This window comes from Medicago sativa, chromosome 2, assembly GCF_051527215.1.
Source record: "Medicago sativa cultivar Bolivia chromosome 2, Bolivia_mono, whole genome shotgun sequence".
Classification (NCBI taxonomy): Eukaryota; Viridiplantae; Streptophyta; class Magnoliopsida; order Fabales; family Fabaceae; genus Medicago; species Medicago sativa.
In genome coordinates, this window is record NC_140750.1 from 34806107 (window position 1) to 34875632 (window position 69526).

The 69526-nt window shown below is 34.4% G+C and overlaps 4 protein-coding genes, 2 long non-coding RNA genes and 2 pseudogenes across 6 annotated transcripts; 5 read left to right on the plus strand and 3 right to left on the minus strand.

Annotated features, from left to right (window-relative positions):
- Positions 1-8581: 8581 nt before the first annotated feature.
- Positions 8582-9662, plus strand: LOC146946503 (putative F-box/LRR-repeat protein 9). The gene is made up of 2 exons (XM_085748237.1): positions 8582-8973; positions 9089-9662. Exons 1-2 carry the CDS (start codon positions 8582-8584, stop codon positions 9660-9662), a joined length of 966 nt encoding a protein of 321 aa, XP_085604363.1.
- A 3121-nt stretch (positions 9663-12783) lies between these two features.
- LOC146946504 (uncharacterized) lies at positions 12784-14498 on the plus strand. The gene is made up of 3 exons (XR_015028253.1): positions 12784-13095; positions 13240-13427; positions 14287-14498. It is a non-coding gene; the product is annotated as an uncharacterized LOC146946504 (long non-coding RNA).
- A 2917-nt stretch (positions 14499-17415) lies between these two features.
- On the plus strand, positions 17416-19401 carry LOC146946505 (uncharacterized). The gene is made up of 3 exons (XR_015028254.1): positions 17416-18001; positions 18146-18333; positions 19192-19401. It is a non-coding gene; the product is annotated as an uncharacterized LOC146946505 (long non-coding RNA).
- Positions 19402-19687: 286 nt separating this feature from the next.
- On the plus strand, positions 19688-20678 carry LOC146946506 (putative F-box/LRR-repeat protein 23; annotated as a pseudogene).
- Positions 20679-23383: 2705 nt separating this feature from the next.
- LOC146946507 (uncharacterized) lies at positions 23384-24605 on the minus strand. Its single transcript, XM_085748238.1, has one exon. The coding sequence runs from the start codon at positions 24536-24538 to the stop codon at positions 23384-23386; it is 1155 nt and encodes a 384-aa protein (XP_085604364.1). The 5' UTR covers positions 24539-24605.
- Positions 24606-29423: 4818 nt separating this feature from the next.
- On the minus strand, positions 29424-38032 carry LOC146946508 (uncharacterized; annotated as a pseudogene).
- A 481-nt stretch (positions 38033-38513) lies between these two features.
- Positions 38514-39407, plus strand: LOC146946509 (NDR1/HIN1-like protein 10). Its single transcript, XM_085748908.1, has one exon. It carries the CDS (start codon positions 38718-38720, stop codon positions 39405-39407), a length of 690 nt encoding a protein of 229 aa, XP_085605034.1. The 5' UTR covers positions 38514-38717.
- A 1869-nt stretch (positions 39408-41276) lies between these two features.
- Positions 41277-45363, minus strand: LOC146946510 (uncharacterized). Its single transcript, XM_085748239.1, has 3 exons — positions 44431-45363; positions 42044-44163; positions 41277-41946 (listed from the first exon to the last, which is right to left on the minus strand). Exons 1-3 carry the CDS (start codon positions 45361-45363, stop codon positions 41277-41279), a joined length of 3723 nt encoding a protein of 1240 aa, XP_085604365.1.
- Between the last annotated feature and the right edge of the window lie 24163 nt (positions 45364-69526).

Sequence of the window (69526 nt, forward strand, 5' to 3'; positions counted from 1 at the left end):
TGACCAACGAAAGTGATGTCAAACGCCGATGAGGAGAGGAGAAAGTACCGCTGAATAATGCGGCGGAGGAGGAAGGATTATGGGTGGAGAATCTGGAAGGGACGGTGAGGGAAGAGATAATAGGTAGTCGGAGGCGAGAGAGAAACGGAAGGAGGATTGAAACGACAGTGAGGGAAGAGAGAAGAGGTGGATGGTGCGCGAGAGAGAGAGCGCACAGAGAAGAGAAAGAAGAGGGCAGGTTGTGTTTTGACTAAATCGCCCTTGTTGTATTGTTGAAATGTCAAAACTATCCATGGTGTCTTTTTTGTGTCAAAATATCTGTGTCCATTTATCATTCCTGAAATTATAAGGGAGTTGCTTGTCAATTTCATAACAAAATAACGAAGATCTGTGTTTAGTTAAAAATATAGAGGGTGCTTGTGTTATTTAAGAAGACCTCAAGGGAGGTTGGTGTAATTTACTAATGATAAAATCATTGAAATAGTTGTTATTAAATATTATAAAGTGATAGACTCATTTATGATAAAGATGTTGTTAATGATAAAGATGTCGTATGAGTTCCGTGTATGACTTATACAACTATATTATTTAGTGACTTATTGATCATTTATTCGATGTTTTTGATAGCCATACTTATAAATGATATAATAACTAATATCTACAACAATGTAAAAAATTATTTCATAATATGACATTAAGATAAAAAAACAAATTATTTTTATGAAAGAATCAATCTTAACAACGTGTAATTTTCTGAAGAAAAATGTTATTTGGTACGGACAACTGTATACAAAATTTTACGGTACACGTGCAAAACCTAATTATTTGCCATGCGCTATAGTAGTTTCTGCATTTAAAAAAAAATTACTACCGACCAGGTGGAAAAAGTTGCATAACCTACAGTATCTCTCCTCTTTGCCCAATCGCTTCCAAATTAAAAACTCTCATTTTTATCTCTCTTTCACGTCCTTTTTTTGGTCGACCCACACTGCTTCTTCTTCTTTATCAGTGTTTATTGCTTTGTTCTTTCACTTTGTTCTTTATGTCCTGTTTAGGAGCTCCATATCAAACAAAATGATGCTACTGAAGGTTTGTAATGGCTTGTAATTACATGATATGGGGTGATACTTAAGTGGAATCAAATTTGGAAGTTGATGTCATATAGAATGTCACACTTGAGATCTATGAATCAATGGTATTTGTGATGGTAAGCAGAAACAGAGTTAAGTGAGGATGTAGGAGTAGTGGTAAGTAAGGTTTTGTATGCATGGATATTGGAGTAGGACTTGATTAAAATGCAAAATTGTGGCACGTGGGAAATAAAGTTTTGCACGCTTCGTAAAAATTCGTAGACAATTGTTCGTAGAGATATCTTCTTATATATTGCTTCCAGGTTTTGTTGTTATGAGGCATGGCCTTTGTTGTTTTTTATTTGCAATTTTAATTTAGAGTTGATGGATTTGTTAAGCTTTGATTACTATATTGTGTTATGGATCTTTTAATTTCAAATCGAATAATAAGGATTTCTTGATCCAACAGTGCGATGCAGATGAAAAATTATCTTGCTATTGAAATCTTGGTAACATGTTTCATTCAATATTTAAGTTATTTTGGGCATTGTTGAATCATATGTCAAACTGGTTGGGGACAGTTCTCCCTTTGAGGTTGATGTAGTTTAGGTAATCCATTTTCTTTATTAATTGAAACATTTTTACATGATTTCATACATGAATATAAGGGCTAGGAGAATATTGTAATTCTGTAATTGCGGTCTGAACGAGTTAAAGGGTTGTAGCTGTTGCGATTTTTGGCGTGTTTTATCGGTTGTCTCTGCTGTCCTGGTGGTTTTCCTAGCTGTGTTGGTGGTGGAGCTGTTTAGCTAGCTGTTATAGAAGCACAACTTAGCTGTCTCCCTGCTGTCAAGGAGAGGTTTTACTGTTGTCTGCTCACATACGGCAAGCAATGGTCCTGTTATGGTGTTCTTTTGGTAGCTGTAATTGTGATTTTAATTGGGAGTGTTTTTTGGGTTTTAAGGTTTGTCCGCATACATATGTAACCTTTGTATGTTTTCTTTGTCTCTTGGCAGCCGTGTGCGTCTTGCATAGGCTTGATTTCAATAAATTTGGCTATTTCAAAAATAAAATAAAATGATGCTTACGTGAATTGATTGATGCATATTTTTCATTCAATATTCAAGTTATTATGGGCATTGATCTATCACATGCCAACTGTTTTAAGAAAATTGGTTGGTTTATATAATTTGAGGTCGTTGACATTTTTTGAATTTCCATATTATCAAATTCCATTTTTACTTTTTTGCAACTCTAATTAGCATATATACTAATCTGTTGCTTTCTTTGAGGGAATAAATCTGGATTTATGCTACTTTTTTTGTAGTCCACGGATGATACTCTACATTTTGGCTTTAGATTTATGACTATATTACCTCATGGAAAAGTAGTCCTTCATCTTAAGATGAGAATTCATTATATCTCTAATAGATTTTGCTTCTTGCAAAACTTTTATTGTTGATGGATTTTTTCCATTCGAGGGGGCTCACACATATTCCGCATTACCCCCTGTGAATACACCACCAGTATGAACTTAAGGTAATTTCTTCTTCCTCCTATCAAGAAATTTAAAGATATTGTTTTATGCCTCTTGATGTGTATGTTGGAAAAGTTTCCTGATTATTTTAGTTGTTTGGTTATTTCAGTTTCAACTTTAGCCATTTTTAAGAAGGTTGTTAGTTAGTTTTTCATCATAATGCTTTATATTCTTTATAGTAATAATTTCTTCAATGTGGACTTTTGTAATTCAATCATAATATAGTTTAACAATTACTTCAACTCATTGGATGTGTTTGCAATCCTAGATAAGAAACTAATATGTTTAGATTGTTACTTGGTTTGATTTGTAACTAAAATAGAGGCTTCAATTTCTCAAACAATATTCATGCTTCTATTGTGAATTTGTTGTTTTTGATCTCATTTATTTTATTTTGGTTTTTTGTTGTGGGGTTTTTTTGCCTTCCTATTAACTTTGTTTACTATTTTCAACTCAAGGATACAAGAGTTAAAGATCATATTGCCATTGGGGATTCTTAAGCACTCATGGAGTCATGATATCCATTGACATCAAAGCATCTCACTAAAAGGGTGATGATTCCCTAGACTTTTTATGATGAATGGAGATGATTAACGGCAAAAGAATTAATACAAGAGGAGGAAATGACATGCTGTATTTTAGTTTACTTTCTTTTTATGTCTCAGAACACCATACTCAATTTGTGAATCTCTTATTAAGCCGCATGGAGACCATTTTTTTTTTAATGCACACTAAACACCTTTACAATTAATATGGAACATATTAATATTTGAACTTATAATTCTCTTTCTATGTTTCAACTCCCTAAAAAAAGGATTCAAACTTATTATTTTTAGTTCAGCTTATAAAACCCGTGCGGCGCAAGGGTCATCAATCTAAATACACACACACACACACACACACACACACACACAGATATATATATATATATATATATATATATATATATATATATATATATATATATATATATATATAATTTTAATCTATATCAAAAAATTTATATAAAAATATCATTTGTAATTTACGCACAAAATTTCTATAAAATATTATTGATAATCTACATGTGCTGACTTAATAAAAAGTGTGGAAAGACAAAAACTTCGTTCCGCTAGTACACATAAAATTTGTTACAATTTGTTACATATGACTTGGTGAAAGATACCTAAAGATATTTTTTCTAATATTGATTAATCACTCATAATCTCGACAACTCTTCATTATATTAAATTCATGTGAGGAAACCACATATGATTTCTTTTTCTTCCATTTGAATAAATTCATATTGCATTTTGAGTTGTAACGTCACTTTCTTCACCTTCGCTGCTCATGCATGTGCTTTTTCCAAATTCTCCTATGCTTCTTTTGAAGATTATGCTTCTTCAACCCTTTCAAATTGTTTGCATTGACACACTGATGAATAATGAATAAGACTTTGTAATCTCTCTTGTTTGATTCTTTATGCACAACCTTTTGAGAATCGATTGAAGTTTCAACGATGAGATTGACACCATTCTTCACTAAATCCTATACATCCAACGATGATATTCGAACACAATCATCATTTCGTTGCACCAATTATCATAATCCTTTTCATCCAAGATTGGAAGATTCAAAGGAAAATATCCAATGGGAGATGAACAATCTTTGAATGCAGGGACGGACCTGAACAAGGCACAATGTGGCAAGTGCCACACCAGTTTAGGTCCAATTCTTTTTTCTTTAATTTTTTTTATCGGTTCATTGTATATTTTTACTCGTATATTAATACAAACACTTAATTTTTTTTATGTTTATACATGCGTCTATATTTTCACTCATATATTAATACGGGGATATATTTTTTTTGTAATTTATACATGTGTCTATATTTTTACTCATATAAGAGAACCTATTTTATTTTAATTTATACATGTGTTTATATTTTAACTTATATATTAATACGAGGACCCATTTTTTTTATTTTATACACATGTCTATATTTTTATTCATATATCAATACATAGATCTTTTTTTATATATAATTTCTATACAATTGCGACTTGCTTTCAAAAAAAGAGCGCTACGCGCTCACCGGTCCGTATGCACGGGTATCATGCTAGAGCATTTGACATCTCTTGTAACCTATATATAAAGAGATGTTCTTAAAACAATTAGTAATGATAGAATTTTAGTTCATTTTCAACAAATGAAAGATAGATCATTTTCATTGTAATTTTGGTTGCTACAACTATTTTTAATATAACTTATTATTAAATTTAAGAGTATTTAATTATTTGACTAAAAAAATTTGCCCCACTAGTATTGAAAGTCCAGATCCGCCCCTGTTTGAATGAGAGAATGATTACGGAAGAGTGATTTCTCATGAAATTGAGAGAACAATCTTTTAATTCACTTTGCACACAGACACACACTTTCACAAACCTTTGGTATGTAATTACTTTGAATGAGAGAATGATTACGGAAGAGTGATTTCTCATGAAATTGAGAGAGTTAATCATTATTGAACGTCACTTATACACTTGCACAAACTAAAATCACTTAAAACTTTGAACAAAGGCTGAAAACAATCATCACTAACTAACTTTTCTAACTGTCAACTTCCTTACTTACTCATACCTAACCGAGTTTTTAACAATCTATGATAGTTATTTGCATTTCAAGTTATCTAACTAACAAGAATTACTCTCATGTTATCTAACTAACATGAACTATAATCTTAAAAAAATTTAGTATTGCTCAAAAGAATCATCTTTGATGATATTTTATAAAAGAGTATAGTAATGAGCCAACAAAGGAAGTACATGATATGAGTAAAAAAAAATTGTTAATACTTGTTACCTTAATCACATTTAAACCTAGAATACTTGTTACCTTAATCATATCCTTGATTTCCTTTTAGTGTATCTTTCTTATTTCTTTTTGATTGAGAGGTTTTGATACTATCTATTTTATAACATTGTTTCTTGTGCTTTGAGTATGAACTAATTTGGATAAGGAAATTGACCCCTTAATCACACCAACATTTTAGGTACCAAAGAAGACATGGTGTCAGTGACGGATCCAGAAATGTTAGCTAGTGGGGGCATGATTATTTTTTTAAAATATTTATGAATAAAATATATAAATGCAAGTAAGAAAATTGAAAATTATAAATATTGTATATCTAAAAATTAGAGACAACTTAACATAAAATTGAAAATTATAAATATTGTATATCTAAAAATTAGAGACAACTTAACATATATGAATAATTACCCTCTATTTATGTCTTCATGTTTTTTAAAAAGTAGTAAATTTTTTATTTTTTTAATACTATCAAATACATCATCCGGTCACTATTATATGCAAAAAATTACATTTTAGATTCATTCAACTAATGATGTATATGATCTTTATTATAGATCACATACATTGTTTAATAAATGAATCTAAAATGTTGATTTTGGTTTATATTAATGACCGAATGGTGTATATCGCAATCAATGTATATGATCAAACAATTTAAAATTGGGAGACATAGAAAAAGGAGTAAACGTATAAAAAAAAAGGAGTAAGAAGATTTAATTTTTTCTATTCCTTAATCAGCGTACTGTATTAAAGCCCCACTCTTGTGTCTCTCTCTATCTTGACAGTTGAAATATTAAGTTCAGATATCGTTGACATCATATTTTTTTTAACTCGATATTCTCATATTCAGTAGCAATATTTTAACACTATAACAATTGAGAGAAATGCCATAAATAATTTGTGTGAGTATTTTAATCAGTGGGGTCAAGTGACCCCAATGTGCATTGAATGGATCCGTGCCTGCATGGCGTATGCTTTGGTGTTTTTGCTTGAAGCGCGTACATGGACGAAATTGGGGTTTCGATTGAATTGTAAGTTTAGAAGTAATTTTGAAGGATATTTATTTTAAGGATTTTAATTAAATTATGTTAAAGGATTTTGTATACGTTTTGCAAAGAATTTATTATTGATGATAAAAAAAATAGCAGTGTTTTTTGAAAAATGAAAATGAATTAGGTGTAATGTCTTGGATTAAAATCCGGGACGTTACACTACTAAAAAATCAATTTAACGTCAGAGATTTTTTTGACTAATGTAGTGGACAATCAGATACTATTTCGAAATCTCGATACATTGATGGACTATTGTGATTACTCGTTACACATTGAAGGACGAAAATGACTATTTGCACTAATAATATTATTATATTCCTTTTTTCTTCTTGGAAATATTTTGGGAAATTTATAAATATTTGGTGTAAATTAAATCTAATAATCATATATATTATTTTATATAATATATTCTAAAGATTTCGTCCTAATTTTTTTCTTCTGTGAAATATTCTTTAAGAATTTTTTTTCTTCTTAAGTTGGATTATTTTGTGAAGATTGTGCCTAAAATCTTTAGAAGATAATAACTTAATTTATATTTTAAATACATTTAAAATAAGATATAGGACATAATTTATATTAAAAATTTGCTTTGAATATTGTTAGGATCTGTTCCTTATTTTTGTTAAAAAAAAAAGATATGTTCCTTATTTAAACTAGCGAAAAGATGGGCACTCACGTGCCCATCTTTCTGCTCTTTTTATTGTGGTAATGTTTGAAAATTATGAATGGTGTTTTTTTTATGAAATTTTGATTTTGATTAAAACTAAAAAAAAATATAAATGTTTGTTGCTTTCAAGTTATAAAAAATTAAACTAACCATGATTATATATTTCAACGACACCGACAAGAATACAATATAACAAAAAAAAAATCTAAATTCATTTTTTATTGACACCAACAACAATTTTATGATAGAAAAAGTTATTTAAGGGTATAATTGGAATGATGAAAAAGTAAGTATGAATATACTCATCTAGTTTGTTACACTTTTTAAATGATAAAAGAAAAAAACAAAAAATATATATTCATATCGTGTTTGTTACATTTGTTTTAATATTTAAATTTATTCTTTTTTTGAAAGGAATATTTAAATTTATTCTTATTTATTTGTTACATGTGCTATTTGTATTGAATATTGAGGGTATTTTTGGAAAGAAAAATTCAACCCAAAAGTGCTGAAAGGGGTAGTTTTCTTTATATGTAGTGTATATATATATATATGATATAGAAATATGTTTTATATTACTCCCTCCGTTCCTTTTTAAGTGTCTTTTTAGAGTGAATTTTTTGTTCCTATTTAACTGTTGTTTTGGTATTTTAAGGGTATGATTTGTCAGTTATACCCTTTATCAATTATTCTTATATTTTTCTATAAAACTAATTAATGCTATATATTTGTAAAACTAAAGTGTGTTTTTTTAAACAAAGTTTGTTTGTTTTATTTTAAAACAAAATTTGTTTCTTGTTTGTTATCTTCAAATTTAAACAAAATTTTGTTACCTATGATAATAGTTTCTTGAAGAGTTAAAATTTTATAAATAACATGAGTAGTACTCGTTAAAATTTCAAGAGATATGCACAATGTTTAGAAAATTGTTTGTTATGAGAGAAAGATAAAGCGCGCAAAAAAATAGGAATTTGTTGGAGAAAAAAAGGAGTAACTAACAATTGTTTGTTACATATTAAATTTATTGGAAAGATAAAGTGTGTGCAAAAAAAAATGAAACTACTAGTAGATTAAAATGAGGGTATAATAGGAAAAAAGTGTGCAAAAATACACTTCGCTATTTTTGTGTTAAAATTCTAAAACGACACTTAAAAAGGAACGGAGGGAGGGAGTATAAAGGATCATTAACAAAGCATTGACAGGAATTGTTTATAAAAGTTTCCTTCATGCTAACTATTATAACACCCTATTAATAATAAATTTCGTAGGTGACACCTAGAAAATCCTTCATAACTTGTTTGCAACCCTAGCCACCGTTTTCTCCTATTATCTTTTTTCTATTGTCAAACACTTTCGTCCTCAAGACCCACCAACGTTTCTCTTTCAAAACGTTTACTTTCACGATATGGTTTCGATAAATACAGGAATCAAATTATCAAATCGTTTCAGTTGCTTGGATACTTTATCTTCTGGTCCAACATTGGAAGAGAAAAGCGAGAGCACAAAAATACCATATTGGCTTGATCTTCCTAGTGATTTGACAGCAAATATCTTCAAGAGGCTTGATATATTGACAATTTTGACGGATGTATGTGTTGTGTGCACTCAATGGTTGAAGATTTGCAAGGATCCTCTCATGTGGCGAACTATTCATGTGCCCCAATACAGTAACGTTAATCGTAAGGATATGGAGAAGATTTGTTGCAATGCTGTTAAACTAAGTTGCGGTCATCTTGAAGAAATTACTGTTGACGGGTGTTATGGCACCGATGATCTCCTCAAATGCATAGCTGATAAGTAATGAGTTCCGAAATCTTAATTTATTCCTGCATTTAACCGTATATATCTTGTTGTGTTTATGAACCATCTTTTAATAGGTTTTTTTTTTTTTTTTTTAATTCAAATTTTACAGTGGCAGTCACCTACGTTGCATGCTGCTTATGAGTTCCAAGATTACAGATAAAGGATTTAGTGAAGCCGTGAGAAAGCTTCCGCGGTTAGAGGAGGTTAACATTCCACTTTGCAATATATCTGAGGTCTCTCTTGAAGCCCTTGGTCGATCTTGCCCTCTTTTGGAATCGCTTGACTATCGTTCATGGTCGTCGTGGCATGAATCTTCTGAATCCGATAAAAAGGCGTTTGTTATTGCTGAATCAATGCCTGGTCTACGCCATCTTGATATGGAAGGACACAAGCTCACTGAACTTGGTGTGCTCGCAATTATTGATAAATGCACTCTTCTTGAATCTCTTGACATTCGTGATTGTCTTTATTTGAGTGAGGATTTGAAGAAAAGGTGCATTGACCAGATAAATGAATTGCACCTGCCTGATCGTGATAACTCTAATGATGACGACGATGATGATCTTGGTAATTTTGATGACGACGACGACGATGACGATGATGATGATGATGATTATGATGATGATCTTGATAATGATGATGATGATGATGATGATGACGACGACGAGGATTTTCATTATTGATTCTGAATGTGGAAGTCTAAGTGATAGTGATGATGAAAAACTAGGTTATTATTATATAGTGTAGATTTATTGTCTTTTGTTTATCTTCAAGTAAAAAGTCGGATAGAGATCCTTGTTGGCATGTTTTCTTAATCAGTTGGGTTATTTATGTTTCTGTTTTGAATGATTTTGATTGTGATTTTTGTTGGAGAAATCTTATCATTTACTATGATTTCTCCAAAATCGTACCAGAATGTTTGCTTGCTAAAAATTCAAATAAGAATTGTATATTCTAGCAGTAAAATTTGTGTTCTCTTTCTGCCACAAAAATGCAGGAATCACCAACTTTATTGGTCGTTAGCTTATAATAATGTAGTTCACCTTAGGAAATAATGTAGTTCACGTTAGGAAGACGCTAGATTTGATATGAACAAATCAAGTATAACAAATGAATCAAAGTACATTAACCACACACCCAACGCAGATTCATCAATCAAATATCATTCCAATTAAGGTGGTCTCATGGCATTGGATATAGCGTAGTGTTTCTTCTACGAGTGGTGTTGGAACCCCGCGATTGCTTGGTTAGATAAGTGACTGTGGACGCCGGGCTGTACATGTGTTTTGGCCTCTGTTTCTGTCATTTAAGGGTGCTGACCTGCTGCTATTCCTGTTTCTTTTCTGTTCAGTATTTAGGACTGTTTTGGCGGTTCTGTTACTTTTGTTTTTAGGCGTTTTGCTTGTTATCGGGTACTGTAGCCTTATTTGGCCCCTCTACTTTAAACTTTTCCCACTTCTCTTTGTGGGATGGTTGTTTAATAATATTTGATGTTGAAAAAATATAAAATACCATTCCATAAAAGAAGACTTGCTTGAACACAACTACAAATAAAAAATGTTGAACACACTCATAAAATAAAGAAAAATAAATCAAAAAGAATTTAGGAGCTATTCTTCCATGGTCACAAGACCAAATAAATAGTCTTTGGACACACTCACATGAAGATATTATCTTTAAAATATTTAATTATTTTGTTATCAATTTTCTTTTCATCATTAAAAAAATATTTGTTTATGTGTGTGTGACCAAACACTATTTGTTTGGTCTCGTGACCATATTAGAATTTCTCAGAATTTAGTCATATCATTCAATTATTTTTTTCTTTAATTTTGTTCAATCATGTTTGTGTATCTAAACACTTTTTTCTTATGTTTGTGACTAAGGAAGAATTTCTCAATTCCATATCCTTCTCGAGCCATATGTACATGGTATGGTACACATACAGAAATACAAAGTCAACAATAAGTAAAATTGACTGAAAACTTGGTCGCACAAAATCTTGTACAAGTAAGACAAATTTTGTTAATGGTGCATTTCAAATAAGCTATCTTATAAGTACATTTAATTTTCTTATATATATATATATATATATATATATATATATATATATATATATATATATATATATATATATATATATATATATATTGTTTTCGCATGTATAAACAAATAAAATCTATAATTGGTGTGACTCAACTATTTAAATTTTTTTTGTATATATAAGAAAAAAATATTTAAATGAAATATTACATTAATGCTCATATTTTCATTTAATATCTATAAACATTTTACAAAATTAACAATCTAATTATTTTATATAATGAGGAATTCTTACGTGAACTCTTACCCAACACATCATTCTTACACCCAACCAATTAAAATCTAACACCTCATTAAAATAATAAAAAGAATTAATATCAGAATTTTTTCTCATTATTTTTAATATTTCTCTCTCCTTTTTCCACTTTCTTTAACCGACAAGAACCACCCACCACCATTTATGTTTCCATTTCCTTAATTAAAATCACACTTTTTTTAAAGTTAATAACATGTGTCATTTTTTTATTGGTTGGCTGTAAGAATGATGTGTTGGGTGAGAGTTCATGCAAGAATATCTCTTAAATATCTCAATGTTATGTTTCGCAGATGTCTTTTACTGGTAGTTTGTAACACCCATACTAAACGTACCTAGGAAGTTTAGCATGTGCGCTATATTCAGTACTGGATACATTAAAATTTACAACTTAAAATACATATGAATGAATATTATATACAACAATCACGTTCGTACAACAACAAAACTGTACATCTCATCCATACTTAGAAAAATGCATTCTTGAAAATATCGAACATCATGCGGCGGGTACGAACGCGCACTTGTTGAAACATCCATCCGGCTTCGAGCTTGTAATGCTTACCTGCTTATCTGAAACAAATAAGGAATGGGATGAGACATAATGTCTCAGTGATGAGTTCTACCTAACCCTAGGCTATAGGTAACCTCAGGGAAACCTACGGTCACCAAGTGTCTACAATACAACCTGACGGTTGATTATACGTGTGTGGTCATGCTTTCCTAGAGGATCGTGCATACTAGATCCATCATAGGTTCATCTTACTGGGCATAGGTCTTTACTAACATCATACGTGTCATGACGGTTGAAGGGAACCTAATACCGCTATGCCAAGATACGATAAACGCATCGAGGTCTACTCATAACATAATCATGACACGGTCCTAATCCGGACGATTAGGGAAACCTTAGATCGTCATCGGTATACATTTATATCTTGTTCTATTACATAATTGCTCATAGCTAGCATCATATCATAATCATAAGTGTAACATCCCGATATTTTATATATGTAGTTCTTAATGATTTTCTTGATTTATCATTTATTCAATAATTTATTTTATGTGTAAGGAATTTTAGAATATTGTAAATCCTCCTTTTTGTTAAATTATTATAATAGTTTATGTAATTCAAATTATCTACTTGATGTGATTATAATAGCTATTAATTTTAGTTGCTGGATCATCTCTATGCACTAGAAGCCATGCGTTTTAGGCTTGACACTTAATCTCAACTCAACCTTCTTATTATTCCTTGTAAAATTAGTGAAAGATTATGTATGTCCACCTCTTTAATTACGTGGGTTATTGTGGTAGTTACTCCATTCCCATTTCCTACTCCTATGTAAAGCTATATCCTATTTTCTCTCCACACTCACCTTATATTAAATTCTGGTGCTAACCCACGATTGAGCGGAAACCGAAAAATAATTCATAAGGTCTCCTTCACAAAGCCACATACACACCATCTCTCTCAAATATCTTTCTGGTGCCATATGTTTCTTTGTCCAATTAATCACCATTTTTACTTCAGATTTGTTTTGGGCCATGCGTTTCATTCTTCTATCTCAACCTTGCCATTTTAAATTCAATTAAAGCCATATTTCAACTCTCTTTTTATCCCAAGTCTTTTGATTGACAACCTAGTAACTGCACCTGTTACACGGACGGTTTCCTCACAAATCCTTACAATGATCCAGCTTGCTTATTTAAAATAAATTTCCGGATCTTATCCTCCTTCAAATTCATGTAGAACCAAGGTAAGATTTTCTCATCATCTGTCACTCGTTCCTCTATCTCCACTTCATAAAATGTGTGCAAGTTCTAAAGTACCCTAATGTATCGTTCATTTCTTAATTATTTTCATACTCCAATTTCTAAGTCTAGCATTATTTTCTATGAAGCTTGTGCTCCTTTTCCTTGTGAGTATCTCGTGGGAGTTCTATGAAATTCTCCACGATTTCACCACTTGGTTCTCCTTGATGTCAAAGGTTCAATCTTCAAAATAATGCTCAGAGCGAGAGAAATCGTGTCTGTATCGTAGCTGCGAGTTTGAGGCTAGAGTCGTGGATTAGGAATGAAAGCTCTTGAGGTAAGGGCTTTTTCCCCATACGTTCTTACTAAGTGCTAGGGCTGTGTTATTAGATAGTGGTAGCAATCCTTGTCTTTTAAAAAGAAAAATAATTAAAACGTATTTTCATGGTAAAATTAATCTTTTCTAAAAGTGATTATTCATAATTATGTTTTATATGAAAGCTGTGTATGATAATGTGGTGTGAATTGATATATTTTATATTATTATACTTTATATGTTTTGTGATGTTGGAAAAGAAATGTTACATTTTTTTATGAATTAAAGAAGAAAAAGGTGAAAATGTGAGTTTGTGAAATGATTGACTTTTGGTTTGTGTACTTGATGATGCACTAATACATATAATTGCCTTAGTGGCGGGTTAATATTATATATCTGTGTGGTGCCTTAGTGGCGGGTTATAATTATATTTTGTGTGGTGTCTTAGTGACGGGTTTTAGTCTGCACTTTCATAATCATGCATGGCATATGCATCTGTGTGGTGCCTGTGTGGCGGGAATTGCAATTATATTCTGTGTGGATGCCTGTGTGGCGGGAATTGCAATTATATTCTGTGTGGATGCCTTAGTGGCGGGAATTATATCCGGATCATGTAGTATTTAAGAGCATGCATTTTACACATAATTGCATTGCATTGAGTCTGTTGTATACATGTGATTGATTATTGACTTAAACTATTTTATTGCAAATAAGATGTCTATGAACCTTACTTTGAAGCATATGACTCGAATGTATTTTTCTAAATTCTTTTTGATTGATAAGTTTTGATATTATCTATTTTATGACATTGTTTCTGGTGCTTTGAGTATGAACCAATTTGGATAAGGAAATTGACCCTTACATTAATATAATGTTGTAGGTACCAAAGATGATATATGAAGTTTGATGTGTGATGAAAGCGTACGCGGGAATAAAAATTGGGTTTTTGATTAAATTGTAACTTTGGAAGATATTTTTGAAGGATATTTATTTTAAGAATTTTGTATAGGTTTAGCTAAGAACTTATTATTGATGAAGTAAAAAAAAAAAAATAGTAGTGTTTTTAGAAAAATGAAAATGAATTAGGCGTAATGTCTTGGATCAAAATCCGGGGCGTTACATTATGGTATCAGAGCAATAATCCTCGGACACAAATATTTTTGGGGTGGGACGATGATCATGTATGACGCGTGCCTTTTGACTGACGTGTGATTGCTTGATTTCTTTGTTTTGATTTCTAATATGTGTGATTGTTGATTTCTTTGTTGTTGGCTTAGTTATCTTGACTTTGTAGTATCTTTGATTTTGTTTTTTTCCTTGTTCTATTCTTTGATTTATGATTCATTATTGGTTGTGTTTAAGGAAATACAGCTTTTGTGATAAACATGATATTCATTGTTTGTATGTATGTGAAAGTGAGAATACATGCATCTCGTTTTCCAGAAAGTGTGATTTTAATAGCTACTTTTATTTTTATTTTATTTTTTATTTTCTCTAAAAGGGTGAGTCTTATGAAAATAATATCTATGTTCTTTGATTGAAGAAAAAAAATTTTAACTATTATTTTAGAGTATGTTATTAAATTTCTAACCTATGCTAGAATTTTTGTCAAAGAAAAAAAAAACCCTAGACTTGTTGCTGATACACCCGTTCATATTATTTTGTTCTTATACTCCACATGATATACGGTGTCGATGTACTATTAGATGGTTTTTATGAGCCTTAAACTTAGCAAGTGAACTAGTAGTTGCCATGCTAGACATATATCTCCTTTGTTTTCACACATCTTTTGTAACCGAGACTATGCATGCATTCATTGAAACAAAGTAATTGTTTACTATAGGTTATGTCTTGAGCAATGATGTATTGAGAAGTCAGCAGTAGGACTTACCCCACACAAGTTTTATTTGAAACACGCTCCCTCATTTTTTTTATTCTTTATAATAGGAACACTACATCAATTAAATAACAATGATTTATTATGTTTGATTTTATAGTATAGTTGTCTCTCCTTTCCTCTGTGGTTGTGAAAGTTAGAAGTGAGTTTGAAAACATCTTAAATTTTTGTTCGGAAAAAAAAAATGTTTTGACTCTATGATGTATGCATGCCTAGTGTTTTAGTACTAAGAAAGTCTCATTGTGGCAGTAGCGTGGAAATGTGGTTTGGTTTGACATTTTTATGATCTATGTGTTTTATTCTTGAAGTGGTCATGTGAGTGTTACTTTGTGGTTCATTTGGTTTAGATATGTAACTTGATTTAGAGATGTGACAAGGTTTGGATTTTGAATTATGGTTGTTAAATTCATTTTGTGTGTTTGGTGTTTGTTAGCAAGACTTTAAGGATTAGGGGTGCTAGAATTGCCTTGAGTAATCTACTATATGTATATAGTTGTGTTGATACTTTGCAATCTAGGCATATCTTGTGATTGGTTTTTGTTTTGATATTATTTCACTTTGCTTCTAAAAACATGTTTATCTTTGATGATATTAATAAAATTTGTGAATTAGATATGATTTATATTTGTAGGATTAACATAGTAATGTTGTCTCCTTATGTCGTGGTTCTTATTATTATGATTGTTTTTGCTGTTGTTTGTCACTAAATGTCATTAAGTATAACATGTTTTGTGGTTTGTCACTAAAAGTCATGTTATGTGCAATTATGTTTTTGCTCACTGTCACTAAAACCTATTTCTAGTGTCTGTCACTAAAACTAATTTATGTTTTTCGGTTTCCTGCAAATTCTTGCTATTGTTAGAAAATTGTTGTCTTTGCTGTGAAATATTGTTGTTTCTATTTTGCACTTTAAAAATGTGTAGTATTTTTCTGTTTTTGTTATCCATGTGTAGACAAAAAAAAATGATTTTGTGTAAATGTATGTCCTGAATTGATTTAATTTTGAGTGTGGTTTAGATGAAAGAGTTGAAAAACTGAAAAGTGATTTTATTGTGGACTGGTGTGTCCTGGAAAGAAAATTGTGTATCTTGTGTGATGCATGCATACAACCCGTGGTTAATTTTTTTCTTTCTTTTATTGATAATGGCTTTGTGGTTTAAATTTTTGGTAAGACATTGTTGATTGAAATTAGATGTTACTTTTGAGAGCTCTTAGAGCTAAGAATAAATCGTAAATATTTTTCCTAGCTCAAATAAATTATAGGACTTAGATGACCCATCTCCCATCTTCAAGTGATGGTGTGTGCTTGTTCCACCACTACTCGAACCTTGTCTTAATGTTATCTCTTGTCGAAAAGTGTCTGTTTTAGGTATCAATAAAATCCTGACCTTAGTGATGATAAGTTGTGTTATTTTTGTGGAGGAGAGTTAACCAAGAGTGATGAAGACTAATGTGAACTCGTAGAACACCAAGTGCAAGTTGTAGAGAATAGTATGATTGTTGGGGTAGGATAGTATGTACCACCATTATGATAGATGACCAACTAGTTGCTATCAGAGTGCGCAGCGGAAACATAACTTTTCTTAATCGACATTGGATGTTTTGTTTCATTATTAAATTGTTCTTGATTGTCATTATCTATTTGAATTACTATTTTTTTTTCGTTTGCAAAGGATTCAAAAGTATTTTGGCTTGATTTAAAAAAAAAAAAAAAACTTGTTGAATGGTTTTACCAAAGATGTTTCTATTTAATACACCCTAATCTTCTGTTATTGTTTAATTTTGACGTAAAACTATTTTTAGAATGCAAGACTAGAAGATTTTCAGCAGTTTTTACTATCTTATGATTTTATTTAACGAGGAAACTCTACTCTAATATTTTCATCTTTTAGTTTCGAGGACGAAACTATTTTAAGGGGGTAATAATGTAACATCCCGATATTTTATATATGTAGTTCTTAATGATTTTCTTGATTTATCATTTATTCAATAATTTATTTTATGTGTAAGGAATTTTAGAATATTGTAAATCCTCCTTTTTGTTAAATTATTATAACAGTTTATGTAATTCAAATTATCTACTTGATGTGATTATAATAGTTATTAATTTTAGTTGCTGGATCATCTCTATGCACTAGAAGCCATGCGTTTTAGGCTTGAGCCTTAATCTCAACTCAACCTTCTTATTATTCCTTGTAAAATTAGTGAAAGATTATGTATGTCCACCTCTTTAATTACGTGGGTTATTGTGGTAGTTACTCCATTCCCATTTCCTACTCCTATGTAAAGCTATATCCTATTTTCTCTCCACACTCACCTTATATTAAATTCTGGTGCTAACCCACGATTGAGCGGAAACCGAAAAACAATTCATAAGGTCTCCTTCACAAAGCCACATACACACCATCTCTCTCAAATATCTTTCTGGTGCCATATGTTTCTTTGTCCAATTAATCACCATTTTTACTTCAGATTTGTTTTGGGCCATGCGTTTCATTCTTCTATCTCAACCTTGCCATTTTAAATTCAATTAAAGCCATATTTCAACTCTCTTTTTATCCCAAGTCTTTTGATTGACAACCTAGTAACTGCACCTGTTACACGGACGGTTTCCTCACAAATCCTTACAATGATCCAGCTTGCTTATTTAAAATAAATTTCCGGATCTTATCCTCCTTCAAATTCATGTAGAACCAAGGTAAGATTTTCTCATCATCTGTCACTCGTTCCTCTATCTCCACTTCATAAAATGTGTGCAAGTTCTAAAGTACCCTAATGTATCGTTCATTTCTTAATTATTTTCATACTCCAATTTCTAAGTCTAGCATTATTTTCTATGAAGCTTGTGCTCCTTTTCCTTGTGAGTATCTCGTGGGAGTTCTATGAAATTCTCCACGATTTCACCACTTGGTTCTCCTTGATGTCAAAGGTTCAATCTTCAAAATAATGCTCAGAGCGAGAGAAATCGTGTCTGTATCGTAGCTGCGAGTTTGAGGCTAGAGTCGTGGATTAGGAATGAAAGCTCTTGAGGTAAGGGCTTTTTCCCCATACGTTCTTACTAAGTGCTAGGGCTGTGTTATTAGATAATGGTAGCAATCCTTGTCTTTTAAAAAGAAAAATAATTAAAACGTATTTCCATGGTAAAATTAATCTTTTCTAAAAGTGATTATTCATAATTATGTTTTATATGAAAGCTGTGTATGATAATGTGGTGTGATTGATATATTTTATATTATTATACTTTATATGTTTTGTGATGTTGGAAAAGAAATGTTACATTTTTTTATGAATTAAAGAAGAAAAAGATGAAAATGTGAGTTTGTGAAATGATTGACTTTTGGTTTGTGTACTTGATGATGCACTAATACATATAATTGCCTTAGTGGCGGGTTAATATTATATATCTGTGTGGTGCCTTAGTGGCGGGTTATAATTATATTTTGTGTGGTGTCTTAGTGACGGGTTTTAGTCTGCACTTTCATAATCATGCATGGCATATGCATCTGTGTGGTGCCTGTGTGGCGGGAATTGCAATTATATTCTGTGTGGATGCCTGTGTGGCGGGAATTGCAATTATATTTTGTGTGGATGCCTTAGTGGCAGGAATTATATCCGGATCATGTAGTATTTAAGAGCATGCATTTTACACATAATTGCATTGCATTGAGTCTGTTGTATACATGTGATTGATTATTGACTTAAACTATTTTATTGCAAATAAGATGTCTATGAACCTTACTTTGAAGCATATGACTCGAATGTATTTTTCTAAATTCTTATCGATTGATAAGTTTTGATATTATCTATTTTATGACATTGTTTCTGGTGCTTTGAGTATGAACCAATTTGGATAAGGAAATTGACCCTTACATTAATATAATGTTGTAGGTACCAAAGATGATATATGAAGTTTGATGTGTGATGAAAGCGTACGCGGGAATAAAAATTGGGTTTTTGATTAAATTGTAACTTTGGAAGATATTTTTGAAGGATATTTATTTTAAGAATTTTGTATAGGTTTAGCTAAGAACTTATTATTGATGAAGTAAAAAAAAAAATAGTAGTGTTTTTAGAAAAATGAAAATGAATTAGGCGTAATGTCTTGGATCAAAATCCGGGGCGTTACAATAAGCATACATAATCATATTCATTCATTCATTCATTATGTTAGTGTTGAAGAATCAATCATTATCTTGATTCATTTTACGGAGTATCCCGGGTGGAGTAACCTCGAGTACAATCTCATACATAACCGACGAAAACCTGGCTAAGGCACATCGGACTCCCTCAGTGACGCGCGGGCCCCCCTTGCGTAGCTTTTCTCGTTCTCAAGACTTACCAAGACCCACCAACGTTTCTCTTTCAAAACGTTTACTTTCACGATATGGTTTCGATAAATACAGGAATCAAATAATCAAATCGTTTCAGTTGCTTGGATACTTTATCTTCTATTCCAACATTGGAAGAGAAAAGCGAGAGCACAAAAATACCATATTGGCTTGATCTTCCGGGTGATTTGGCAGCAAACATCTTCAAGAGGCTTGATATATTGACAATTTTGACGGATGTATGCGTTATTCATGTGCCCTAGTATAGTAACGTTAATCGTGAGGATATGGAGAAGATTTGTTGCAATGCTGTTAAACTAAGTTGCGGTCATCTTGAAGAAATTATTATTGACGGGTATGGCACCGATGATCTCCTCAAATGTGTTTAACCGTATATATCTTAATTTATTCCTGCGTTTAACCGTATATATCTTGTTGTTTTTATGAACCGTTTTTTAATAGTTTTAATTTTAATTCAAATTTTACAGTGGTAGTCACCTGCAATGCATGCTGCTTATGAATTCCAAGATTACAGATAAAGGATTTAATGAAGCCGTGAGAAAGCTTCCGCGGTTAGAGGAGGTTAACATTCCACTTTGCAATATATCCAAGGTCTCTCTTGAAGCCCTTGGTCGATCTTGCCTTCGTTTGAAATCGCTTGAATATTGTTCATTGTCGTCGCTTGAATCCTCTGACTCGGATAAAAAGGCGTTTGTTATTGCTGAAACGATGCCTGGTCTGCACCATCTTGATATGGAAGGACACAAGCTCACTGAACTTGGTGTGCTCGCCATTGTTGATAAATGCACTCTTCTTGAATCTCTTGACATTCGTGATTGTCTTTATTTGAGTGAAGATTTGAAGAAAAGGTGCATTGACTAGATAAATGATTTGCAACTGCCTGATCGTGATAACTCTAATGATGACGAAGATGATGATCTTGGTAATTTTGACAATGACAACGATGACGACGACGACGATGACGACGATGATGATGATCTTGATAATGATGATGACGACCAAGACGATGAGGATTTTTATTATTGATTCTGAATGTGGAAGTCTAAGTGACGGTGATGATGAAAAACTAGGTTATTATCATATAGTGTAGATTTATTGTCTTTTGTTTATCTTCAAGTAAAAGGTCAGATTGGGATCCTTGTTGACACTCAGATTTTTGTTGATTCATGCGTGGTTGACATGCTTTCTTAATCAGTTGGGTTATCCATGTTTTTGTTTCGAATGATTTTGATTGTGATTTTTGTTGGAGAAGTCTTATCATTTACTATGATTTCTCTTGCTAAAAATTCGAGTTGTTTCGAATGATTTTGATTGTGATTTTTGTTGGAGAAGTCCTATCATTTACTATGATTTCTCTCGCTAAAAATTCGAGTAAGAATTATATATTCTAGCAGTAAAAAGTTGTTTAAGGGTATATTTGAGATAATGAAAAAGTAAGTATAAATATACCCATCTAATTTGTTATACTTTTTAAATGATACAGAAAAAAAAACCAGACATATATATATTCATATCGTGTTTGTTACATTTTTTTAATATTTAAATTTATTCTTATATATTTGTTACATGTGTTATTTACATTCAAAATTGAAGGCATTTTTAGAAAGAAAAAGTCAGCCTAAAAGAGTTGAAAAAGGTAGTTTACTTTATATATAGTAGTATATATTATACCCTTAAATAAATTTTCCTATATTAATTTTAGATTGTTAGGGTCACTCTAAAAGATAAGAATTAATATCATACTTGCTATATTGTTTTTGTTATTGAAAAAGGTAAATATGGTATGTTGGGTTTGTTATGATTTGAATGTCACAAATATCTTTCTTTCTTTTTTTTTTTTTTGAAGAAAAAAGTCACAAATATACATATATTTTTAATGAAAATTAAAATTTTATAGAAAACACTGTTCAAAATTTACATGAGTTAACACACTATAAAAAGCAGAAAGACGAACAAATGAGTGCTCGTCTTTGGACATAATTTTTCATTGTTTCAATTATACCATTGGTTTAAACTTTTATTGAAAGGACCAATCGTTTAAACTATTTTGTATATCATTTCACTTTTAATATATTATGTAAAATTTTAATTAAAAAATTACTTAAATCTCACGATAATAAGAACAATCCAGAAGGATATATTAATAAAAAAAGAGGAACAATAAGAGAGCTTATTTTAATTTATTTACGAAAATTATTTGAATGTGGTATATATATGCTAAATTTTTTTTAAGAAGGTATACGCTTTCTTTTAAGGCTGAATAGGTATATGCTAAAAATTTATAATGATATTCGATAATATAAATATTTAATTAATCGCAATAGAATAGGAAACAAGCAATCATGCTAATCGTCTTTCCTCCAGTAAGAAATAAAATGAGTGTGATAATACTTTTTTTTATGCTAATCATGCCAAAAAAATTATAGATAACAAATGTATTATATTTTATTATCTTTTTTATAACATAAGGTTTTTTATCTACCACTAGCATTATGACGGGTCTGTCTGTCCGCTCTTTTTATTGCACTATTGTGTATAAATTTTGAACAATAACTTTATTGATGCCAATGTAACTGAGATAAAAAAGAAAGGACCTCATTGATCGTATATATATTTTTTTTCTTTCTGGGATGATGAACATTAAATCATTAACAATAAAAGCTTCTTACAAAAAAAAAAAAAACTTCTTACATCTCTCTATTTGGCACTCTCACTAAGAAAGCTTCATACATTTCTATTTATAAGTTTGTTATTGTAAAAGCTTTTAATGGTAATGTTCATCATCCCAAAACTAAGACGATCAAGGAGGTCGATCCTCTCGCATACTCCAATCTATAGTTGGATCAAATGCAATATTTATGGTGCTTTCACAACCCAAGACTTGTTGTTTGGCGATCTTCAGAGATGAGATTATAATGCTTCCTTTTTGTAAGGTTTCACAATCAATAATGGAAATTCTATTGCTCTTCATGCTGAACTTCCAGGTGCAATCAATGAGATAGCTTACAAAAAGGGTTGGCATCATTTTTTGTTGGAACGAGACTCTTAGCTGGTTAACTTGTCTTTCAAGTCTTCTTCCATTGTTTCTTGGCAGTTAAGAAACTGTTAGATGGGTTGTATGGAATTTGTTAGATACAGTTAAATCAAACCAAAAATGCCTTTGAATATTCATAGACCATTAAACTAATTTCATCAACACATGATAATTTATCTTTAACAGGAATAGATATTTACTCGTTTATATGAAATCTTAACTGATTTATGTTCCTTTTAATCATACTAATATATGTTCCATTTAATGGAACAGAATAATCCTGTAAATATCAGGTGTACTGATATAGTGCTATGCATTTAATTTTCCTTCCAACAAAAGAACAAACATGCTTGATTGAATTTAATGATAGCATTGAATCTGATGGACCTCATCAATCACATAGGTAAATTGAATTAGAACCAATGAGGGCGTATCAAAATATAACATGGGCTATAGAAAGATACCAAAATATAAAGAGAAATTGATGGTAACATAACAGAAAAAATAAAAAGACACTAAATAGAAAATCAAGTTGAATAAAGAGAAATTGTATGAAAGAAAATAAATCCAAAGATCATAACTTGTTAGATACAACTTCTCAAAAGCACCAACAATCTATTAATTAAACTTGGCCGCACATAGTAGTATGTAGTATTGGTTGGACTACATCAAATTCCATGCATTCCATGCTGCAACATCAGTTCCAAGGCACAACATTTGTCCCACACGATCGAAATGTGTCTGAGTAGGAGATCAAACGAAGGTTGAATCGACAATTGTGTTGGCATATTTCTTCAACCATCATAAATCTTTCTTCATTCAAACCACAACTATAAACTTTTTCCTCGGTAGCAAAAACCAAGAGATCTCCATTTGTAACTGTAAACCCAGTAACTTGAGGATCTTTCTCTTGTAATCCTAATCCTCTCACTCTAACTTTCAACACTTTTTGCCATGAACTCAACTCATAATCTTTTAAATACCAAACAGTAAAAACTGACTTTCTTAATTTCACCAAACAAATAGATCGTTTCGAGCTTGACACCTTACCCCAGTTGAATATGCTCAAGTTAGTCATGGTATGGCAACCTCTAATGGCTTCTCTTGGCAACCTCAGCATTGTTGAGTTTCCATTCTCGAGATGATAAGACATTATGTATGGCTTGTAAAAAGGACTAGGTTTTGCAAAATAATGAGAACAATCTGAGATAAAATGAATGGCTTTGTTGTGAAAGACGTACATGTCAAAGTTCATGTTTCTTCCGCCAGCAAGGAAACCATTATCCATTGTTTTCCACACACCTTCCTTTTCATGATAGACACTGCATTTATAGCAATTGGATGACCATTCCATTGGATTCTCAAAAAGAAACACCTTGTAGTCATCTGAAGAGCAATCTAACATGATGTTTATATTAGCAAAATTATGATTGCTTTGAAGTGATTCTGGGGTAGGAATGAAAGACCTACACTTGGTGATTGGGTTAAATATGAAAAACTCAATTGGACCATGATCATTAATGGTTTGGCAAAGAAGCAAACCATTACTTGAACCAAAGATACTAGTTGAATTTGATAGGAGTCTAAGAACCTTCTTAGGAACACCAGAAGATTGTCTGGCTTCAGGTAGAGGATATAACTCAACTCGTTTTTCATACTTTTGGATTATCCGTTCGGGTTGGATGAATAAGCATGTGTCATCCCTCCCCAATAAATTACGAGACTGCTTTCTTTTGAAAACAGTTTCTTTTGGAAACCCAGAGACTGAGTTGCAAGTTGAGTCGAGCTTGCAAACGCTCTTTGCCGGTAGCCATGAAAATATCTCAAAAGCAATATCTTGAGGGATTTCCATGGTGTTGTTGAGAAGGATGAAGAAAAGGAGGAATATAGGAAGAATAGAAAGTGGGTTGACGGGTGAAAAAACAGGAGAAAAAGAAGAACAGTGAATAGTAAAAGTTTGTTATCAAGCTTTGTGGAATAGAGCAAGAGATATATGTTTGTAGCTTTGAGGAGAAGGCGTATATTTATAACTACGAAGCCCTAGCTTTATATGACTTAAATAATGCTTATCAAGTAACAAATCTTTTTTTTTAATAAAATTAGGAACAAATCTTCTCATAAAATATTTCCTTCAAAATCTTTTGTAACAAATTTTTTCCTTTGAAAATAATTCCTTTCCAAATCTCAATATAAGTCAACTAAAAAACAAAGATATGCTTATGTATATGTGCTAACAAACTGAGCCGTAACAAACCATTAATCTTTTGACAAAAGTAAGAAATAGAAAAGAAAAAAAATTGTAACAAACTTTTGTTTAGGAGAAAATTTTAACAAACCTGGAAAGCAAAATAATCAAAATAAATAATCACATTTAATCCCATCTCTCCTTTATCAAACGGTGATACTTTTTGCTAAACTAGACATAGATTTAGTTTTATTTCCTTCAAAAAAGATTTGTCTTGTTTCCTTAAAATAAAAAGAGATTTAGTTCGTTTTTTAGAGCAAAAAAATTTAGTTCGTTAAAAAACTATTTGACCAATTTTTTTTTTTAGAATAAAAGAATGATCACTTAGAAAAACAAATCTGTTTTAAAACACAACTTTCAAGCCAGTAAATTGAATCAATCCCATTGTTTGGATGACCAAGAGTAATTGGCATCAATTCTTCCTCCCAAGAGTACAAATTATTATGAAGGCTCTTTCAATATAACTTAGATGCTCTTTTGAACTGAATTAGTGCTTTCATCAACTTCGGTGTAACCTTTGCAACAGGCTTCACAATAATCTCTTCTAGCACCGGAGAATATAGAAGTAGAAATTTGATAAAATTTAATTCTGACTGGGTACCAGAGATGCCATCTATCGTCACATGTCGCACTCGGAATGTCATGACCGACCTTGAAAATATATCTTTCCAATAATAGGTGGCAGGTGTCGACAAAGGGACAGTAGCAACATCAGCTCGTAGTGCCTACATGCAATTGTTACAGATCCATGGATCAAAGGGGGAAACATAGCATGCATAAGAGAGATATAGAGCATATTAAATCTCTGAAGTTAACATTGTATTGAGTCATATAAAACATGGAAAATGAGATACAACAGTCTCTTATGAATCTACTGCACTGACAATATAACCAACTCTACCGAAATTTCTATTGATTCATAACTTCTGTTCGCAAAATTGCAACTCACATCTACAAGTCTTAGAAACTACTTTCAAAGCTAAACAATAGATAGATACTTAAAGCAAAAAAGTTTTCATATTCCATAGTTTAATAACTACATAAAAACAAAAACAAGATGTGCAAGTGCAACCACAAATCAGGAAGAAAAGCAAAGCAAAGCTAAACTAAACGAGTACTCACAGATATTTTAAATTTTTGAAGGTTAGGTGAGCTTCTGAACAAACAAAGAGCAGCCGAAATTTCCTCCATGTTATCAAAGTTTATGGTTAAGGAAAGAAAACTTAGATTAATACAAGGTGTAGGTAGCTTTTCTGGCAAAACACCTGCAGCCAAATACTGAAGCAGGACAACAAAAAAAGGATTTAAATTAGAATATAATGTACACACAGATCATGAGTTGTATACACATGATTGTGGATCATATTAGCTTCTGATCAAGACTTTTCAAGTTTCTGAAGCCTTCAATCGTCGTTGGAGGTTTAAGCAAACACCCATTTAATTTTAAAGACTGTAAACTTTGACATGAGAATAAAAGTACATGATCAACAATTTGCAAAACCTTGTTTTCGATAATAGCTAAATGGTCTCCGGATGTTGCAGCAGGGACATGGACAAGTTTTGTATCGAATACAAGATTTGGAATTGTGTTGGTGGATAAAACACTTGTTCTCACTGCTTCCCTAATCGGTAAGTAAGACAGAATCTGATCTGTTACATCACCTGGTAACCAACTAATTCTATCTCCGGTTCCGCATCAAGAGTAGACTTTGTTCGTTTCCTTTCCTTTAGATAGATACATTCATATTGAAACAAAGGTACAAACATACATGAATCAGACAACAAATTAAGTTAGAGTATATATATATGTATCTAAGTATGCAAACTAGAATCATAGCTAGGTCCACATAGAGAAACTTTCAAACTAATGTAACTTCATTAACTTAAAAATAGTACAGTTAATTGTACAGTTATTTGTTCTTCAGATTCAAGTTATAAAATGGTACAATTTTTGTTTTTTTTAACAAAATAAAATGGTACAAATATAATCTTAGACATTGAAATTCAAGGGATGGAATGCATATTATTATATTACACATAAGGGTAATGTTAACCAGTGCCCCGGGGCACTGGTTAAGGAGTCAAATATAGTAAATATTACATTAAAACTTGTGATGTCAACTCTTCAAAAGCATAAAAAGTGTTACTTTCATTTTAAAACTTCCTTTTTTTAGTTTCCTTAACCTGTGTCCGGGGGCACCGGTTAACATGACCCTACACATAATAAGGGTTTCAGAAATTAGCATGTCAAAGCTGCAACCGATTGGGTAGTTCCAGTAAAAAAGTGGATGGCGATCGCAAGAGAGAGAAGGGTTTGTTCCAATTTGAGATCAAAAAGGGGTTTATCTATACTATATATACATATCAATCAATTAATATATATATACTATATATAAAGAAACTACCCCTTTCAACACTATTGGGTTGGATTTTTCTTTTTAAAAATACCCTTAATTTTCAATACAAATAACACGTAACAAATAGATAAGAATAAATTTAAATATTAAAACAAATGTAACAAACGTGAGCAGAAAATATTGTTTAAGATTGGACTTAAATCCTCTAAAAAAAGATTAGTAATAAACGTGAGCAAAAAATAATTTTAAAGATTGGACTTTAAATCCTATAAAAAAAATATTAGGACTCAAAATATTTTAGAAAAAGATTTGTTAGCATTATATTAAATATTAATAAGTAGGGTTCTCACAGTTCATAGTTCGTTCCCGTATTGTTTAGTTTTTCTTAACCTCTCTTAGCCCTCTGCATCAAAATTTAGAATTAACCTATAAGTTTTTTTTTCTTTTTCTTTCATGTTACAACTAATCAAAGTCGATTAATTTTATGGATTATTTGACTTTGCTGGTTTATAAGTGATTATGATTCAAATTGTTTACATAACAATAGTTTGATAGTAATTTCGAGTTTGAGTGATGAATCTGCCCTGCACTCTTCAATTGCTTTCTTTCATAGTGTTATTTATTTTGAGTAGTCAATTACATGCACAGCAGCCACTGTTAACAGTACAACAAAGAAAATAAATCAAGCCCCTTACACAAAAACCTCTAAGAACTTATCCACGATTATTAAATAAAATCATCCCGTGGTATAGAGCAAGCCATTCTATTTGGTTTATTGGGATAGGTTGGAATTAATGTTTAGAAATCATCAGCGATTGGAGTTTTTAGGTTCTATCTAATTTTTGTGTGAACCATGTACCCTATTTTTTGTGTTGACAATTTGGATAAAATTTGTTGCATTAATTCTAGGTAAACTTAATATTTCTTTGTTTTTTTTTAAAAGAAAAAATATTGGTTTGTTAGAAAAATTGTAATAATCTTTATTTGCAGTTAAAAAAACATAACAGATACAACGAAACAATAGAAATACATAATTACAAATTATGGGGAAAATCACATAAATTATTATTATAGAAACAATTGAAGTGATCACATAATAATAAGATCAGCATAACCAAAATACATAATCATATCGACTCTACGAAATTAATTTTTTCCAATCGTATCGACCAATTCATAGGTTAGACTTATATTCATTTTTTTGGTCTCACCACCAATTAAATATTGGTTCGTTGTTATGGTTTGCTACTTTGGATAGAAATATATTGTTAAGGCATATTACAAAATTATTTATAAATCAAAATTATACAAACAAACATAATAAAATAATTACATGGGTTAGCACAGTGGAAAGAGTCGTGCCCGTCTTTCCGCTAGTACTATATATAAAGAAAACTACCCCTTTAAGCACTTTTTGGATGGATTTTTTCTTCCAAAAATACCCTCAATTTTCAATATAAATAACACATGTAACAAATATATAAGAATAAATTTAAATATTAAAACAAATGTAACAAACACAATATGAATATATATATGTTTGGTTTTTTTCCTTTATCACTTAAAAAGTGTAACAAACGATGAGTATATTTATACTTACTTTTTCATTATTCCAATTATACTCTTAAACAACTTTTTCTTTAGTGTTAAAGATTGTTGTTGTAGTTGTCATTAAAAAAAAGAATTTAGATTATATTTTTTGTTATAGTGTTGATGTCATTGAAATAGATAATTATGGTTAACATTTATGTTTTTAGTTTTAATCAAAATCAAAATTTTATAATAAAAAACACTGTTCATAATTTTTAAACGTTAATGCAATAAAAAAAAGCGGAAAGACGGGCACGTGAGTGCCCGTCTTTTCGCTAGTAGATATAAAGAAACAAGAACAAAAGAAGAAGGGGGACATAAACCAAAACCTTCTCATACGATAAAAAAGCAAAACAAGAAAAACAAAGCAACAAAACAACCAAAAGAGAGCAAGGAAAGAAGCCAAACCCACAGATAGAACTCAAATCAATTTGGTGGTCTGCCCCTAGAACGAGTGTTAGGAACCTGAAAACGTTTATGCACTTTTTTTTTCTCTGTCTTAGACACCTCAATAAAAGGCTCTTCTTCGGCAACAGAACGGTTCTTCAAGTAGTTGATAGCTTCCTCTCTTTCTTCCTCATCAGTATAAACCAAAGCTCACTTGCACAAGCATCCTTGCTGTTCAAATATGACTGCAAAATCTTCAAGCCATGAGCAATGTTAGGATTTAAAACCTCGTTAGAAACCTCTTGATTGTAATCTAAGTCTGTCACAACGTCACTCCAAGGACCAACAATGCGCATATCAGGAAGTTTGTTGCTCTGTTGGTCTTCACCTTGTATTTCAATCAATGGTTCAACAGGTGTTGATTGAACCTAAATTGCCCCAACGGAAGTACTAGAATATAGTTCTTTCTCAAGGTTTATAACATCAACCACCAACACATTAGTTGTTACTTCCGTAGACCTCATTATGTCAAGAATAATAGGATCTTCATCAACCAGTATTACTACAACCTTGCACATGTCTTTTAGGGACATTCTTAACAAGATTATCTTTAGTGATCACCATTTCACGAGCAATTTTGCTGGCAGGATCTTTTTTACAATGATTCGATGAATCACCAATAGAATTGCAAGTGAAACAAAACTAAGGTGGATGTTCATACTTAATCTCAATGTCAAGAAAAATTATCTCTTTCAACACACAGAGTGTCAGGAATAAATCCAGCAAAATTAATATCTACTAGAACACAAGCATAATGATCAAATGAATTGTTTATAGTATTCTCATCAATTATTATAGGGGTACCAATAGCCCCAGCTATCTCAAAAAGGATTCTATCTTGCCAATATTCTAATGGAAGATAATGAAAACGGACCCATACCTGACTATGGGTTTGAGTCTGATTGGAGAGATTAAAATCCAGAGACCAACACGATAAGTGTAACAATCCAGGCTTCAAGTTCCAAACGTCATTCGACCAGACACTTCTGATAAGTGTCAAGAAGTGTTAATTTCTTGTTGTATTTCATGCACTTTTTGTTACTTGTTTTACAAGTTATTTAGGGAAAAGCCGAGATAAAAGTGATAATTGTCTTATTACGCTTTAATTGCCTTACTTTACCCAATTGTGCAGGATTTGACCTCAAGACACTAAGCAAGTTTGAAAAAACCAAGAAAAGTGCAAAAGGGCCGCAAGTACTACACTGCTCGCGAGTCGAGCACAGCAGCTCGCAGTGGCAGCATCAATTCAAGCCAAAAGCCGTGAGCACCCTCTTGCTCGCGAGGCGAGCAGAGCTACTCGCCGTTGCGAGTAAGGGCGGTTTGACCCTCCCAGGGTGACGTGGCATAATCTTAATGGTGAAGGAAACATAACTCGCCATGGCGAGTAAGGCAGCTCGCGAGGCGAGCTCAAGCATAGTGGGAATTCTATAAATAGCCCACTTGCTATTCTTTGTAAATATCTTAGGAAATATCTAGGGTTTTTAGCTTTTCTTAGTTCTTCACTTTTTAAGATATTTTTATAGAGAGAAATAGGGCAGTTCTTCATAGAGTGAGAGTGATTTTGGAAGTTGGATCTTTCTCCTTTGTTGAGACATCACAAGGTGTAATGAATCTTTCCTTTTCAATCCATCCTTGCAAGGCTCCCATGATGATGTGTAGCTAAATACCCTTTGTTGGGATGAGAGGTACTTGATCCTTGCTAAACATGTGATCTTTTGATCTTGTAATATATGGTTCTAGCAATTTATATTCAATATTGTTGTTATTCTTGTGTTAATGCTTTCAATGAGATTCAAGATGCTTTGGACACAAACTCTTGAATCTAGAGCTAGAGTAGCAATATATCTTAGGTTAACTTACTTGACATCTTTGTTAATCTTGTGATAATCACCATAATCAAGAGTTAAATGCTTTCGGATACTTAATCAGGCTGGACACGGTCGATTAGGTTATTTGATCGACTTTGTTATCGTTTAAGGGATTTGGACACGAATGTTTAAACGATACCTTAGAGTTAATTATATCACTTTGGACACGAAGGATAGTTTAGAATTGATTGTGATAATGTTGTTTACAAAGCTAGAATTCGTATGGATCATTAGGTTACGTGTGACGCTTGATTAAGGAACGCTACTCCTAACAAGTTTCAAACCTTATTTATCTCATCTTTTACTTTTTGCAATTAGTTTAGTTAGTTACATTTCAATTCAAACAAACAAGTACTCTTAATACTTGGAATGATAATTGATGTTAAACTGTCCTTGATAACGCACTATTCCCTGTGGAGACGATACACAAATACTTATCTTGTTTGATGCTAAAAACGACTTTCATCAAAATGGCGCCGCCGGGGAATGGTGTTTAGTTATCATAGATAGTACGATTGATTTATCATTTTAAGCATTCGTACATAATCCGTAAATAGTTTTCTTTATTTGATAGTTGTTTGTACTAACCCCTTGTTGATAAACAAAGAAAAGTTTCTTGTTAGTTGTTTCCGTTTTAGCATCACCACCTAGCCAAAATCATGGCTGATCATGGTTACTTCAACTTCTATACTCCACCCGAGTATGAATCCTATCCTCAGTATCAGCAACATTCTTATGAAGATGAGAGATACAAGGTGATAGAAAATACTTTGAATGTCTTCATGCAACAATCCATGATAAACATGCAAGATACCAACCAAAGATTGAAGACTTTATCACTTCAAATTGGGTCGATTCAAGCACAAATCATGGATAACCAAGCCAACAATCAATCCACTCTTGGAGAACAAGAAAATAATCCAAACATGTTTGAGAGAGTTGGAGAGATTGTTGAAGAAGTTGTTGTTCAAAATGAGGTAGTTACAACTGTTGATATTGAAGAAGCAACGGTGGTTGAGAAAAAGGAACGGTTACTAATTAAGGAAGATTTAATGGTAACAAGAGGGAAGAAGATGAACAAGGTAGAAATCGATCGAGTCATTGATGAAATTAACGCCTTGTTCAAACCAAAGCTAGGGAGGTCATGGACTCCAAATCTTTTGTTCCTAAAGTTCATGGAATTCCTACCAAAACGTAGGGTTTCGAAAGATGATGTGCTATCCGTTTCATTTTGGCCGCCCTAACCAAAAAGGCATCGAGCTAACGACGTTAAACAAGCGCTAGTTGGGAGGCAACCCAACTTTGTAAGTCTATTTATTGTATTAAGGCATATTAAGTATTAGAGTCATGTGGATGCATCAAAACCTCCAAAAGCAGGAGCCAAAAAGAAAGCCTAAATCCAAAATTGTTACCACTTGCGAGGCGAGTAAAACTGCTCGCCACTGCGAGCAAGCTTGTAGTCAGCATGGTCAACAACCAAATCACTCGCCACTGCGAGTAATGTTTCTCGCGAGGCGAGTAACCTCAGTTGGGCAGTTACACATCCCAAGGCCACTAACTCACATTAACTCCCCCATTATTTTCCTTAACCACCCATTTTTGCCTTTCCCTTATCATTTTCGTTTTCTACTCTCTCTCTCATCAAAAATTTTCACATTCTTCTCTCTATTATCAAAACTAACCCTAAATCTTCAAATTCTAACCAAGTCCACTTAATCTTTTCTCTTTATTTTGCACTTGCATTAGTTTAATCATCCAACAGGTTTGAATCCTTTCTTCAACTTCTATTTATTTTCAATTTTGAATTCATGTAAACCCTAGGATTAGAAGATTGATTTTTGTTGAAACTGTTGTTCTGATTTAGCACCCATATGCCTAAGATAAAACAGAATCATGTACAATTTTGTATTGTTTTTCTTTCTAAGCCACATCTTTTGATTAACCCTTTTGTAAATTTTTGAAAATAAAAATTAGGGTTTTGTGGCATAAAATCGAATTACAAAGCAATGGCATGATTCAGTTCATCTTTAGGTCATTACCAGGGACAAAAATGCTGTATCTAGGGTTAGAATTCATGAAACTTGAAAAAGAATGGATTTTTAAAAATTCTGGTTCACTCGCAGTGGCGAGCTTCATCACTCGCGAGGCGAGTGTTCTTCCTAACCCAGAAATTCATCTGCTTACTCGCCACTGCGAGTAGAGCTGCTCGCGAGGCGAGTAGCTTCAGAACCTGAAAATTTTTTGTTCTGGTTTGAAGTTTTAGTGATGCCAATTGTGCTGATTTGTTTCCATACAGATTTTTAACTGTTATATTGTATTGTGTGTGGATTTCCTGTCTGTTTTGCAGGTATGGCTCCTAAGAATCCTCAAAAGAGAAAGAAGGGTAAAACCTCTGCACCCCAACCCTCTAGAAACCAAAGCTTTGACTCAACCAAATTTAAAACCCGTTACCATCAGGATAGGTACGTCGAGTTACTCGACCAAAACATGTGGGCTGAGAGAGTGTTTAACATAAGCCCTAACGGACCTTACGGGGAAATTGCTAAACTTTTAAAAGATCAAGGGTGGGATAGGCTATGTAACCCCATCACCAACCTAAATGCTGAGCTTGTGCGTGAGTTTTACGCCAATGCTCTTCCTGAAAACCCCCTCACTGATGCCTTTCCATATGAGACTGTTGTCCGGGGTCACACCATTAAATTTGATAGGGCAGCCATCAACAAATACCTTGGCAATCCCTTCGAACTACCCCGTGACCATGAGTATGATGAATTCCACACAAAAAGAAACTTGGGGCACTTTAAGGTTGATGAAACTCATGAAGAAATCAAACGATTTCTTTTGCTTGAGGTTTCAACTATGACAAGAGTGAAGCCGGGAGAGAGCATTGCTGCCAATACAAATTCATGACTAACCCAGCCAAAATCATCCAGAAATTTATCCTCTATAATGTCATGCCTAGTAGCCACATGTCTGATTGTGTTGTGGAAGTGTGCCCCCTCATTTACTATATCCTTAATGGCAAACCAGTGGACATAGCTCGAACCATTGCTTGGGAGTTGAGGAAAGTCACTTTACAAGGGAAAGGGTGAGCCATCAGCCCGCCTATTCTTCCCCGGTCTCATCATGGGACTCATTAAGGATACCGGTATGAAGCTTCCTTCTGCCGTTCATGAGAAAATTCGCAACCCTATCAATGATATTTTCATCACCCATTTCATCATGGGTGAATCTAAGAAAGATAAAGGTAAGGGTAAGCAAGCTTCATCTTCTTAGGCACCTCCTCCACAGGAAGAACCCATGCCATTCCAACCCACTGCTGCCTTTGATTTTGCTAGCTACGTTCAGTGGCAGCATCAAAGCAATATGCACACTTGGAATATGCTGACAGCTCAAAACCGTGCAAACACCTACTTCCAACAATCTCAGTATGTCATGCAGCAGCAAGTAGGCTACCCACAGGAGGTGATGGATCAGTTCATGACACCACAGGCTTTTCAGACCTATGTTAATTGGCCTGAGGGCATGCCAGGTCCATATGGAGGGGTTGGAGACTTTGCAGGGCATGAGGATGCAACCATGGGAGAAGATGTAGGTGGTGATGAGGATGATGATAGAGATGATCCAGCAAATGTACCGAGTGCTACATCTACTCACGATGGATCGGATGATGACATGCAATCTTAAGGAGGAGGAAAAGTCCTGAAAGCCAGTTCTTCATAGAGTGATTTTATCAAGCTTTCATTCATTTCTTGCTGTCTTCCTTATATTTCATTTGCTTTCTCTTATGATACTTTTTGAACAATGTTACTTCTTTTGTGTTTTGATTTGGCACTAATGACTCAGTTTATTTTTGAATTAGTACAATTGTATTGTGTTATGTTGTATTGTGTTTCGTTGGCACAATTAATTTAATTAGTATTGTGATGTTCTTATTTATCTTAGTATTGTTTATTTTCGTATTATGATTAGTTAAATTCATGTTTAGCATTTTTTGTATGATCAAGTACCCTTGTGGTTTTAATAGCCAAAGCTTAAATTTTAATTCTCAGATGATTGATATTGATTCATAGTTGTGATTAAAAGCGCAAAGCCAAGGTACAAGTTTCCAGTTTTTCTAGGTTTTTACTTGAATATGGAACGAGTACTTTGTGCAAATTTCATTTCATTTAGTTATTTACAATAATTTATTTGTTTGTGAACCACGTAGTACTAGCCTAAAGTGAGGAAACCTCAAATGTTTGTACATATGCAAGGAGACCGGCTTTCATTGATTAACTCGGTTGTTTTATGTTAAATCCAATAATTGTTTTAAATTGTGTGAAGGCATGGAAGTGATCAAGGCACATTTTTGTTTATGAGTGAAACTTACTTGACCACAAATAGCCTACCTTGTGAGAAGAGCGAGTATTTGCTAACCCACTTGAGCCAAATGAATCGGAGTCATCAATTATGAACTGTCAATTCATAAGCACAATGCTCAAATGAATTGTTTATAGTATTCTCATCAATTATTATAGGGGTACCAATAGCCCCAGCTATCTCAAAAAGGATTCTATCTTGCCAATATTCTAATGGAAGATAATGAAAACGGACCCATACCTGACTATGGGTTTGAGTCTGATTGGAGAGATTAAAATCCAGAGACCAACACGATAAGCGTAACAATCCAGGCTTCAAGTTCCAAACGTCATTCGACCAGACACTTCTGATAAGTGTCAAGAAGTGTTAATTTCTTGTTGTATTTCATGCACTTTTTGTTACTTGTTTTACAAGTTATTTAGGGAAAAGCCGAGATAAAAGTGATAATTGCCTTATTACGCTTTAATTGCCTTACTTTACCCAATTGTGCAGGATTTGACCTCAAGACACTAAGCAAGTTTGAAAAAACCAAGAAAAGTGCAAAAGGGCTGCAAGTACTACACTGCTCGCGAGGCGAGCACAACAGCTCGCAGTGGCGAGCATCAATTCAAGCCAAAAGCCGTGAGCACCCTCTTGCTCGCGAGGTGAGCAGAGCTACTCGCCGTTGCGAGTAAGGGCGGTTTGACCCTCCCAGGGTGACGTGGCATAATCTTAATGGTGAAGGAAACATAACTCGCCATGGCGAGTAAGGCAGCTCGCGAGGCGAGCTCAAGCATAGTGGGAATTCTATAAATAGCCCACTTGTTATTCTTTGTAAATATCTTAGGAAATATCTAGGGTTTTTAGCTTTTCTTAGTTCTTCACTTTTTAAGATATTTTTATAGAGAGAAATAGGGCAGTTCTTCATAGAGTGAGAGTGATTTTGGAAGTTGGATCTTTCTCCTTTGTTGAGACATCACAAGGTGTAATGAATCTTTCCTTTTCAATCCATCCTTGCAAGGCTCCCATGATGATGTGTAGCTAAATACCCTTTGTTGGGATGAGAGGTACTTGATCCTTGCTAAACATGTGATCTTTTGATCTTGTAATATATGGTTCTAGCAATTTATATTCAATATTGTTGTTATTCTTGTGTTAATGCTTTCAATGAGATTCAAGATGCTTTGGACACAAACTCTTGAATCTAGAGCTAGAGTAGCAATATATCTTAGGTGAACTTACTTGACATCTTTGTTAATCTTGTGATAATCACCATAATCAAGAGTTAAATGCTTTCGGATACTTAATCAGGCTGGACACGGTCGATTAGGTTATTTGATCGACTTTGTTATCGTTTAAGGGATTTGGACACGAATGTTTAAACGATACCTTAGAGTTAATTATATCACTTTGGACACGAAGGATAGTTTAGAATTGATTGTGATAATGTTGTTTACAAAGCTAGAATTCATATGGATCATTAGGTTACGTGTGACGCTTGATTAAGGAACGCTACTCCTAACAAGTTTCAAACCTTATTTATCTCATCTTTTACTTTTTGCAATTAGTTTAGTTAGTTACATTTCAATTCAAACAAACAAGTACTCTTAATACTTGGAATGATAATTGATGTTAAACTGTCCTTGATAACGCACTATTCCCTGTGGAGACGATACACAAATACTTATCTTGTTTGATGCTAAAAACGACTTTCATCAACTTCTAAGATCATCAGTAGTTGAGAAACGAAATTAAAAAAAACCCTACCCAAAGGAATCATCCTCCATCGATAAAGAGGTTTCCACAATTGTAAGAGTTTAGTGTACAAGTCTTTAGACGATAAAGGCTTATCCCCTTTAGACAACACTAATCTACCATGGAGGTAATTGCTACAATTAGCAAGACGAGATTGGTAAACATCCTCCGAAATTTTGATTGAAAGGAAATTACCTTTCAAACGAGGTTGCAGAAGATCAGACAAAGGGACGTTCACTTTGTTGAGAAGAGCCTGTGCAAAACTAAGAGTTGAGACAGGCTTCGGCGTAGGATTCAGCGTATGTGAGACCAAGCAAGGCCAAGGACATACGAATTGCGCCGTAAGAGCAGACATAGCCAGACCTTCGAAACCTATAAAGCAAAAAACAACAATCTGCAAATAGCAGAGAACATATTGCAGTCAAACACCCAAAACAGCTGCGCAAACAACAACATATTGCAGTATCAGATCAAGCTCCAAATTAAACCCAAAACCAAGCCAACAGGACCAAAACGGAACAATCAATCACACCCCAAAGTCCACACTGCCAGAATCGACACTATGTACAGTCAGAATCCAGAAAACGAAGAGATTGCAGTATCATATCAAGCTCCAAATTGAACCCAAAACCAAGAGGAAGCAAAGAGACTGTGTCTTGAAGACCGGCGAACGCAGAGAAACGGAGATGAGAGAGATCCGGAGAATAGGTGACTGGCAGGACCACCGTGTGAGGTGGCGCCATTCAAACCCTTGTCGGGTTACTGTTCATCGGAGTCTACCATGGGTTACACGACCTTTTCCAATAAAAAAAAGGGGGTAAGATTGTATTTTTGGTAGACATTTTTTTTTTCCGATAAGGCCAAGAGAAAGGTTATGCATCCAGGAGAATCTGAAGCATCCCAACTAGGTTACCTAACAGAAGCCCTCATCCTCTACTACCTTTCCAATACGTAATATTAAGTTTTATAATTAGAGAATAGATTGTACGTCCATGCTAATTTTAATGAAGGGTTAATTTTGCCTTGAATCTGTTAAATATATTTTGAATCTGTTAAATATATTGATTTCAAATCTAATTTTTAATTTACAACGATCGTCAATATATTAAATATTATTGACTCTAAATCAAATTTATAATTTACAAGAATCTGCAATATATTTATTTATTAAATAAATTCTTCCCTCAAAAAAAATTATTAAATAAATTCTCACTCTCTATAAAATTTACAAGGATCTACAATATATTTATTTATTAAACAAATCTCTACTCTCATGTAACAAAAAAAAAAATATTTATTTATTAAATAAATTCCCGCTCTCTATAAAATTTACAAGGATCTACAATATATTTATTTATTAAACAAATCTCTACTCTCATGTAACAAAAAAAAAAAACGAATTTATACTCTCTATAAATACACATAAGCATGCTTGTTCGACAAATCACATTCACCATGAGTACAAGAGGTAGTGGAATCAAATGCATAGCCTGCACCATCACGTCAATTTCCTTGATTTCGTTGGTCATCTTTTTGATCGTTGCTCTCTCACCACCCTTCAATGTCAAGTTCGACATAACAAATATCTCCCTCATGCAATTCAACCTCACAAGCAACAACACCCTATATTACAACTTTAAGGTCAACATTACATCAAGAAACTCCAACAACCATGGAAAAATATATTATAGGAGGATCACTGCAGTTGCATGGTACAAAGATAATGATTTTGCATGGGTGAGTTTGACACCTTTTGTCCAAAGAAAAAAGAATACTACTTTACTTGGGCCAATAGTGTTTGAAGGGAACTATATGATCAATCTCAAATCGAAACAACTTGATGAATATAAGGAGGAGAGACGTATTGGAATTTACAATGATTTGGCTGTGGATTTGGAAATCAAAATTAAATCTAAATATGGAGGGATCAAGAGTAGCCATTATCCACTTGTTCAATGTCGTCGCTTGAGAGTTCCTTTGATTTCTAATGGTGAATCATCACCTACTTTCAATGTTACTAGATGCAAGAATCGGTGGCAAAGACAAACATTTTGGTTATGGTTGTGGCATTCAAGTTCAAGGTCAAGGTCAAGGTCTAAATCACGAAGAAAACGGTGATTATTGCATCGAGTCATATGCATGACAGTTTAATAAAACTATTATATTTATCTCACAAAATCTACTTATTACTTTTATCTTTGGTACTTGTATATAATTTTTATGGTAGTCTTTCTATTGCATAACTTAATGTAATGGTTTTCTCAGTCTATTAATAAAAAATTAGACCTATTAAAAGTGTGAAATTTTATTTAGTTTTCGATTGCATGTCAATTTTCATCCAAAAATATATTGCACTACATAAAGTTCTAGACTTTTTGAAAGAACATAAAGTTCTAGACTTATATAGGGTTTGTGTACGGAATTGTCATTATTTTGTTTTGAAGGGATTATGATTCTCGGTGAACCATAAAATTTCCTATTAATTTATAACCAACAAGATATGCATTAATTCGTTTCAAAAAAAAAAGATATGCATTAATTTTTTTAATGGAAAAAATTAATAATTAGTTGTTACACTAATATTTACTTACACCACAAAAAAAAAGACTAATATTTACTTCTTCTTTCGAATTTAACTCAAAATATTCAACTACTTTCTTAAAGGCATAGTTTTCGTCGTGTAGTGCTCTATGGTAGGAGAAGAAGAAGGGACGTTACCCGCATGACTAGTTAAGTGGGGTGATGAGGGAGTGAGAGTATAAGAGAGGTTTTTTTTCTTTTTCTTTTGTACACTAAATGCATGGGATTAGTAGATATGTGTGTATGGTGAGGTATGAGAGTAGGGGTAACATCCCATCCCTTATCCCTTATTATAAAAGCTTAACTTGTCAAGCTGGTACTAAACCCTAATCAACTTAAATTTTCCCTCCTAAGCTAACCTTAAATGCAAGCTAAAGTGCTAGCTACTCATCCATCCCTCAAACTTTTCAAATGCTGCATTAATTAATAGTTTGTGACTTTGCATAATCAATGTTGTTTTAATTGAACCTTTGTGTATATGCACATTGCTCCATAGTTAATTTTTGTTTTGGTATTGTTGTTTGACTGTTGTGTGTAGTTGGGATAGATTTTTGGGTTGGCTCTAATTTGATTTTGTTGTTGCTCAACGAAGTTCCTAATTTTTTCTGTTTAACATCATGTTCTATGTGAATTTTGACTTTTAGTGATTGCTTTTGAACGCTTATCATTTTGTGTTTGCAATTTGGTTTTCTACGATTTAATTGTAAGAGAGTGTATATGAATAGACTATCTACAGACGAACTTAGCATTGGCAAATTGTGGAGAATAAGTGCCCCATATAAAGGCATATCTATGTAGAAGTTTGTCTTTTCCATATATTTTTTAGAGAAGTTTAATTTTTTTTTTCCATACGCTGGTGCAAAATTTTGATAATGTACCAAATACCAATGGTCGACTGATTTGTATTTACAGTTTGATTAGACATGTTGGCTATCATATAATGTATTATAGAAAACTAAGTACCATTAGTAGAATATATTTAAGGGCGAGAGTTTTGGCTAGAGCTGCCAAGGAGTTATTCCTATGCGGAGAGTGACCGAAGATAGTTCTATGTTTGGTTCTATGTTCTTATATGCTCTTTTAAAAAGTATACTGATTATGACTTTTGTTTATATGGTGTTTAAGAATTTATTTACGGTGCCTATATGTATGTAGTATAATTAAAATCTTTTTGTCAAACTTTGTTAGGTATCAAATGTCATTTTGCACTCTATAAAGTTTGAAAATTTGGTTTTGCTACCTTAGACCATCTCTGTAAGTATCTTGACACTCCAAAAGTTGCATAGTTTGATGTTGAATTGCAGCAATTTGCTAATAATGCCTTTTAACTGCAATGTCTACAATCAGATGTAGTTGCCAATTTTGAATTGGAAGAATGTTTTTTTTTTTTTTTTGAAGAGAGGAAGCTTAAAGCATTTCATTAATCAATATGTGTTCAATACAATCTGGTATTACATATAATAACTGGAAACTAGCTGACAATGTAGCCGCCTTAGCTAAAGCATGAGCTGCCTCATTTGCTTGTCTCCGTACAAACTCTACCTTAGAGTTTTCATAATAATTCCTAAAAAGAGATTGACAATTTTGAATGATATTTCCGAACTCAGTTGCATCATGATTTGTCGATAAGAACTTATCAACAACCTTTTTCGCATCCATCTCAAAATCCATCGGACCAAGATTAAGCTCGTGAACCCATTCTAGAGCAGATAATAAACCAAGAGCTTCTCCTATATGAACTTCACAAATCGGACTAAACCATTCAGTTTTAGCCAAGACAAACGTACCTGTGTCATCTCTTATATACATTCCTATACCAACCTTGTTTAAGTGCTTAGAGAAAGAGGCATCGATATTGCATTTATATCGACCTGCATCTGGTTTCTTCCACTTTGAAGTGCCATCGGTATTATGTATCTTTGAAGGTTGTTGCTGATAGGATTTAGCTACTTTCCAGTCTTGTAAAAGTATTTTTGCACGTTCCAGAACAATAATCTGCGCTTCAATCACATCATTTCCAAACCTTGTTATTCCGTTGCTTCCAAATGCTCCAAAGAATGCAACAGAACAGCGGTGCCTCATCAGCATTTAACACCTGCAACAATTGGAAAATAACACTTGCACTATCCTGGCCTTGATTTATCACATTATTCGCAGTATTAAAGAAATCACACATGCTCCAAATATTGCAGCTACCAGGGCAACGAAAGAAAAGGTGAAGACTGTCTTCCTCCACCAGATTGCATAAAGCACAAGTCAGATCACAATTAACCCCTTTGTCTTTAATGCGTAAACGTGTTGGTAAAGTGTTTCGACAAACACGCCATATGAAATTTTTCACCTTGGGAGGAATTTTAAGCTTCCAGATCAGATCCCAGTGTCCTTGTGCCTTAAAATGATTCACATCAAGTAATTCTTGCATACACATTTTATATGCACTTCTGACAGAATACTCATCGTTGTTTTCCTTCGTCCAAACAAGCCTATCATCATGAACTGAGGGATACAAAGGCGTATTCACCACCTGATTCACTATATGTTGATCAAAAATAGAAAGTAAGAAAGAAACATTCCAAGCTTTAGCTTCCGGAATAATACAATCCGAAACTTTGAGATTATCAAAGGGTGTTGAACCGTGATTTTGAAGTGTAAGGTATCCATTACCAACAAGCCAATTATTATTCCAAATTGGAATTGAGGACCCATCACCTATCTTCCACCTGCTTCCTGCTCGAAGAATGAATTTAGCATTACAAATACTTCTCCAGACAAAACATGGATTATGCCCCAAGGAAGATTCAAAAAAATTACTATGCGGAAAGTATCTTGCTTTGTACATTCTAGCTATAAGTGTTTGAGGATTGGTCATAATTCTCCACCCCTGCTTACCAAGCATAGCAAGATTAAAAGTCCCTAAACTCTTGAATCCCATGCCTCCATCTTTTTTGTGCATAGATAATCTGTCCCATGACATCCAATGGATACCTTTATTTTGAGCTCCTGAATGACCCCACCAGAATGAATTCATCATCTTTTCAATCTCATCACAAAGAGATGACGGTAAAGTGAATAAACTCATAAAATATGTGGGAATAGATTTTAGAACATATTTAATTAAAACTTCTCGACCTGCTTTGGAGAGACATTTACTGCTCCACGAGTTAATCTTCTTCCACACCCTATCCTTAATGAAATTAAAAGTTGCTTTCTTGCTTCTTCCTATCATAGATGGCAGACCAAGATACTTACCAGTGCCCAATACAGCTTGAACTCCAAGAATATTAGCTATACTATTATGATCCGCGGTCGAAACATTTCTGTTGCAAAAGATTTCTAATTTCTGGAGGTTAACTGCTTGACCTGATGCTTTTTCGTAAACTTCCAAAATTTGCTTCATTTTCTCGGCTTGATTAGTGTTTGCTCGAAAGAATAAGAAGCAGTCGTCCGCAAACAGTAAATGGGAAACAATTGGTGCCCTGATACAAATCTTTACCCCATTAATATCTCCTCTAGCCTCTGCCTTCCTGATGAGAGCTGATAACCCTTCTGCACATATGATAAAGAGATAAGGTGAAAGAGGGTCACCTTGTCTCAACCCTCTACCTGGTATAATGGGACCAGCACTATTACCGTTGACAAGAACAGAATAATCAACAGTTTCGATGCACATCATAATCCAATTTATCCATCTATCAGAAAAACCCATTTTTATCATAACCCTTTTCAGATAACTCCAATCAATTCTGTCATACGCTTTACTTATATCAAGCTTAAGAGCAACATCTCCCAATGTACCTTTGACTTTAGACTTCATATAATGAATGATCTCTATGGCTGCCATAGTATTATCTAGGATAGATCGACCCGGAACAAATGCATATTGACTATCAGAAATGCACTTATTTAAGACAACTTTGAGACGATTTGCTAAAACTTTGGCTACCGCCTTATAAATCACATTACATAAGGCTATAGGTCTCCAGTCTTTCATAGAAGTTTGAGACTCACCCTTCGGAATAAGAGCTATGATAGTCGCATTGAGAGTTGGAGGGAAGCTACCTGTTTCTAACCATTGACAACACTGGTGGAATAATTCTTCGCCACAAGATGCCCAAAATTTTTGGAAAAAACCAGGATTGAATCCGTCTGGCCCCGGACACTTATCTGCCTTCATGGAAAAAAGAGCTTCTTTAAATTCAGAAATCACAAAAGGTGCTGGCAGGTTGTTGTTATCTTCAATGGAAATCGAAGCTTCAATAGCCTCAATGACCGGCTCGGTGTCACTAATCTGTTCCTGAAACAAATCAACAAAATAATTTCGAGCAACATCACACAATTGATTTTCATCAATAATCCGGTTGTTATCTGGATCCAACAACGAATGAATTTTGTTAATTTTCCGTCTTGAAGAAGCCGCGGCATGGAAGAACTTAGTATTAAGGTCTCCATCCCGTAACTAGTGAGTCTTCGCTCTTTGACGCCAAAAAGCATCCTCTTGAATTAACAGCTGAGTCATACGACTCCTCAATTTATTAAACTGATGAATATTATCACTATCCACCTGACTCCTCATTCTATCAATTTTCTGGCGACAAGTATTAATTTCACGCTTCAAATTATGAAAATTGTTTCTGCTCCAGTCTGTGAGATCAGAAGCACAATATTCCAACTTATCAACAATCGGGCAAACTCCATAGGAACTCCACTTATCAGTGACGAAACTACTAAAGCCGGGATCAGCTAACCAGGCGTTCTCAAATCTGAACCGAGGCAACACTCTTCTGTTATTGGATATCGACTCACATGAGAGCATAATAGCGTAGTGATCCGAAGAAGGTGCTGGCAGATTCTCAAGAACTGCATCAGGGTACTGAATCTGCCAGTTTTCAGTAGCAAGAGCGCGATCAAGACGTTCCTCAACAGCTCTGGTGGTGCCAAGACTTTTAAACCATGTATAAAGGTAACCTTTTGTATGTACATCAGCCAGCCCAGAATCACAAACAGCATTTCTAAAACCATTGATAAGCCAATTCGCCCTTTCAATATTACCCTTCTTCTCATGAGGAGAAAGAATATCATTGAAGTCCCCTATTATACACCACGGTAAATTTGAAACATTTGCAAGTTGTCTCAAAAAATTCCATGCCTCCCGTCTTCTGCTATTATTAGGGAAACCATAATATCCAGTAAGACGCCACTTACCTTTATTAGTATCTGTTATCTCAGCATCTATGTGATTATTTGAGTAATTAGAAATTGAGCAGTTAACCGACGAATTCCAGTACAAAACAAGACCACCACTCTGACCTTGTTTATTCACAGTAAAACAGAAATCAAACCCCAAAACATACTTTAATTCCTCAGTTTTATTACTTTTAGAGATAGTTTCACAAAGATAGAGGATATCCGGTTTATAAACACGGACAAGGTATTTTAAACTAGGAATTGTACGGGGACTACCCAACCCCCTACAATTCCAACTAATTATTTTCATGGCTGCTGGCGGGGCTGATTTTCAGCCTCCGCCATTACAATTGTTTCAGTAAATAAAGGATTGTTTTGCAGAGTTATAGAGTTCACTTCAGCATCACTACCTTCATTCACATAGTCCAGCACCATATCACTTGCTTCCTGTTCAAGTACAGCCACCATGCTTGCATTATCTGCCTGAGTTGTACTGGGTCGAATTCTCTTTTTCACAGCAGGGCCAGATGCTTCTTTTGCTTTACCTTTACCTTCACATTGTGTATTTTGTGTCTGCACAACCTGTAAATCACGTGGGCCATCCCTTATCACCAATGGTCCAGTAGAAATGTGTCTTGTCATTACCGGTTTCTTCTTACTTGCGCACACCACCCTCCCTGGTTCAGAAGTTTGTCCAGCATCTCCTTCATTCAGCAGAGCCCCATCAGTTATGGAGAATTCAGAACTAGTCACTTGGTTGCAGCCAATCAATCTCAAGCTCCCATCATTTCCTGTTGAATTATTATGTAACGCCCGTCTTAATTATTTACTTAATTTAATGAGGATTTATATATTTATTTATATATATATGATTTAAGAATTTAAATATGTTTGCATGATTTATAGATAAATTATGTGATTTTCTAGAATGACGTGAAGTATATTGATGTTGTGAAGTTGTTATGTTGGTGTGACTTATTTTATTATTAAATAAAATAAGATATGAGAAATAAAATAAAAATATTAGAATTGGGCTGTGATGTGTAAAGAGTAAGTTTAGAGGTGAGAAGAGTAATACGAAAAGATAAATAGGGCAAACATAAGTTAGAAACGTTTTTACGTGAAACGCTTTTGGAGAAAAGGGAGAAAAGTCAGAAAAGAGGAGAACTAGAGGGAGAGCTGCGATTTCATCATAACCAGGTAAGGGTGAGACTAATTTTCAATATTATTAAGGGTATAATTCTATAGGATGAATTTAGCATGATTAGGTTAAGTTTTGGTGAGAATTGAGAATTAGGTTTAGGATCAATTTTGATGAATGAATCAAGAACAGATGTTAGATTGATGCAAAATTAGTGTACAGACCTTAGATATGACTTAAGATGATAATTAGATGCTATTTGGATGAAGGAATCATGAATATAGGTGAAAAGTTGTGATTTTTAGGTTTCTGGCCGTACTGACATTCATCGCTCGCATCTGCGAGCAAGAACACTCGCATCTGCGAGCTAGAACCCAGAACTCGCAACTGCGAGCAATGCAACTCGCAACTGCGAGTGACCTGTAAGCTCGCAACTGCGAGCAGAATAACTCGCCACTGCGAGTAAAGACTTAGGAACCCAGAATGCACGTTTTGCTCGCCATTGCGAGCACAGTTACTCGCAACTGCGAGTTAGGCCGTTAGTTGCCCAAAATTGTTCTGATGCGATCCTTTCGCACGTGTAGTCATGAGTTGATCTTAGAAGTAAGAAAGAGGGTTGTTTAGGATGCTTTCAGAAGTCCCAGAAGTCTGTTTAGGTGACTGAGATTAGTAGTGGTGTTGTATAAGAATTATTTAAGATGCTTTATGATGATAAGTGGTTATGATTCATTCCCTTTAATGTTGTTATGTTATTTAAACACTGTTTTGCGATGTAAATGTTGCTGGTTGCTGCTGTTGACTGTTAGTGTCTTGAAGTTGCATGAGTCGGTCTATGTTGTTGGAATTTTAAGAAGTTGTCCATGATTATGAGTCGTATGAGTTGTTCACGTCGTCGTCTAAGTCGTTGGAAGTTTGAGTTCATTGCATGCTCATTAAAGTTGGGGGCTTTAGGCCCGGCAGCCTTTGTGCTCATTAAAGTTGGGGGCTTTAGGCCCGGCAGCCTTTGTGCTCACACGTTGAAGAGCCTATTATGCTCATTTTGTTGTTGATTGGTACCACATGCATTTGCATATCAAGAAGTTTCATGATGTTTAAGTTGTCAAGTTGTTGTTGAGTTGATAGAGTTGCATGGTGAAAGATGAGTTGTGTTGTCAAGTTGTTGTTGAGTTGATAGAGTTGCATGGTCAAGGATGAGTTGTGTCGTCAAGTTGAGTGTTAAGTTGATTATGATTTGTGATGAAAATTAGTAATGGTATTGATGATTGTATTTGTTATGTAATAAAAAATTATGCTAATTGTTAATTGTTGATATGTTATTAATGTTTAAGTTGTTAAATGCATTTTATTGGATTATATGCTTAATGTATTGATTATGAAATCTCACCCCTTCTGCGTATATGTTGCCTCGACCGTGGGTAATGTGCAGGTAATAAAGATTAGAGGCGTTCATGAGTGGACTCTCAGTTGGTGTCTAGGTGCTCTGATTCGTAACGGGATGGGGGCTTGCTTTTACTTCTATTCCTTACGTGTCTCTTTTATGAACTAATTTATGAGATTTTTCAATAAGGCCTGCGTGCCAAGACTTTTAAATGTTGAACTATTTTCCGCTGCAATAGTTTAAGATTTTTCATGATGTTGAATTTGAAGGATAATTATTATTATCCATTTTATGATTTTAAATGAAGTATGTGACATTCCGTTGTGATCAAAATACTCTGATTTTAAATGAAATTTTTATGTTGGGAAAACGGGGTGTTACATATTACCTGTATTCCCGGTTAGCATGAGAGTTGTTTGCTGATGTGTTGGGTTAGCATTAGTATTCAGAGAACTTGCAGAAGCACCTCTAGCATTAGCAGCAGCCATACCATTAACTAACCTTCTGATAGTGACTTGGTTTTGAATGTTTGTATTGTTCAGATTAAAAGGAACCCACTGACCTTCACCTCCCCCATTAGGACCAATAACACTTGTGACTAACCTGTGAAAAGTAAAGCCCCTACCACGTATGATTTTAACTCTTCCAAACAGGGCATGCTCGCTGGAAGGGCCCATCACCACCACATTGAAAGGACCTTCATTAACATCAGCAATGCCATTACTACTACCAGTACCTCGTCCTCCATCATTACGGCCGCCACGACCAGCCATTCTACCACCACTCAACCATTTATTCACAGTTACACCCCCGCCAACAGAACGATTACTCGGATTCAAGAACTTGCCCCACAGTTGCACACCATCCACAAAACCAGGTTCTAGTCTCTTAGGACAATATTGATCAGTATGTCCCAAGATACCACAGCAATAGCAAAATACACCAAGTTTTTCGTATTTAAATGACAGATTGACAACATTACCATCTTCTTTCTCGAACACCATACATGTCTTCAGCGGCTCATTGACATTCAGGGCCACACGAATACGCATGTACATCCGCCAGGGTCCATAATAATTATTGATATCATATGAGACATAGTGCCCCATATGACATCCAACCAGATACGCCAGGTCCTCATGCATAAAACCAAAGGGGATATTAAATACCTGAGCCCATATTTCAACCTCATCTAGGACTGTGTCAGCAATAGCTTCACCAATGTTGACCTTCCTAAGCACCAGCAGAAAGCCATCAAACGTCCATGGCCCTTCTTGTAGGATTCTTTCCATATCCCATTGGTGATAAAATTGGAATATGAATTTGCTCTCTTCCACCTGATCAATGGTAACACCTTGGCCAGGACGCCAAAGTTTTGAAAGTCTCTCCTGCATGAATTGGAAGAATGTTTTGATAACATGGATATATCCACTTGATTAAGTTAATTAATTTTTCTTTTTGTAAGGATAATTAAGAGTTGTATTTTAATGGTTGGGACAAAGATTGTGACATATGTTTTGATTTGGACATGTCTCTCGACATTTTTCTCTGTTTATTTGAAGTCAAATTTTGTGATGGCGTTATCTAATTAATAATCATGGAGTACCATCATTTGACATTTAGGCAAAAAAACACTTCAAAAGTTTGTACACATCTAACTTACAATTCTGTTAAATGATTGCAACCTTTGGTTTATAAAAAGATTACTCCCTGTATTAGTTCTACTTCTATATGGGACAAATTTGATTTGGGGTTGTAGAATTGATTAATGATGACATGTTTCGTTGTTTTTGAGTTGAATTGATTTTGCTGCTAAAATTGATATTCTACTAGAATTTTTAGCTTTCAATTTTAGAAATGATTCTTATACATAAATTTATAATTCAATTCAATTTACATGAATATATCCAAACACAAATCACAACTTTAATTGTAACTAACTTTTAGTTGGAACCGATTATACAAAATCAATTCTGTCAAAATTAATTTTTGTCACCGACTACACAATCAATTCACTCAAAATTAATTTTAGTCTTTTACTATTTCAATTTAATCCACTCTTTTTTTCGTTCTTTTTTTTTTCCTATCACATTCTATCTTTATGTCTCTCCTCTTATCACAAGACCAAATTATAACATCTATCACATCATTCTTTTTTTCACTTTTTCTCTTTGTATGTGAATATACCCGCAAGGGATGTACGGAATATTTTCTTTTTTTAGTGAGATTTCTTTTGGGTTGATGTTTCTTATAACATTGTGAATTTCTATAATCTAACTCTTTCTTTTGATCTTGCACTTAATGTTGGAGCATGTGTTGATGTCTAAGCTAAAAGTTTTTTTTTTTTTTATATCTTTCAAAGGGTAGTTTGTAATTTAATTCTTTGTCATTTTTTAACCTAGCCATAAAAAGTAGTTTTTTTTCTCTCTGCTTGCTATTTGCTATCAGTATCATTCTACATAATAATATTTTCAAAAGGTTGCCATTAAACTCTTCTTAATCTGCTTCCTGAATTTTCTTGAGTTGAAGCTTGATTTCTTTGACCTGTCCTTTGATTTCTCCTTCTGAAGATCAGGGCAATCAGCAATGAAATGTCTAGGCTTCTTACAGTTGAAGCAACCCTTCTGATCTTCTTTCTTGGGGCCTCTGTAACCACCTTTCTTGCTCAAGAACTTCATGTTCTTCCTTGCTATATACTCAAGCTTGTTGAAGAGCATAGCCATCTTCTCAGTAGGATCTTTATCAGAATTTCCATCAGGTGATTCTTCTTCAGATTCAATAACTTTAAGAACTTTTGATGACTTCCCTTTAGATGGCAGAGCAATAGATTTACTCTTCTTAGCAGGCTCATGTTCATTTAGACTTATCTCATGAACCTTGAGAGAGCTGACAAGATCTTCAACACTTAAAGTGTTTAAATCTTTAGCTTCCTTAATAGCAGTAACCTTAGGTCTCCATCTAGCAGGCAAGCTTCTTAGTATCTTGCTCACATGATCAAAAGCAACATAACGTTTCTTCAGTATTTGTAGTCCAGAGACTAGGGTCTGAAATCTTGAGTACATTTCCTCAATACTTTCATGATCCTTCATCTTGAACAACTCATACTGATGAACAAGCATAAAAGCCTTTGCCTCTCTAACCTTCTTACTACCTTCATAGTTTGCACAGAGAGAAGCAAACATTGCCTTTGCAATAGATTTGTCACTCATTTTCATATACTCTGCACGATGTATAGCAAGAACAAATGAACCTCTGATCTTGTGATGTTTCTTGTAAATTTTATTCTGAGCAGGAGAATGTTTCTTTCTATCGACAACAGCTCCTTCTTCATCAAGGACCAAGTCACCAACACCTTCTTCAAGGATATCCCACAGTTCTTCATTTAATCTCATGACATAACTGTAGAAGTTGGTTTTCCACCAAGAGAATTCTTCAGGATCTCCATTAAACTTTGGAACTTTTCAAGAGTCAACTTTCTTATCACCATAATCATATGGAACTGCATTGTTGTTCTGACCAGAACTTGAGGTTTCACCAGACATGTTTTTCTCAAATCTTTTTCTATTACTGTAACGCCCTCCTTTTATTTAATTATTTTTATTAAGTTAGAATTTATTTATGTGATTTATTTATATATATGAGGTGTTAGTATTTTATTATGTGGCATTATTCTATTATTTATTAGAATATGAGAATTATTAGTGTAAGTAGAATTGGAGGTTAGAATAGAAAGAAGAATAAGTTATTGGGCCTAAATAGATTTAGGAAGAGTGATTGGTATTATAAATAAGGAAGCTTATGTTAGAAAGAGTTGTGGGACGTTAAACCGCTTTTTGGAGAAAGAGGAGAAAGAGGAGAACTCAGAGAGAGAACCCTAGGAACAAAGAACGCTGCTTTTGATTTTAGAAAAACAATCTAAGGTAAGGGTGAAACTATCTTTCACTAATATTAGGTCTGTGAATCATTAGATTGCATCTAACATGTTTTAGGGTTGTGTATTCATGTGGGTAGTGAAGGGTTTTGTTTCTATTATTCTTTTTCGTGATCTTTTAATGAATTCATGTTAAATTTGTGCTATAATTTGCTGCTGTGATTTTTAGTATGTGATTATTTGTGAATATGTGATGTTGATGTGCTAAATTCGTGTTTTTCATGTGCTACAAAAAAAAGAATAAGCCAAAAATATAAGTCGTAAATATATAAGTTGTTTTAGATTTGAAATTCGGGAGAGATGCTGCATAGGAATATTATTGAATCCTTGTTTTGATAAATTAATTTCGGCTATCTAATAATTTTGAATACGATTCAAAAGTTCACCGAAACCGGTGCTTTTCTGATCTCTAATTGGATATTTGTGTTGTGATTTCTAGTTTCACAAAACATTAATTTTAACTAACGTAGTCTGATGCTAATACCTTTAGAAAGAAATATACTACTTAAAAGCTAATGATGCTAATACATTAATCATGCATCTTTTTATTTAGTGTTTTATTTATGAATTGTTGCTACACTAATAGTTTTGAGGTTAGAACCATGAGATTAGGCGTGGTCGTGAGTGGACTCCTCACAGTGTGTCTTTAGGTGCTCTGATACGTAACGGGATGGGAGTTTTGACATTATTTATATTCCTTACGTATTGTTTTAAGAGATTTATAATGAAGTTGTTGGATTAGAACTAATTATTATGTTTTAGACTATTTATGAGACTTTTATGATGAGGCCTTCGTGCCAAAGACTATTTTTAGAAGTTGATAAATTCCGCTGCAAAGTATTAATTAATTGTTGATTGAATTTTGAAGGATAAATATTAATTTATTCCATTTATGACTTTTAAGAAATGTGACATTCCGTTTTGTGATGAAAAACTCTGATTCTATTTATGAAAATTTTTACGTTGGGAAAACGGGGTGTTACAATTGGTATCAGAGCAGGTCGGTCCGTCCGGCCAAGTAGATGAGTCGTGTCGTGTCGTCATGTTTTCTAGTTAGTAGTTATGTTTATTTACGTGATCATGTTTAACTGACTAACTTTGATGTGGTTTTGTGTTTTGTTTGAAGAAGCAATAACTAAATTTATTTTTTCTTGTGCTTTGAATTTCGAGGACGAAATTCTTTTAAGTTGGGGAGAGTTGTAACGCCCTCCTTTTATTTAATTATTTTTATTAAGTTAGAATTTATTTATGTGATTTATTTATATATATGAGGTGTTAGTATTTTATTATGTGGCATTATTCTATTATTTATTAGAATATGAGAATTATTAGTGTAAGTAGAATTGAAGGTTAGAATAGAAAGAAGAATAAGTTATTGGGCCTAAATAGATTTAGGAAGAGTGATTGGTATTATAAATAAGGAAGCTTAGGATAGAAAGAGTTGTGGGACGTTAAACCGCTTTTTGGAGAAAGAGGAGAACTCAGAGAGAGAGAACCCTAGGAACGAAGAACGCTGCTTTTGATTTCAGAAAAACAATCTAAGGTAAGGGTGAGACTATCTTTCATTAATATTAGGTCTGTGAATCATTAGATTGAATCTAACATGCTTTAGGATGAGTTTGTAAGATTATGAGAAATTAGGGTTGTGTATTCATGTGGGTAGTGAAGGGTTTTGTTTCTATTATTCTTTTTCGTGATCTTTTAATGTATTCATGTTAAATTTGTGCTATAATTTGCTACTGTGATTTTTAGTATGTGATTATTTGTGAATATGTGATGTTGATGTGCTAAATTCGTGTTTTTCATGTGCTACAAAAAAAAGAATAAGCCAAAAATATAAGTCGTAAATATATAAGTTGTTTTAGATTTGAAATTCGGGAGAGATGCTGCATAGGAATATTATTGAATTCTTGTTTTGATAAATTAATTTCGGCTATCTAATAATTTTGAATACGATTCAAAAGTTCACCGAAACCGGTGCTTTTCTGATCTCTAATTGGATATTTGTGTTGTGATTTCTAGCTTCACAAAACATTAATTTTAACTAACGTAGTCTGATGCTAATACCTTTAGAAAGAAATATACTACTTGAAAGCTAATGATGCTAATACATTAATCATGCATCTTTTTATTTAGTGTTTTATTTATGAATTGTTGCTACACTAGTAGTTTTGAGGTTAGAGCCATGAGATTAGGCGTGGTCGTGAGTGGACTCCTCACAGTGTGTCTTTAGGTGCTCTGATACGTAACGGGATGGGAGGTTTGACATTATTTCTATTCCTTACGTATTGTTTTAAGAGATTTATAATGAAGTTGTTGGATTAGAACTAATTATTATGTTTTAGACTATTTATGAGACTTTTATGATGAGACCTTCGTGCCAAAGACTATTTTTAGAAGTTGATAAATTCCGCTGCAAAGTATTAATTAATTGTTGATTGAATTTTGAAGGATAAATATTAATTTATTCCATTTATGACTTTTAAGAAATGTGACATTCCGTTTTGTGATGAAAAACTCTGATTCTATTTATGAAAATTTTTACGTTGGGAAAACGGGGTGTTACAGTTACACTGTTAAGTGTTAAGACAGCAGACCAGGAGTCTAGATACCAATTGAAGGTGAGAAAAACACAAGAATGGGGGTTGAATTGTGTTAACTTTTTCTTCGTTTTCTCCTAAGCTGAAATCACTGTTCCGAAGCAGATATTATTCAGCTTCTGAAGTGATGTTCAAGATCTAGTTGCAGCAGATAAAACAGAGAGAGAGAGAGAGAGAGAGAGAGAGAGAGAAGAAAGACACAAAGCAATTATACAGGTTCCTTCCAGAAACCAGAAGTATACATGTCCCCCTTGCACTTACAAGGAGGGTTCACTAAAAATGTAATATCTGATTACAACTGCTCACTGCTAAAACTAGTAAGAGACTTCAAACTACTCAAGCACAACTGCAAGAGATTTCATATGCTCAAGAACAAAATCAAGAGATTTCATATGCTCAAGCACACAAGTAAGAGACTTCTATTCAAACAGAAATACAAAGAAATTTGTTTGAGGTTGAACACTTGATATACAATCAGTGGTGTTCACAATACAAATCAGATACAGACTGTTGGGTATTTGTGTTGGCTGCATTATTGCAAAAACAAATATCCTTGTTCTGTAACTTAGAATCAAAGTTCCAACATGTGGTTAGGTGTAACAGCCCGATTTTTGCTAGATTTATTTTATTATTTATTTATGTGTGTTATATGTGCTCTTATGTGATTATTTGCCTCTGTGTGTATCTTTGGTCGGGAATTGTAGAATTCGGTGTTAGGAGGTATTTTAGTCATTTTGGACTTAGGGGTATTTTGGTCATTTTAAGAGTATGGGTAATTTTGTAATTTTTGCTGAGGATTATTTTAGTGCTTAGTCAGAGTTGTTATTTTACTAAGTTACTAGAGAGAATGTAGTAATTATTTTATTACCGGTAGTTGACCGTTGTTATTTCCTTTTTACTGTTAAGTGAGTAGTAACGTTTTTGGTTAGAATAGAAATGGATTAGGCCCATTAAGGCATTGTGAGTTGAGCCCAATTAGGTGAGACCTATATATGCTTGTTTGGTTTGTCAGAAGTCTAAGATTGAACATCAGAAGCTGTCGGGTTTGATGCAACCGTTGTTTGTGCCAGAGTGGAAGTGGGATAATATCTCTATGGATTTTGTTGGAGCTTTGCTGAAGACTGCGAAGGGTTTTGATTCGATTTGGGTGATTGTTGATCGGTTGATGAATTCGGCACATTTTGTTCCTATCAAGACCGGTATGTCTATGGCGAAGTTGGCTGAGATCTACATTGAACAGATTGTTAGACTGCATGGTATTCCTTCTAGTATTGTATCGGATCGGGATCCGAGGTTTACTTCTAAGTTTTGGGAAAGTTTGTAAGTTGCTTTGGGAACTAAGTTGAGGTTGAGTTATGCTTATCATCCCCAGACTGATGGTCAGACGGAGAGGACTATTCAGAGTTTGGAAGATTTGTTGAGAGCTTGTGTGTTGGAACAAGGTGTCAGTTGGGTCGAATGTTTACCGTTGATTGAGTTTACTTACAATAACAGTTTTCATTCTAGTATCGGAATGGCACCGTTTGAAGCTTTGTATGGTCGGAGGTGTAGGACTCCGTCATGTTGGTATGAGTCAGCTGAAAGTGCTTTGTTGGGACCGGAAGTTGTGCAAGAGACTACGGAAAAAGTTAAGATGATTCAAGAGAAGATGAGAGCGTCTCAGAGTAGGCAGAAGAGTTATCATGATAAGAGGAGGAAGGACATTGAGTTTCAGGTTGGTGATCATGTGTTTTTGAGAGTGAATCCTGTAACCGGTGTTGGACGTGCTTTGAAGTGTCGGAAGTTGACTCCTCGTTTTGTTGGACCGTTTGAGATCATTGAGAAGGTTGGGGTTGTAGCGTATCGGATTGCGTTACCACCATCTTTGTCGAATCTTCATGATGTGTTTCATGTGTCTAAGTTGCGGAAGTATGTGTATGATGCGTCTCATGTGATTCAAGTGGATGATTTGGAAGTAAGGGATAATTTGACCGTTGAGACTTGGCCAGTGAGGATTGAGGATCGGGAAGTGTTTGCGTGGCAAGGAGATCGTTTTGGTTAAAGTGATTTGGGTTGGACCAACTGGTGAGAGTGCTACTTGGGAATCGGAGAGTAGATTGAGGGTTGTGTATCCAAAGTTGTTTCCTTCAGGTAATTTTTGAGGGCGAAAATTCTTTTTAGTGGGGGAGAGTTGTAACAGCCCGATTTTCGCTAGATTTATTTTATTATTTATTTATGTGTGTTATATGTGCTCTTATGTGATTATTTGCCTCTGTGTGTATCTTTGGTTGGGAATTGTAGAATTCGGTGTTAGGAGGATATTTTAGTCATTTTAGACTTAGGGGTATTTTCGTCATTTTGAGAGTAGGGGTAATTTTGTAATTTTTGCTGAGGATTATTTTAGTGCTTAGTGAGAGTTGTTATTTTACTAAGTTACTAGAGAGAGTGTAATAATTATTTTATTACCGGTAGTTGACCGTTGTTATTACCTTTTTACCGTTAAGTGAGTAGTAACGTTTTGGGTTAGAATAGAAATGGGTTAGGCCCATTAAGGCATTGTGAGTTGAGCCCAATTAGGTGAGACCTATATAAACTCTAGTTGGTAGAGAAAATAGGGTTTTACCAACATTTTCATTTTCATTTTCATTAGAGAGAAGCGGTAGAGAGAGAAAGAACAAGAGAAGAAAATGGTTTGAAGAAGGAAAGCTAGAGAGAGCTAGAGGGAGGTAGAGATTCAAGCTTTTGGGAGCTAAAGTGAAGCCCTAGTTGATTTTGTGAAGAATTAAGGTAAGGAGGTTAGTCTTTAATCATAATCACTTAGTTGTAGCTTCTACCCTAATTCTTTACTTAAGTGCTTATTTGAATAATTGATTATGGTGGAATTAATTGGTAAATTCGTGCTTATGTTGTGATGCAATGTTTGGGTATGTAAATTGAATGTTAATTGAGTTGTTGATGATGAAATTGCAAGCTTAAATCATGTACATATGTATGCTTTGTGTTTTGCCCAAAAATTGATGACATGAGATGTTGTTGTTGATGAATTGTGATGAACCCATGATTGATTGTTGTTGTTGTTGTTGTTGAGAGATGTTGTTGTTGATGAATTATTGATGAATTTATGATTGGTTGTTGTTGTTGAATGATGGTGAGATCATGATTATATGACGTAGTTGTTGTTGTGCTATGATGTTCTCATCAATTTATGCTTTGGGTGTTGGTGAAAGTATTGTTGTGATTGAATTGTAGTGATTTTACAACTTTTGTGAAAATGGGTGGAAAATGAAGAAGTTTGATTTTGATGATGTTGAATGAGTTAAGGAAGATTGTTAGAATGGTTAGGATGGTATGATTTTCTGTTTTAATCACTTGGTTTTGGAGAGAAATCATTTTGGGAAGAAAATGGGTTTTTGAGTAAAAGTCATTTTAAGAGCTTTTGCAAAATAAGTCATTTTGGGATGAGTTTGATTAAGTTGTTTTAATGTTGAAATGTCAAGTTTTCAAGTGTGGTTTGTATGGTCTAAGTGTTAAGAATGTATTGGCGAAAACGGAACTGAAATCGGATTCGAAAACAAGATTTTATGCACGAAAACGTAAAAATACATTTTGATGTACTGGTGAGGTGACACGACCGTGTGTCTAGATGACACGACCGTGTCAAAGTCTCCTGTAAGGGGGTGACACGACCGTGTTTCTATATGACACGACCGTGTCAGATTCTCCTGTAAGGGATGACACGACCGTGTGTCCTGAAGACGCGACCGTGTCAGTTCTGCAGAATCCCAAAACCTTGTTCTTTCGTGTTTTTGTGTACTTCTAAGCATGCCAATGGATTCCAAACACCTAACCTTATTCAATCAATTTATAATTAAGCTTCTAAGAGTATCATAGCTTGGGTCTAACGTGGTTTTGTTTTGGAAATGAATTGGTTTTGCAAAATGATACCAAGAGACGAACTTTGTGATTTTTATGATTTCATCGTGTTTGGCCGGTGAAACACCAATGTATCCTCTACTGCACTCATATGTGGCCTAGAGGTATGCTTAGTTGAGGCATTGGAACTTGTTTACTTGGTTTTGGCTTAAAAGCTCAATTATTTCTAATGTTGTGATTTTGAGAGACGAACTTTGCTGAAAATGATTTTGAGAGCCGATTGCCTTATGAGTCCTTTATGGATAGTTGATTTAATTATGTGGAGATGATTGATGATGTATATATGTGACAACTATATGTTGATTGATGAGTCATAGAATAGTCTATTTTATTGCATTATTTAGTTTAGTTTTATTTAAGATTTGATTTGATTTTATTGCATTTTATTTCCTTTTAGAATATTTTACTTTAAATTGCTTTTTATTATATTTTAGGAACGAATATATGGTGGAAGGTGTCTTGGAGCGAAAGAAAGAGGACTGGAGCAAATATAGTGCAAGAATACGAAGATACGGAGCAAAAATATGATCCCCCCTTACCAGAAGCTTGGCACGGCCCGTGCCAACATGTGGCACGGCTGTGCCCGTCCCAGAAACCTCTTTTGCTGCTTTTTCTTCGGGCCCAAGTTACCCTGTTGCAGCTTTACTGTTTTATCCTTTTAGTTGCTTAGTTTCTAAGTCGATTGTAAAGCTATAAATAGAGTAGCTCTCCACCATAAACATTGACTTTACCTTTGCTTAGAATATTTTAGTTATTATATCAATAAAGTCTTTTATTCCTTTACTTTCTCTTTCGCAATTTATTTTATTGTCTTCTCTCTTCTTCCCCCATGTCTACGATGAACATAAGTGAGTAGACTTCTTTGTCTTGGGATTGTTGGGAAAGTCTAATGACATAATCCAAACAAACCAAGCTCTAACCCTAATTCTATGTAATCGTAATTTCTAATTTAGATTCACCGTTTTAACATGAATTAACAATTATCAAACTGTGGAAGCGAAAGCGGAGGGTTTGATAATTGTTAATCCATTATCCCAAACATCAATTCATAAAGCGAGAGCGGAGCTTTGATGTTGGAACAAGTGAATCTAGACAATAATTGCAAGACAGCGAAATAGTCCTTGCAATTATTGAGACACAAGTAGTTTCAATCCTTATAAGCATCTTCTAGTAATCAAGTCAGCGAAATAGGCTTGGTTACTAGAAGTAAACTCTCACCGGACTTTCATCGGAAAGGTGAGGGGCTAAGGGAAACCGATCTTAGGAAATTACGGTGTAAACCATAGAATTAGAAGTTAAAGTCTTGTCTAGTGAAAGATTTGTTATTATGACAAACCAATGATCCCAAGGCTCTTTATTATTATTGTTAATTACTTTCAGCAATCAAACCTCCTTTTACTAAACTTTCTCTCCTCTAATCATTCTTTAAAAAGTTAATTAAGTTGAACAACTCTCTAGCGGAACGACACTCTACTTACTACTATTACTTCGATAGGCCGTGCACTTGCGGTTTGGCCCTATCATTGATTGAATGGTGAATGTTGTTAATGATTGTATATATGTTAAGTGGTGGTGAATTGTTGTCGATTGCATATATACTAAATGTTGGTAATGATCATTTGATGAGCGAGTGGTGGTGAATATGTTTATGTTATGTTGTTTGTTGAACATGTTAAATGTTGGTTGTTGGTGGTGAATTCATACATGCTAATTTTGAGGGTGATATTGTTGGTGAATGCATGTATGCAAAATGATGGTGATGATGTGGTGAATTGTTTGTGTGAACATATGCATTGTGTCGAGTCATATGTTCATGCATTCATGACTGATGGTGGCGGATTTTATATCCAATTGAGGTGAATTATAAGAGGAGGTGTACTCTTACATACGATGTTTTTGTTGCATCGAAGGTGACGACCTTGAGGTGATCTGGTACCGCATGCATCTAGAAGAGTCTAGAACATTGCATGCATTTGAATAATTGATGAGTTGTGTCATAATTGAATATGTGACTTGGTGAATTTGTGCATTGGTGGATTTTGATGAATGTTGTGATTGTGTGGATTAGTGTATATGTACATTTGTGAATTTTGTTGATGATTGTGAATAATCGAACTATGCTCTAATTGCATGTTTTACTTGCTTGTGCTTATACACTTGGTGAATCTATTTGATGATAATTACTTTGGTAATACTAATGAGGTGAGAATTGTGTGTATATATATATATATATATATATATATATATATATATATATATATATATATGATGTGGTGATTCCTTTGATAATGATGATTGCTTGCTTATAACTTGAAATGATGGATTGTACTTGTTGAATTAAGCACGCTAGATGAGTAATGAGGTGAGTAATGTTTTCATTGATTGATCTTGATAAATGATGAACTTTTGTTGATGACTTGATTAAATATGTCTGTTATGCTATGATAATAATGTGATAGCTTGAAGTGCAAGTGATGGGGGATAATCATGTGATGCTAGTATTCTAGGAGGGATGGTTATGTATATGTGATATGTATGAATCCTTGAATGCTATGTTTATTATTTGTTGATTATGATTAATGTAATGCTTACCCCCAGTGGTTTCGACCGCCTTCCCGTCTGTATGGATGGGTAGACATTGTGCAGGATTAGTCGCTTGGTGAGTTGCTTGGTGGATGTTTGGATAACATGAGCTTTCTCCGTTGTCGTGTCTTAGAGTCTAGGATAGGCTCTGATTAGGCGACTGTTATGTTGTTTAGACCGTCTGTTGTGGAGATTTCTATTTATGACTTATGTTGTTTATGACATGTAATTCTGGTGATGTACGAATTATATTCCGCTGTGACTGTTGAGGATTTTATATGCATGTCTATTGGTATTTTGTTGAGACGTAGCGTCTATTTCTTGAATATTTGCTATATTCGCGTGTTTTATTGCTTTAATAGAAATAGGGCGTTACTAGTTGGTATCAGAGCCTGGTTGGTCTTGTCCAGACCAAAACCCGTTGAATTTCCTCTTGTATGCGACATGTACAGGAGTACTGTCGGTACTTGTTGTGTTGTTCTGTTCTTTTAGGTGGGCTTGAGCATAGTGGGGGAGTAACAGGTTGCTTCAGGTTTGTTGGGTCTGGCAAGTGAATGTATCTTTGGTTGCGGAAGCTCAGTTGGTTGTGGTTTGTGTTAAGGTTATCGTGGATTTTGAGTTGGATCTTGTGTGTCTTCCGTTAAAGCATATGTACGTGATTTTTGGTATGGATTGGATGTTGACTTTTGATGTTAACATTAATTGTTTGACCAAGAGTGTAACGTTTTCTAAGCCGGTAGTTGAGGAAGGTTGTAAGTTCTTGACCGCGGAGCAAGTGAAGAAGTCTTTGGACGGTGAAGCTAGTGTGTTCATGATGTTTGCTTCTTTGAAGGAGAGTAGTGAGAAAGGAGTTGGTGATTTGCCGGTAGTGCAAGAGTTTCCAGAAGTTTTTCCGGACGACATTACCGAGTTACCGCCAGAGAAGGAAGTTGAGTTTGCAATTGATTTGGTACCGGAAACGAGTCCTCTTTCGATTGCGCCGTATCGGATGTCTGCATCAGAGTTGGGTGAATTGAAGAACTAGTTAGAAGAGTTACTCGAGAAGCAGTTTATCAGGCCGAATGTTTCTCCGTGGGGTGCTCCAGTGTTGTTGGTTAAGAAGAAGGATGGAAGAATGAGGTTGTGTGTGGATTATCGGCAGTTGAATAAGGTGACGATTAAGAATCGGTATCCGCTTCCGAGGATTGATGATTTGATGGATCAGTTGGTTGGTGCGGAAGTGTTCAGCAAGATTGATTTGAGATCAGGATATCATCAGATTAGAGTGAAGGCGGAAGATATATCCAAAACTGTGTTCCGAATGAGGTATGGACATTATGAGTATTATATGATGCCGTTTGGAGTATCTAATGCGCCAGGTGTCTTCATGGAATATATGAATAGAATATTTCATCCTTATCTAGACCGTTTTGTAGTGGTGTTTATAGATGATATTTTGGTGTATTCGAAGTTAGAAGAAGAGCATGTCGAGCATTTGAGGATTGTGTTGGGTGTCTTGAAGGGGAAGAAGTTGTTTGCTAAGTTGTCGAAGTGTGAGTTTTGGTTGCAGGAAGTGAGTTTCCTTGGTCATGTGATTTCTAAGGGTGGCATTGTCGTGGATCCGTCGAAGGTTGATGCGGTGTTGCAGTGGGAATCACCTAAGTCTGTGTTTGAAGTTAAAAGCTTTCTTGGTTTGGCTGGTTACTATCGGAGGTTCATTGAGGGATTCTCTAAGTTGGCGTTGCCATTGACGCAGTTGACTCGGAAAGGACAAGCTTATGTTTGGGATGCTAAGTGTGAGAAGAGGTTCCAAGAGTTGAAGAAGAGGTCGACTTCAGCTCCAGTTTTGATTTTGCCGAATCTGAAGGAATTGTTTGTTGTGTATTGTGATGCTTCTAAGATGGGTCTTGGTGGTGTGCTTATGCAGAATCGTCAGGTTGTGGCTTATGCTTCGAGGCAGTTGAAAGTGCATGAGAAGAATTATCCGACTCATGATTTGGAATTGGCAGCAGTTGTGTATGTGTTGAAGATTTGGAGGCATTATCTGTATGGTTCTAAGTTTGAAGTGTTCAGTGATCACAAGAGTTTGAAGTACATGTTTGACCAGAAGGAGTTGAATATGAGGCAGAGAAGGTGGAGTATCTTAAGGATTTTGATTTTCAGTTGAGTTATCATCCCGGAAAAGCGAATGTTGTTATAGATGCTTTGAGTAGGAAGTCGTTGCATATGTCTGCTTTGATGGTTAAGGAATTGGAGTTGATTGAGCAGTTTCGAGATTTGAGTTTGGTTAGTGAATTGACACCGGAGGGTGTGAGGTTGGGAATGTTGAAGCTGACGAGTAATATTTTGGGAGAGATTAAGAATGGTCAGAAGGAAGATTTGGAACTTGTGGACCGTGTGGTGTTGGTTAATCAAGGTAAAGGTGGAGACTTCAGATTGGAAGAGAACAATGTTTTGATATTTCGTGATCGTGTTTGTGTACCAGATGTTCTTGAGCTTAAGAAACGGATTTTGGAAGAATGTCACAGAAGTGGTTTGAGTATTCATCCATGAGCGACTAAGATGTATCAAGATTTGAAGAGGTTGTTTTGGTGGCCTGGAATGAAGAAGGAGATCGCTTAACACAAGAAAACAATGAGATGCCCCACCAGATGATGCAACACCTACAACTCCAAGGTCCTCCTTATGGACCTCAATAGACATTGTGAGCTTTCCTCTTCCTCTCTTCCCTTCTCTCTTCTCTCTTTCTCCTACTCTTCTTCTACTCATTCTTCTTCTCCTTCTTCCTCTTCTCTTTTTCTTTTTCTTTTGAATTATTGAGGACAATGCTTCCCCTAAGTGTGGGGGGACCTAATAAAGTGTCTAGAGTCGTAGTGTTTCCAAACTCCCTTGAACTTTATTCTTTTGTTTTGTTTTTATAGCGAAAGGCATGATTAAGTAGCTTGTTTTTAATGAAAATCATGGCATAAAATTTTTTGTTGTCTTCTCTTAAAAGGTTGTTTCTTGTACATGAAAGTGATTTCTTGGGTTTTTAGTGTTCTTGCTATACCCACATCTTGTTTTATTGTGAAAGATCTCCAATGAGAAAAGCACCCAGTTGCAATCTTTGAGCAAGTGTATGAGTAGGTATTTTAAAGAGCACGTTCTATCTTTAGTGTTAACTTAGACCCTTAAAAGTCTTTAGAGTAAAAGTAGTATAAGTTTGTGTGCGAAAATAATCAATTCTGCTTTATTGTTATTTTCTCTTAATTGTTAAAGTTAAATAGGGCGGGAGAATGGCACCAACATGTGGGGGAAAGGACAATCCCTAACTTCCTAATTGTGGTGGTGACTCCCTAATTTGAACTTAAGTTCCAAATCCCTCAAATGAGAAAAATAAATTCATCAATGCTAGGGGGGAAAGGACAATTACATCCAAAAAGACTTCCTACGTGGAGATGAAATAAAAATTTTGCAGCACTGGTTAGGGTGATTTTGAATATAGGGGGAAAAGACAATTACATCCAAAAAGACTTCCTATGAGGATAGATAGCCCCTAAGCACCTGCAGCCCCTTTGTGCTTAAATTGTTAATTTAATTTAATGTTAACTAAATTCCCATCACTCTTATATGAAATGAAGAAAGAACTTTTCTCAGTTACTTTAGTATTAGGGACAGAACCTGTTCCTCAATATCTGTCTTATACAGGAGCAAGAAAAGGGTTGGACTGCACACACACACTCACTTAAGACTTGTTGTTGGGTTGAATAGGTTCACAAGGAATTCTTGAGGTCTTGATTAGTGTACTTGAAACAAAACCTTAGGAGAAGCTTGAGTTTTTCAATTGTGTTGCCATGTTTAATCTTTCTTGTTGCTGCTATGTCTATTGTCTTTTGCTTGAGGACAAGCAAAGATTCAAGTGTGGGGGAGTTTGATGAGTCTTTATTTAGTCTATTTTTATGCATTATTTAGTTTCGTTTTAATTAGATTTAGTTTTATTTTATTTAAATATTATTTCCTTTTTGAACTATTTTACTTCAATTGCATATTTTATATTTCAGGAACGAATATATGATGGAAGGTGTCTTGGAGCAAAAGAAAGGAGTCTGGAGCTGATTTGGAGCAAAAATATGAAAGATTCGGAGACAAAAATACTCTCCCCCAAAGTCATAAGCTTGGCACGGCCCGTGCCAATGTTGGCACGGCCGTGCCACCCCCCAGGACTGCTTTTGCTGCTTTTGCTTGAAGGTCAAGTTACCCTGTTTTAGTTTTACCGGAATGCCCTTATAGTTGCTTAGATTTTAAGTCAATTGTAAAGCTATAAATAGAGTAGCTCTCCATCACAAATATTCATCTTTTGTTCTTGGAAATAATATGTGACAATTGTTTCTTTGAATAAAAGTTCATCTTTATTTTCTTGTTATTTATTTTATGTTCTTCTTCCTCTTCTTCTCCATATCTATAATGAACGTTAGTAAGTAGATTTCTTTGTCTTGGGATTGTTGGATAAGTCTAATGACGTAATCCGGATCAGGAAAAGCCTTAAACCATAAATTTATGTAACCCTAATTTCTAATCTAAATTCACCGCTTTAACATGAATTAACCATTATCAAACTGTGGAAGCGAACGCGGAGGGTTTGATAATTGTTAATCCATTATCTCAAATATCAATTCATAAAGCTAACGCGGAGCTTTGATATTCGAACAAGTGAATTTAGACAAGGATTGCAAAACATGAGAATAGTCTAGCAAACCTTGAGACATACAAAGTTTCGATCTTCAAGGGTCCCAAAGGCAATCACCCATGAGAATAGGTGTGGTTGTTGGAGGGATACACTCACTGACTTCGAGAGAAGCTTTGATACGCTTAAGAGAAACTTGTCTTTAGAAATTGAGACTAACGTAAAGTTATAAGTTTAAGGGTTTGCTTGCGAAGGACTTGTCATTAGGATGAACCAATAATCCCAAGGCTCCTTTTATTTTATTATTGTTATTTTCTCTTATTTAAAAACCCCCTATTTTATAATTTTTCTTCTCTTCTAATCATTTTCTAAAAGTTAATTGAATTCATAACTCCCTAGTGGAATGATACTCTTTTTACTACTACATCGATAGACCGTGCACTTGCGGTTTGGCCTATCAAATTTTTGGCGCCGTTGCCGAGGAGTTGTTGTAATTTGATTAACTTTTTAATTGTGATTAGACAAAATATATATATATATATATATATATATTATTTCCTTTTTTTCTTTCTCTCTCTCTCTCTCTCTCTCTCTCTCTCTCTCTCTCTCTCTCTTTATTTTTTTCTTTTTCTATTCTATCTCTAACTGTTTTGATTTCAGGCATGGCTCAAAACCTTTATCAATGGACCTTTTCCCCCCTTTCACCATCTTGTAAGGATTATCAAATATTTGGTCATATTAGTGTTGAATGTCAACTAGGTAGTGTTGTTAGAAATCCCGAGCAAGTAAACTATGCTCAATATAATCAAGGGTTTAGGAATAGTCAAATTTTTTTTCAAACCCCTCGAAATCTTTTTGGACAACAAACATCATCACCCGGTTTTGCAAACAACCAAGGAGTCCCTCAAAAATTCGACTTGGAACTTTTGATAGAAAATTTTGAATTAGATAACATTAGGCATAACCAAGAGTTTAAAGTCAAAGCTGGAATTTTGAATGACTCTCTCAATTGGCTTTCCGCAAAAGTGGATTCTCTTTTTACTCACAACAAAATGCTTGAGACTCAAATCTCTCAAGTAGCCCAACAAGTAACCTCTTCCCCACAACCCTCTGGAGTCTTCCCGAGTCAAACTGAAACCAACCACAAAGGCCCGATAAATGCTATTACACTTAGGGATGATAAGCAATTAGAGGACCCTGTTGTAGAAACCAAGACAACTGAGGTTGGGGTAGAGAGTGAAAAACCAAACAGTGAGAAAGTTGTAGTAGAGAGTGATAAGCCTCACATATCACCACCATATGAGCCAAAAATTCATTTCCCACAAGGGTTTGATGAGTCCAAGTTAGATAAGCAGTTCAGGAAATTTATTGCAATCATTCAAAGCAAATTGTCATCTAAACTTAAGGATCCAGAGAGTTTTTCCATACCATATGTCATAGGATCCAAGACTATAGAAAGAGCAACATGTGATTTGGGGGGGAATATTACTTTGATGCCATTGTCCCTTAGTGAGAGATTAGGTATCGGATAGAGAAACCTTTTGATCGTTAAGCTAATGACTTTAAACGAGCGCTTCGTGGGAGGCAACACACGTATTTAATTGCTTTTGTTTTGTTTGTTTTTCTTTGTTTTAAGTTGTTTTGTAGGTAATTGTCCAAGTACAATTCAAGAAACTAAAAATTTTGAAGTCCCCTATGACCAGAAGGTTGGCACGGCCCGTGCTAAGGATGGCACGGTCGTGCCAGATTTTTCAAACAAAACTGGCCTCCAACTCCAGAATGTTGGCACGGCCCGTGCCAAGGTTGGCACGGCCGTGCCCGACTTCTGCACCACTATAACCACAAAATTTTTCATCTTCTTCCTTCATTCTCAAACACAAACCTCTCTACCTTCAAACTTTTCTCTAAAACCTCCATAACCTTCAAACCTCCAACCTTCATATCTCCATCAAAACTCCACCAAATCAATCCAATTCTTCCACAAATCAATCCCAAACTTCATTCAAAACACAAACCACCAATCAAAAACAACTTTCATCCACCCAAACCCATAATTCACCAAAACCCTATTCCATATAACCTAACCTAAAAACCAAAAATTCTTAACCCATCTCCACCACCAAACTCATAAACCTTACTCAAACATCAACCTCAACCCTAAACCAACCCTTTCCACCAAAAATCCTCCAAACCCTAACCTTCACCCAAACCTCACAAAGTCAAACCTAAGGTCTAATGGCTCCAAGAAGAAGTGGCAAGGAACCAGCAAGCTCTTCCGGAGGACCTCAAGAAACAAGCACCGGCTAAGAATGGCATCCTCTTCAAAGATAATAACCAAAAGGATAGGTATAAAGCTCTCATCTCTAAACCTTTACATCCTTGCAGGTACCCTGACTCTCACACTCTGAATGTCTTAGAGATTAGGGACAATGTTTTTGAACTTTTGAATAGATTAGGATGGGGAGATATGTTTATACCTATGAGGGGGGTATGAGAACTTCACTTACGAGTTTTTAAGTTCTATACATTTCAAGAAAGATAAGTTGAATTTTGATGACCCCGATCATAAAGTCTCCTTTCGGCTTTTGAATATTGATTACGAGATGTCCCTTGAACATTTTTGTAATGAAATGGGCTTCGCAAAATGCGGGGTTCATCCATGACTCTTGGAATCAAGCTCTAAAGCCAGAAGATTATGACCCTGCTAGCTTTTGGAAACGCATCACCGGTTTAAATCAATATGTTTCACGTAACAACAAGGCTAGTAACATTCATAATCCAGTGCTTAGGTACCTCCAAAGAGTGATGGCTTGTACAATTTGGGGAAGGAAAGAATAGGAACATGTAGGACTGATGAACTCTTTGTGCTTTGGGCTATGCTTAAAAATTATCCAGTGAATACTTGTTTTTACATGCTTGATTATCTTGCCTCCATAGGAACTAAGCCTAATCATGTTGCTGATATAGTAGTGGGTGGTGTTATTACATTCATTGCTAGGAAGTCTGGAGTGAGTGAAGAGGAGGGGATAAATCCAATTGAGGGCAACAATAGGCTTAACATAGAAACACTAATCTCTATGAAATTCATTAAGCATCGTCCACCTTTGCAATATGCCCTTACTCTCAATGTACCTATTCTATTTTTGCTTCCTAACCCATCTCGGACTAACACCGAGGTGGAGGAAAATTTGTTGTATGTTGATAATGAACAGGTACATGAGCAAGCTGATGATGTGGGAGAAGGTGCTAACTTGCACCAAGAGGAACACCATGGCCAAGAAACCGGTGAGTTTAATGAAGACCAAAGATGGGCATGGATTCACAATGAAGTTGAAAGAATGAGCACCGAGCAACAAAGGCAAGGTGTTGAAATCTCCAGACTAGGGAACGATGTACAAAGGGGAAACCGTTTAACACAAGAAAACAATGAGATGCTCCGCCGGATGATGCAACACCTACAACTCCAAGGTCCTCCTTATGGACCTCAATAGACATTGTGAGCTTTCCTCTTCCTCTCTTCCCTTCTCTCTTCTCTCTTTCTCCTACTCTTCTTCTACTCCTTCTTCTTCTTCTCCTTCTCCCTCTTCCCTTTTTCTTTTTCTTTTGAATCATTGAGGACAATGCTTCCCCTAAGTGTGTGTGTGTGTGTGTGTGGGGGGCTAATAAAGTGTCTAGAGTCGTAGTGTTTCCAAACTCCCTTGAACTTTATTCTTTTGTTTTGTTTTTATAGCGAAAGGCATGATTAAGTAGCTTGTTTTTAATGAAAATCATGGCATAAATTTTTTTGTTGTCTTCTCTTAAAAGGTTGTTTCTTGTACATGAAAGTGATTTCTTGGGTTTTTAGTGTTCTTGCTATACCCACATCTTGTTTTATTGTGAAAGATCTCCAATGAGAAAAGCACCCAGTTGCAATCTTTGAGCAAGTGTATGAGTAGGTATTTTAAGGAGCACGTTCTATCTTTAGTGTTAACTTAGACCCTTAAAAGTCTTTAGAGTAAAAGTAGTATAAGTTTGTGTGGGAAAATAATCAATTGTGCTTTATTGTTATTTTCTCTAAATTGTTAAAGTTAAATAGGGCGGGAGAATGGCACCAACATGTGGGGGAAAGGACAATCCCTAACTTCCTAATTGTGGTGGTGACTCCCTAATTTGAACTTAAGTTCCAAATCCCTCAAATGAGAAAAATAAATTCATCAATGCTAGGGGGAAAAGACAATTACATCCAAAAAGACTTCCTACGAGGATAGATAGCCCCTAAGCACCTGCAGCCCCTTTATGCTTAAATT

Coding starts and splice junctions, on each gene's coding strand:
- LOC146946503 (XM_085748237.1), top strand. CDS start 8,582: ATGGTTTCGATAAATACAGGAATCAAATTATCAAATCGTTTCAGTTGC. Junction 8,974..9,088: donor CTCAAATGCATAGCTGATAA/GTAATGAGTTCC, acceptor CAAATTTTACAG/TGGCAGTCACCTACGTTGCA.
- LOC146946507 (XM_085748238.1), bottom strand. CDS start 24,538: ATGGAAATCCCTCAAGATATTGCTTTTGAGATATTTTCATGGCTACCG.
- LOC146946509 (XM_085748908.1), top strand. CDS start 38,718: ATGCTTGTTCGACAAATCACATTCACCATGAGTACAAGAGGTAGTGGA.
- LOC146946510 (XM_085748239.1), bottom strand. CDS start 45,363: ATGAAAATAATTAGTTGGAATTGTAGGGGGTTGGGTAGTCCCCGTACA. Junction 44,164..44,430: donor TTGATAGAATGAGGAGTCAG/GTGGATAGTGAT, acceptor GATTTGTTTCAG/GAACAGATTAGTGACACCGA. Junction 41,947..42,043: donor AGCTGCAATATTTGGAGCAT/GTGTGATTTCTT, acceptor AATGCTGATGAG/GCACCGCTGTTCTGTTGCAT.